Below are 72,089 nucleotides of genomic sequence, written 5' to 3'. Positions count from 1 at the left end.
CCCTGCCTGCACGCCTGACGAGCCACTACCCGGGATACGGGTGGTGGCCGAGCAACTCGATGAGATCATCGAGTTCGTAAGCGGCAGGCAGAACACCAACAAGGAGCTCAAGCAGAGCCTGTTGGTGCTCCGGCGAGCTGTTCGTGTCGCAAGACAAGAACAGGTCGCTTACATCAGGCGTGTAGCGGAAGCAGAGAGGATAGCCAAAGGTACGCAGACCAAGGCCCTCTCCTCCCCTAGCGGTGTTACTGCGGCGAAAGAGGCGACCGCCCTTACGGCCAGTGAGGGCAAGAAAACGCCAAGTAAGAAGCGACCCAAACGCGCTACCATTAAGGCGAAGCGTCGCCTGGATGGTGCACCGGAGCCTGAAGGGCGTACGCCCAAGAAGGCGAAAGGCACTAGACAGGCACAAGTTGCTGAGCCACAAGCTGGCCCCAGCCAGCCATCGGTACCCGCCGAAGGGGATGCGAATCCTTGGCAACTGGTCAGTAGGGGGCGGAAGTCGAACACCCCTCGACCAATGAAGAAAGTGAGAGACAGAGGCGAGGCCTTGTTGGTGAAAACCGACAAGGACAAATACGCCGATGTCCTTAAATCGATGCGAGCGGCCGATAGCCTATCGGCCCTGGGCCAGGACGTGCGCAGCGTTAGACGTACCAAGAACGGTGAAATGATCTTGGTACTGGAAGCGTGGCGCGCAATCCAGCGGGGCGGCTTACAAAAAGCTTGCCCAGGAGGTCTTGGGTGACGGCGCTCAGGTTAGGTCGTTGGGTGCGGAAGTGACCCTCCAGTGTAAGCAGCTGGATGAGGTCACGACCGAGGAAGACGTCGTCTCTGCCGTCAAAGAGCAGTGCGGCACAGAGGTTGAGCGGTCCTCTGTACGTCTAAGAGGGGGATTCTTTGGTACGCAGGTAGCCTATCTCAGACTACCGGTGGCTGACGCCAAAAAGGTCATCGAGAAAAAGAAGCTGAAGATCGGCTGGTCAGTATGCCCAGTAAGCGTGCTCCAGCCACCTTCAGTGGACAGGTGCTACCGGTGCCTTGAGTCCGGGCACAAGTCTTATGACTGCAAGGGCCCAGACCGAAGCAAGATGTGTCGTCGCTGCGGCGAGGAGGGACACAAAGCACAGGAATGCGACAAGGCACCTAGGTGCCTTATCTGCGCCAGTAAAGCAGGCCCGGAACCATGCTATGGGCGGGCCTGCGTGTCCCTTCGGAGAAGCCAATCGGAAAAAGCCGTGCAAGTAACACAGCTGAATCTGAATCACTGTGCACCTGCCCAGCAGCTGCTGTGGCAGGCGGTCTCGGAGTCGAGGATCGATGTCGCCCTCCTGTCCGACCCGTACAACGTCCCTGCCGGCAACGGCAACTGGGTGGCGGACGGGTCTAGAGTCGGCAACAATTTGCACAACAGGAAGGTTCCCCGTTCAAGAGGTTGTACACTCCTCCGCGGAGGGTGTCGCGATAGCCAAGATCAACGGGGTGTTCTATTGTAGCTGCTACGCCCCACCAAGGTGGCCAATGGAACAGTTCAACCAGATGATCGACAGGCTATCGGCCGACCTAGTAGGTCGGAGCCCGTTCGTTATAGCGGGAGACTTTAATGCTTGGGCAGTGGAATGGGGCAGCCGCTGCACCAATCAGAGGGGACAAGCGTTACTCGAGGCACTTGCAAAACTCGACGCAGTGCTTGTCAATGACGGAGCCAGTAGCACATTCCGTAGGAATGGGGTCGAGTCATGGATAGATGTAACGTTTGTCAGCTCTAGTCTGGTCTCGGACCTAGACTGGAGGGTAGACGAGGGCTACACCCATAGTGATCACCCAGCAATTCGCTTCAAGATCAATTATGGTGTGCAGCGTCCGAGGGCAGGGGATCCCTGTCAGGTCCGTGGGTGGAAGACCACTCACTTCGACAGCGAAGTTTTCACCGCGGCCCTGGGACTGGAGGCCAACACCGACAGTCTAAGCGGGGATGCGCTGATAGCTGTCCTATCACGCGCGTGCGACGCTACTATGCCGAGGAAAGCCCTGCCAAGAAATGGCAGACGCCCGGTATACTGGTGGAGTGCCGAAATTGCAGCCCTACGATCAGCCTGCCTCAAGGCTAGACGTAGGACGCAACGAGCCCGCACCGAGGAGGAAGTGTTTCAAGCTGCGAGACTGGCCCTTAACAAGGCCATCAAGAGCAGCAAGAGAGCGTGCTTCGACAACCTGTGCGAGGGTGCCAATGCGAATCCGTGGGGTGACGCCTATAGGATCGTGATGGCCAAGACCAAGGGGCTCTTCACCCCCGAACGGTCACCGGACCGGTTGGCGAGGATTATCGAAGTACTCTTCCGTCCCGAGCCACAAGTCCCTGGCCTCCTCCTGCGCTGCAAGGCGCTGGGAGTGTGGCCGAAATGGTGGCTCCGGTGACGAACGAAGAGTTACTCGCAGTGGCTAACACCCTTGCGATGAACAAAGCTCCAGGCCCCGATGGAGTTCCAAACAGTGCACTTAAGGCAGCGATCATAGCGAACCCGAACATGTTCAGGCTAGCTATGCAGAGATGCCTGGATGAGTGTTGTTTCCCTGAGAGATGGAAAAGGCAGAAGTTGGTACTGCTGCCGAAGGCCGGAAGCCTCCGGGTGACCCATCGGCGTACAGACCAATTTGCCTGATCGACACGACGGGTAAACTGCTCGAGAGGATCATCCTCAACAGGCTCACCCCGTATGCAGAGGGTACGGATGGCCTGTCGAGTAACCAGTTTGGTTTTCGGAAGGGTAAGTCCATGGTGGACGCTATCAATTCAGTCCTCAAGACTGCAGAGGTAGCGATCCAACGGAAAAGGCGAGGAATTCGATACTGTGCGTTGGTGACACTGGACGTGAAGAACGCATTCAACAGCGCAAGCTGGGATGCCATCGCGCTCTCGTTACACCGGCTTAGCCTGCCGGTGGGACTGTACCGGATCTTGGAATGCTACTTCCAGAACCGTGTGCTGCTATACGAGACCGATGCCGGTCAGAAAAGTGTTCCTATTACCGCAGGAGTCCCGCAAGGGTCAATCCTGGGTCCGGTACTATGGAACCTGATGTATGACAGGGTTCTGAAGCTAAATTTCCCTCCTGGAGTGAAGATCGTCGTATTCGCTGACAATGTAACCCTGGAGGTCTACGGGGAGTCAATTCCCGAAGTAGAGCTAACCGCAGAACACGCGATCAGCACTGTGGCGGACTGGATGAGTGCGAGAGGCCTTGAGCTCGCTCAACATAAGACGGAGGTGGTTATCGTCAGCAACCGTAAGTCGGCACAACATGCAGTTGTACACGTGGGAGACGTCGCGATCACTTCAAAGCGGAGTCTGAAGATTCTTGGGGTCATCATAGACGACAAGCTTACCTTCGGTAGCCATGTCGAATATGCGTGCAAGAAGGCTTCGACTGCTGTGGCGGCATTATCGAGGATGATGTCCAACAGCTCCAAGGTGTGCGCCAGTAGACGTAGGCTACTGGCAGGCGTTGCCGCATCTATTCTTAGGTACGGCGGCCCGTCCTGGGCAAAAGCACTGGGGTAACCAGTTACCTGCAGAAACTGGAGAGCACCTACCGCTTGATGTGTCTCAGGGTGATATCGGCCTACCGCACGGTATCGCGCGACGCATCCTGCGTGATAGCGAGTATGATGCCAGTCGGGCTGGTCATCCGGGAGGACGAGGAGTGTTTTGACCTACGTGGCACCAGAGGAGCCCGCGAGCGTACCAGGGTGACTTCGGTTGCCAGATGGCAGCGCGAGTGGGATAACTCCTCGAAAGGTAGGTGGACCCACCGGCTGATTCCTAACATATCAAGCTGGGTGGGGAGACCCCATGGGGAGGTTCACTTCCATCTGACACAATTCCTGTCAGGCCATGGCTGTTTCCGACAGTACCACCGCAGGTTTGGACACGCGGAGGTCCCCGTCTGCCCTGACTGCCCAGGTGTTGACGAAACTGCAGAGCACATACTGTTCGTATGTCCTCGTTTCGACGTCGAAAGAAGAGCAATGCTAGACGTTTGCGGCCGGGACACAACTCCGGATAATCCTGTCCAAAGGATGTGTCAAGCGGTGGAGAAGTGGAACGCAGTCTCGACTGCAACCACTCAGATTGCCTGCAGCTTGCAGAGAATCTGGCGCGCCGAGCAACAATCGACAAGCATGACTAACTTATGATTGGTAAGTTAGAGCGAAAGGGCCGAACGCGAAGAAGTGTGTGAATGGTCTGCCCATGCAGAGGTAATGGCGCAGCGGGTGGCAACCGAGATCGTCACCTCGAAGCATGGCAGAAGGGTGAATGAATAGGTGTATGTATGGACTGCACACGCCGCGCTGGGAGTAGCGCAGGAATGTTGGTTCCTACGACTACTGATACCCCGTGGCGTGGCAGAGGAGTGTGGGGAGCATCCAAGTCAGTCTCACATGGTACGAAAGGAATGAGTTGAGTCGTGTTGAGCTAGTCTCATATGGCATGAATGAGGTGAGTCAGACTCACATGGTATGTCAGAAGTGGGAACCTAAGCGAAGAGTCCCACAAGGGATGCCAGAGGGAGTGTTAGGTCGAATGACTCGAGTAGTATGTGTCAGCGCGAACTGAATGAAAGAGGTGAGCAGTCTCACATGGTACGATAAAGGTGGGCATAGAATTAGTCCCGCACGGCATGAGAAGGGTGGGCACAAAAGTTAGTCCCGCACGGCATGAGAAGGGTGGGCACACAAGTCAGACCCATAGGAGCGTTAATGTGTGCAAGCATGGAGCGTATGAGCATGAATCAAGGGTTTGGGTGGGCATACAAGTTAGACCCACATGGCATGAGAAGGGTGGGCACACAAGTTAGACCCGCACGGCATGACAGAGGTGCAACAGAGTATGTAGGGTGTGTTTGAGGGTGCGATAGAGCGAGCACCCAAGTCAGTCTCGCGTGGGACGAGTGCCTGTGTGAGCGATAATGAGCGAGTACGCTTAGTACTGCCGTCCCCCCAGAAGTAGTACTGCGAGGTAGTTCCTGGGGGAAACGATGGTGGAGCCCAAGGGAGTTTAGTCGGTATTACCGGTATGGTCGAGTCCGACACTCCAGTACACTTCCGTGTGGTAGTTTGGCAACTACAATGCACGTGTACTGGGTTAGTGTGTAAATGCATTCTCCCTTGTAAAAAAAAAAAAAAAAAAAAACCTCCTGTCTCGTCGGAGGGCCGTCGTGTCAGGGCTGTTTAGCGTCCCACCTAACACCAGGACTTGGGCTTGTGCGCTTTGAGCGGCACACGGTCGCTTTGGCGGAGCCTACTTGCGGATACATGCAGCTTTTTATAGAGGTTTAACAGGGCCCACTGTCAAACCCCACCACATCCTAGGCAGGCGCCACAACTCGCAGATGGCCTGGGGAGGGATCGTCAAGCCCTTGGATATAGTCCCTGCTGCCCCCAAGAAGAATTAAAACAATACGCAAAACCATATGAAGATTTTTTGTCTACTTATTAGTTAAATTGGATCAACTCTAAAATGCGGAATCACCAACAATCCTATTTAAATCAATCCAATCAAAAAAAATCCAGCTCGGCCTGTCGGTGGTTTGGAACCAATACTGGACCTAATTGAAACTAAGGATATGCGTTATTTAAAAAACGTTTCAGGTGGTTCGAAACAAAATTCCGTGTAATTTCACAGAATAAGACCTTGGCGATTACCACGGTTTAGCATATCGACTTACGATGTACCACGCGACTCCAGTTATGTATTATCCTAGAACTCCTTTGCGCCGCTTTGAAAGTAACAGGCGAACCATCGTCATAAATATTTCACGAACAGTACATCGATTATTCAGAGAAAGCCCGCGTAAAGTGTAAAGCAAATGCTTAAATGGTACACAGATTAAATATTGAATTGAGCGTACTTCGCCACACACATGAAAATGTAAATCATAATAACACAATTTCATCCCATAGCACATATTTCTGCCAAACCATCTCGAATATATTCGAAGCATGTCTCATCGAGAGGGAGAATCGAAGCCAAGATGACTATTGCGAAGGAATATTGAAAAGGTGCAGTGCAGAGAATAACAATGTTTCATTCAATGTATGTTTTGTATTTATTGGTATCCGGAATAAAATGCTTGAAATCGCTTACTATTTCTTTATCAGTAGTCAGGCTCGGCTATGTAAATCACGGCTTCAGAATTTCAACTGATCTTCAGCATTTATTTGCTGACATCTTATTGAAAAATTCTATCGAAATGTCGGCTGATCCTAATAATAACTGACATTAAATTGCACTATGATTTTTAAAGCACACATCTATACTATTCCAATATTTGATCCCAAACGGTAACTGCATTGAGAACCGTCCTCCCCAATTATCGAGAGAGGCGTGTCGTGCTTTCGCCTGGTTCACAAGCTAACCCCCTGGGGGCTCGAATGTTCTTTCAATGCCGATCGTTTCTCATGCAAATGGGTTGTAAAATTGGTTTCGGTTGATCCACAGGTAGATTTTCGTGAGTGCCACACAAGTGTTTCTTCCGGCAATTGAATCACATCAGCCGCCCGCGCGACGACAAAAGGAGACAATAGGGAAGCGGTAACAGTTTCCAATCTGTGTAGTGTTCATCGCAGTTATCCAACCCAAATTCCCGAAGTGATTGTAGATAAAGGAAAGACATAGCGAACAAGGAATTCTACAGAAATAGAAGCGTAAAATGCGGGATGGTTCGAGGCGGCTTTTTTCTCTGGGAGAGCTTTCAATTTCGGGAGGCTATCCGTGTTCCTTTTTCTATTGCATTATCTGGGATAGCATGAAATCTCATAGGTAGGAAATCGGCAAATCTACCCAAAATAAGATTTTGTAACATTCTTTGCAATAAATGTTTTGTATCAAATTAGGCATGCAAACTGATCAGAGAATGTTGTATTTGTTTACGCCAGCTCATGGCATTGAGTCGGTTTATTTGATTTAGTTGAATACATCTAAACGACTCTTGTTGATTTTTCCAGGAATACGTATATGAATCGTGTACAGAAATATAAATTTGCCTCACACAATCTTTCCAATTTCGTTTGGCTTGATGCCGAAAAGGGAAATAAGCATTCAGGATGCTTATAATCGAGGATTGCATAATCAAAACATGTCGTGGAATTAATGCAAGATTCGAGAACTCTTCGTGGAATAAATACAAGATTGTAGTCAAATTTTGCATTCTGTGGTTGGGAGTGCACAACACGTTATTGCTTTATATTGCCCATCTTGGTTGGCAACTTTGTGTAATAAAGCTATGTCCATTTAGAATCCAGAATAATAAAATCATCTGTATCTCGGTAACGAATTGACGTACAAAGAAGGTTAATACATCAAAACAAGGGAAATTCACTGTTCATTAAGGAAAACTTATTGATACAAATAATTTCTTCTTGTTTCTAGTGAAAATTCGCACCTTCTTCTTTATTCCTCTCATCAAAAGTTACACACCTCCAGAGTCAACTTCCTTGGCACATTTGTTCCACATTTCGGTCATCTGAGTCGCGACCCGAGCTGTTTTTCCACTTTTTTCACTTTTCTTAAGCTTCCGCATCATTCCTGCCCAAAATGTCTCGATTGGCCGGATCTGTGGGCAGTTGCGTGGATTTATGTTTTTATCGATGAAATCTTTGTTATTATCGCGGTACCACTGGATGACTTCCCGGCTGTAGTGGGAACTCGCCAAATCTTCACGGGACCCTTATGGGCTTTAATGGAAGGTCGTCCGCGGTTTTTGAGTGTACTCTGTGCGATTCGATTCATGACACTTTGATTATCAGTCGAACGCCTTACTAACTGCACCAGATACGCTTGCCGTTGCAGCACGATGTTAAAATTGAATGACAATCTACCAAGTCACCAATGATTACTAGAGTGGCCCAGCCTTGTATGGGGAGAAAAAAAGTTGTCTAATTCTACGGGGCACCCCCCAGGTTTGTGACTTTGGGTAAGAAAATCAATCTCTGAAAATTTCAGCTCAATCGCTTGTTGCATAAGCTGGCGCATTTGATTTGAAGTTTGTATGGTGGTTTCAGCCAAAATGCATAGGAAAAAACACCTCCGTCACTCGTTCGTTCAGGAAATTGGTTCGGTATACCCGATTGAGCTCAGAATTGCAACAAAGGCAGTTGATATGTTAAAGATCAATTCCACAGAACATTATACGATGATTAAATGAGTTTTTATAAAGTTTCGGATGATTTATTAGGAGTTGGGCTGTGCACTTTGGAATTCATTGATTGTCATGAAAAACGTGTGCTGTGGTGCGCGTTCCTCTGCATATATTTGAGCGCGCTCGAAACCACACATCGCAGGCATCTTTGATGGCATGCGTATGTTTTTCATGGCAATCAATGAATTTCAAAATGCTAAACTTAACCCCTCATAGATCAGCCGAAAACTATAGAAAAGTTCATTTAATTATCGTTTAATTACTATGTCTGAAACTTGATTATGTACAACATGTGATAGATTTAGTTCGGAAAAGGTATTGGAGGGTAATCGCCCCTTCGGTGGGGTTTGATCCCACGACCCCAGTTCGCATGACAGGTGCTTTCCCTACTAAGCTACGAAGGACCTCCGTCGTCCACCGCAGCTTAGCGGGTACATACTGATGAAACCAAATTCCCAGCACCAGGTACCAGCCGATCTCTCGCAATACATTTTCAGAACTAACTCTCTCAAATGTATTTTTGTACACATGTCAACCAAGTAGGATGAGTATTTAGTATTATCCGGCTCCTACACCGAACTAAATCCTTTTCCGAACTAAATCTATCACATGTTGTACATATGCATAATCAAGTTTCAGACATAGTAATTAATTTCCACTCCGGGTGGCTTAATACCCGGCATATAGGCAATTAACTTTGAATGTACTGATCTCGAGTGGCGATCTCTCTTCGCTTGTGTGGTCGTGTCGGGATCTGACGACCAAACTGGCACGACCTCACACAACCCTACTTCATTGAGCGCCGTTGCTGATGAAGCAAGTGTGTAGGAGCCGGACAATACTAAATACTCATCCTACTTGGTTGACATGTGTACAAAAATACATTTGAGAGAGTTAGTTCTGAAAATGTATTGCGAGAGATCGGCTGGTACCTGGTGCTGGGAATTTGGTTTCATCAGTACCCGCTAAGCTGCGGTGGACGACGGAGGTCCTTCGTAGCTTAGTAGGGAAAGCACCTGTCATGCGAACTGGGGTCGTGGGATCAAACCCCACCGAAGGGGCGGTACCCTCCAATACCTTTTCCGAACTAAATCTATCACATGTTGTACATATGCATAATCAAGTTTCAGACATAGTAATTAATTTCCACTCCGGGTGGCTTAATACCCGGCATAGGGGAACTGGGGGTAGGACGCCCACGTTAAGGAAAATGCCATTTTTATCAATGAAAACCACCATTTCAGCCAGTTTTCATCAGCGCATACTAAAGAACAGCATATCTGCGACTGACTACCGATGACAGATATCTAATTGTACATTTTATTGCACAGAAATTTGATTTTTAAAAAGCACCCGAAAAATATTGATTTTGAAACCATGCGGGGTGAGATGCGCCAGTGGATGGGTTAAAACGCGCATGTGTTTATCGTACTGATTTTCATTTTAATTGCCTACATTAAGGCAATTAACCGAATGTTTCAGCTGTTTCGGTCATACGAAATGAGCATGGGCGTACTGCCCCACACCGACCTCAGAAGTTTGAAGGCCCATCAAATCGTTTTAAGACCAATTTTGACGACGATTTCGTGTGGAACATAAAGAACACGAGTAAGCAGCATGGCTCATGGCTCAATTTTCAATTTACCAATTAATAACAGCGATAGAAAGACTAAATTTCACCGAGCTAGAATTGCATCAAAACACGCAAAAATCATTTTTTCGGGTTTTTCATGTGTAACTAGAGAAAAATCATGAAATATATGTATCCAATGGCAATATTTTTCATTGATTCATCGTATAGACTATTTAAAATAATCACAATGGGGATATTTAACCTTATTCAGGGGTGGCGCGTTTTAACCCCTATGGGCGTGTTACCCCCACTTCCCCTATAGGCAATTAACTTTGAATGTACCTATCGTTTAATGTTCTGTGGAATTGATCTTTAACATATCAACTGCCTTTGTTGCAATTCTGAGCTCAATCGGGTATACCCCCAGTTCCCCTGAACCAATTTCCTGAACGAATGAGTGACGGAGGTGTTTTTTCCTATGCATTTTGGCTAAAACCACCATACAAACTTCAAATCAAATGCGCAAGCTTATGCAACAAGCGATTGAGCTGAAATTTTCAGAGATTGGTTTTCTTACCCAAAGGCATAATCCTGGGGGGTGCCCCGTAGAATTCGACAACCTTTTGTTTCCTGGGCCAGTCTAATGATTACTTTGTCTCATCATTTCAGGTCCCAACCAAACATATTCGATGACGATCATTGAAAAGCAATGGTAACTTGTTCGATGGAAATGCTTGCCTGCGTGCAAGTCTTGGTAATAAGGCAATCAATTAAGCAAATTAAAATGGGAATTCACTCCTCAATTTTCTACAATTTTTATTTGATACCCGCTTCAGACTTAATACCGTGCTGTACTAAAATGAATGTGTAGCTGCAACTTCCCGACAAATTCAATCCAAAAAAATATTTGGATGTAGATTTCATAGGCCTTTTATCAATGAAAAATGTTGATTTTTGAGTATCTCGAAGAACGAAATCTGTTGAAACGCGTAGAAGATTTGTTTCGAATATAATACAATGTTCTACAAAGTTTTCGAGGATAAGTATGGCTTTCATTTAGTTGTTGTTGCAGTGAATTTCGTTCATCCCACTCAGAGTAACGATTTTTTTAGGGGCAAAATTATGCCAAAAACACTAAATCGATTTGAAGCACACCTAAATTTCAACCAATTGAGCTAAAATTTTCACCAGAAGTCTATCTTAGCATAAGAATTGTGAAATCCAGTTGACCGGTCGATTTGAAGAAACTTTTTGAAATTTGAACAGATCTAATCTGCAGGTTATACCCCGGAATTTATCAAGAATTTGCCGAAAATCTAAATGGAGGAAGGACTCAATCTTTGACACTCCACATTAAACCAACCCGTTGCCTCTGTGCAGTGCCCATCACTTCTCGGGCTGTTGTGCTCCGTGGTTCGACTTTTATTGATCGTTGATGTTGTAGCTAAAGTTGATTGCACTAATCCGTTCGTCGTGCTTCTGGCGGTACTCATCAGCAGATACTCCTTCCGTCGACAACTGCTGAATATTGTAACGCTTGGTTCGCCGTGATATTTCATTCACGTGAAAAAGGGGAAACCCCCCTCCTCCATAAGTGCTTCCGTAATGAGTGTACGACCCCTTAGTGTAGTGTAGTTAATAGTGCTGTCCAATGAGAGCTTGAAGTAGCTCGAAGTTTCTCCCTGCCCTGCTCATGCCCATTTGTTGACAAAAAAGAACGAACAGGACGGGAACAACTTCGAGCTACTTCGAGCTGCCCATTGGACAGCACTAATGTTATGAAAAAGTGCTGGATACGCGAACATGTTCGTGCAGGCAAAAAGTGATCGATTCTCATCAAGGCAATGACCTTGCTATTAATCCGATCAATCTAATGTTATTGCACAAACATGTTTATAAGGGTTATTAAAAAAAAGAGGTAAGACTTTGGCCGTGTTTAATTGCAGTATTTGTAAATTCTTCTGTTAGAATAAGTTTGTTTCTTATTGCTTCCAATTGTTTGGCTTACAAGAATCTGTTGCATAGAAAGTATACAAATGATAGACGTTAGACGCAGTTATCCACATGCTTCTTCTTATTGGCATGAATTCCGGGCTGTAGATCCCATCGCGATTTTTTCCGAAGAATCACCATCAAACCATCTCCTGCAATAGCATAGGTCTCTTACGTGTTGCCTTATGCATGTCCGAGGCTGTTTTCGCTGCAATTTTCCACCAATTTCGTTGGTCACAATTAACGGTGCAACTGTTGAAGTCCTATAACAAAGTTTGCGTTGTATTGAACAAATCTCGTTTGAAGATCATCGTCGATACGTATTTGAGCAAATAGTACAGAATTGCCATTATGGAACGTACACACGGTCAAGCAGTTTGACCAACATTGACTCCACCTCCCGTTTATTCAAACATCCATCAAGTTTTACCAACAGCGGCACGAACAATCAATTTATTCGACCAACAATATCACACACGAACGACCGAAGCAACGACTTGAGCACCAACCATCAAAAAATATATGAGGGTTTGTGCAACTTCACTACAAATGCTCAAACATGTTCGGCGAACCTTGACTCCACCCCGACAACTCAAACCAAAATCAAAACGTTTTAATTTTTTCCAACTGAGCCGCCAACTGTCAAATGGTTGTTCGAACAACTTCACACACGTTCCAACAAAGCAGCAACCGAAGCATTTTCTTGGGGGTGGAGTCAATGTTCGTCAAACTGCTTGACTAGTGTGTACGTTGCTTTACGTGTTTGCACTTCCCCATTCCAGCCTTGCAGGAACATTGAAATGACTATTCTGGAAAAGACACCTGATAGTGTCCTTATAGCAAGTGTCCAGCTTTATAAACTCGTTCGCCCTCGACGACTAAACGGCTTCCACCAGCAAATTTTGTTTCGACTTCGCGAATAGCGGTCACGTTCAATCCAATCTTCTGCAGTTCACGAGCCGCCTTCTGGCTCACCTGACATTCCAGATACTGAGTTTCCAATCATAGTCCTTTTTTCCTTGCCTGGTCGTTTTCTTCTTTATCCATTTTTCATGATATTGGAATGGTACGCCAAATGCTGGGTAAAGCGTACCATTGATACTTCGCGTATCTTCTTCTTCTTATTGGTATAACATCCCCACACTGGGACAGAGCCGCCTCGCAGCTTAGTGTTCATAAAGCACTTCCACAGTTATTTACTGTGAGGTTTCTAAGCAAGGTTACCATTTTTTCATTCGTATATCATGAGGCTAGCACGATGATACTTTTATGCCCAGGAAAGTCGAGACCTTTTTCCAATCCGAAAATTGCCTAGACCGGCACCGGGAATCGAACCCAGCCACCCTCAGCATGGTCTTGCTTTGTAGCCGCGCGTCTTACCGCACAGCTAAGGAGGGCTTCGCGTACCTGAAGGAATAAAATAGACCCCATCTCGCGGTCCTTGGCCTCTTACCCAGCAATTCTCCGGAGATGCAAATCTTACTGAGCGTCTGTTCTCCATGTCAGGATCGGCTCACAACAGCGTCTGTTCTCCATGTTAGGGGCGGCTGATCATCGTCCGAGTGCCAGCGAGGGACTCTAAACTAAACTGTGCATACCATGTTGCATCGTGTCAGCATCGAGAAGGCAGCCCCTTCAACACGATGTAGGTAGCGCAACCCTGGTAAGGTAGCCTACCGAAGATTCTACAGTTACCAAGAAAGGCAAAAGTAGAGCAAACGGATTGATTCAACGGCAACAGACCCGGCAACGAATAAAGCACATCGATTGGAAAGTTGGATCTTGGAACGTGAAAACTTTGAATGAACGCGCACGTGTTGGGCTCCTGGCTCATGAGCTGCAGATGGTCGGCTTGAGTGTGGCAGAAATCCAGGAAATACGGCGGCCCAGAATTGGGGAACGTGAATTCCGGGCGGTGGATCCCATCGCGAACACTTCATTCAAGTACCACATCTACTATAGCGGCATAGCGGCGGTGACAGAGCAGAACGAGGAGTTGGCTTCATAGTGATCGGGAAGCAGATGAAGCGTGTTATCTGGTGGAAGCCGATGAGCGACCGCATTTGCGTGTTGAGAATGAAGGGCAAATTCTTCACCTATAGCCTGATCAGCATCTATGCCCCAACGAACGATAACCCTGATGACGTGAAGGATGAGTTCTATGAGCGCCTTGATAAGGCCTACTGAGAGTGCCGAACACACGATGTAAAGATTGTCGTCGGGGATGAAAATGCGCAGATCGGAAGAGAAAGTTTTGTTTCGCCCTGTCATTGGTACGGAAAGCCTTCATTCCGCTACCAACGATAATGGTCTGCGACTTGTAACCTTTGCTGCTGCTAGAGGGATAGCAATAAGCAGTACACCCAACCGGCGGTTGTTAGATTTTCTAACAATTCGGTATAAGAATCTACCAAAACCTGCACACTTAAAAATTCTGAAAATTAAACGCTATGGAAATATTTAAACCCATATTTTTATGTTTAATAACCTCTAATTTTACATCCAACTTTTTCTTGTACGCAATATTGAATACAAGCTTCATAGTAACGACGACCTTTAATTTTAAAAAGTGATGGAAAAATGAGTCGAATCGAACTGAGCCTTTTTGTTACATCATATATGCTGTAACATTTTAATACTGTGTGTATAAGATCTGGGCATATGCGAAATTGTGAGATTCTTATACAAAAAATGTACGAAAAGCTTACAAAATTGTTAGATTCTTATACAATGTTTGGATAAAAATCTAGCTATTTCGCATATGCCCAGTTCTTATACAGGTTTTGGTAGATTCTTATACAAAATTGTTGGAAAACCTAACAACCGCCGGTTGGGTGTACCTACTTCGCACGTAAGAATATCCGCAAACACACCAGGCAACATCCGAGTAGAGACACTTGCTCACAGATAGACCACGTGCTGGTTGACGGACGAGATTTCTTGGATGTTATAGATGTAAGGACCTCTAAAGGTCCGAACATCGACTCGGATCACTACCTTGTAGTTGCAAATATTCGGGCGCGACTCTCCAGCGTCACGGATTCACGAAACAACAGAATGATGCGTTTTAATATCCAACGCTTGTCAGTTGAAGGAGTTGCATAACAGTACCAACAGAAGCTGGACGAGCGGATAGGAGATGCCACTGGATCTGGCGACGTCAACAGATTGTGGGAAAATATCCACGAAGCTGTGACTACAACAGCGCAGGAAGTGTTAGGCACTGCACAGCGACGCCAACGAAATGGTTGATTTGATGAGGAGTGCCAGCGAGTGACGGACGAGAAAAATGTTGCTAGGAGTCGAATGCTAGTGGCTCGTACCCGTTCCAACAGAGAGCGGTACAGTGTAGCAAGGGCAGAAGAGAAACGAATCCACCGCAGGAAAAAAAGGCAACACGAAGAGAGTGTGATAGCTGAAGCGCAGGAGTACATGGATAGAAACGATGTGCGGAGGTTTTACGCAACTGTCAATGGCCGATCAACGACGGATCAGATGTTTAGCCTGCGGATGATCCTTGATAAATTCCATTGATTTTAAAGCAGCGTACGATTCAGTGAAGAGAAATGAGCTGTGGCAGATAATGTCCGAACATGGTTTTCCGGCGAAACTGATTAGACTGATACGTGCAACCTCGTTTGTGACCTTAGACGGATTGAAGCAGGGTGATGAACTTTCGAATTTATTGTTCAACATTGCACTCGAAGGCGCTATTAGGAGATCTAGCGTGCAGAGGACCGGCACTATCATCACACGGTCGCATATGTTCCTGGGCTTTGCGGACGACATCGACCTTATTGGAATCGATCGCAGAGCAGTAGTGGAGGATTTTTTCCCACTGAAGAGGGAGATGGCGAGGATAGGCTTAACCATTAACTCTATACAAAGTACATGACAGCAGTTAGATATAGAGGAAGACCTAGTGGTGTTGGTGCTGAGGTAGTGCTTGATGGGGTGGGGATGTGGTTGAAGTTGTTGAAGAATTTGTTTACCTTGGAACGCTTGTGACATGTGACAATGACGTTTCAAGTGAAGTGAAAAAACGTATTGCTGCTGGGAATAGGGCATTTTACGAATTACGTAGCCACCTTAGGTCCCGCAACATGCAGACGGAAAATTTGCTCTATACAAAACTCTGATTCTACCAGTGGCCCTGATTCTGGCTGCACGCGGTGGAATCGGAGCTCTACAATACGACAGATATAGGAGTATCGACAATGTAGCCAACCAGGTATCCAAATAGGTAGAATAGCTTCAGTGCAGGCTTCAGATTTCGAGCCCGCGTATTTGCTAAATACAATTTGTTTTTTTTTTGTTTTTTTGTTTTCCTGCACTTGAGCAACTTTGTCTGTGTGATTAGTCTCCTGATCAAACACCAAGACATGCCATACCCAAAAGTCATATATTTCTAAAGCCCCGCCGGTACCGATGGTTCCTTTTTTCAAATAATATTTGATCTGTTTTCAGTATTCAAGTATTCAGATAAGTTTTCAATTATTCAGATAACCGGATATTCAGTTTTCAACTATTCAGATTATCGGATTTTTTAAACCGCCTCTTGACGTACATATTATATAATTTGAATTTCCTATTTTTTATAGCACACGAAGTTCTTGGGATTGATCAATTCTCCGAATTGAAAATATCCAAAAATAGCATTTCGTTGAAAGTATCATTTCCTCGAAAATATCATTCCCTCAAATATGGGATGACCCATAAAGTACGTCAAGCAAAATTAACGTTTTTTAACTCTTGCACCCCTTCGTCTCACTATTTGTATTAACCCCCCTTCTCCACCCACATAAAGGGGTGACGTACTTTGTGGATGGCCCCCGAAATATCGTTATTACACTATTACACTTCAAAATTAAAAAGTACGATAGAATCAAGGACATCAGAATAATCTTGAACTCAAAACATGTTTTTGTTAATCATTACAAAATGTTTGTAAACATGTAGAGCGGACAATATGCTCTTGGATTCATTGAAAGATTTTCTTATAACTTTCGTGATCCATGTCTGGGTGTCATCCGAACTCCTTGTGCGAAGAAAGAAACCAATTATTAAAAAAATACTAAGCAACATAAACACATGTGGTTTCCACTATTCACAGTCAATGTTTCATGGCTTGATTCTGTTATTAATCTATTTGGATTGAAGTGATCAAAGAGTGAGTTTCAAACACCGAGCCATGAGCAGCTCCGTAATGAAATCCGGACCCATAACCACGTGACTTTGCGAGGTATGTCTGCGCCAATTTACTATGCATGAAGGCAGAAAACATCAAAAAGTCATAAACTTAGAACTAAGCCTCCTCCTCTATTTGGCGCAAAGAAGGTGAAGTTATTCTCCCAGCCATGTCGTAGCAATGTCATATTGTCACAAATTAAATTTTACGCCAATGTAATTCTGATTTACGTTGGTAAATATACGAAGGAGCGGAACGACGTTTCATCACCGCCAGCCAGCGTCACTTCGAATCTAATCAGGAGATTGTTAATCTTATCAATTTTCCTTTGCCGCATGCGAACGGCGATGCCGACACGGGGCGTTCTCGTATGAAGCCTCCACTGCTCTGTGCTATTCCATGCTGCTCATTTTCTTGGCTAGATACGCAATGCGTTTTACCCCATAGTGAGATGTAGCACTTTGGCAAGGGGTGAGTTCGGTATGGCGAGTACACGTAAATTAAAAGTCTGCTATGATTACTATAATATATTTTTGCAATTCCTGATCATAAAACCTGGTTTACAGTTGTCATTTGAGTGATAAAACGGCCTACTTTTCCATACCAACAGAATGGGTGCTTTAATGACCATTATGCAACTCAAATGGGTTGCATAATATTCATTATAGCACTCATTTGGGTGCTATAATGAAAAACCTACATTGGGACAGTAGTTACATGACTACATTTAGCTGAATTAGTTTGGGTGAGTGTTTAAATAGTGTACTCTAAACGTCTCGTAATAAATGAAATGGTTTGTTGGACATAACATCACAATTTTCCAAAGGCAATTGCATCCATCGCTTCATAGCTTTTCAAGCTATGCAATTTGGCACGATAAGATGAAATCTTATTGTTCTCTGTCGCAACATAATTTATTGGCATGAATGATCATGTGGAGTAAATTCGATTGTACAATTTTGGTAAAGATTTATCATATTAAAGCCCATTTTTCGTCATTGCAAAAAATAGCGTGTGCAACTCGTTGCAAAACTCGATTTTTTCAGCACTCGTAGTATTTATCCAACTCGGCAAGCCTCGTTGGATAAACGCACAACTCGTGCTGAAAAAATCATCTTTTTGCAACTAGTTGCACAAACTACTATTCTATAATAATGGGTCGAAACCTTTTGGCATTGACAAATCATGAATCTCATAATCTCATGAAACAAACCTCGAAATCCTAAGAACGTATTCCTTTCCGTGTAGGTACTTATACGGTGGAGCCAATTTCTTAACCTTGTGTTCATTTGCAATTTGACTTATTCTACCGCCACGGTTTGTTTGACTTGAATGTGCATATTTGGAGAGGATTGATACGAAATGTTTGCTGTGCGAATACAGCAACAAGTGAAAATTTAACATTACTGCCTTCAGCTTCTCAACGATATGCTCTACGATGTTAAACAAATTAGCATTGAAAGTGCAGTTGGCTGCAACAAGTTCAGGCAAACAAATGATATGTGTTATGAATTATCTGATAGGACAAGCGTTATAGCTCTATAGTATAAAATGTGATCAAATAAAAAGTATTCCAATGGTATTAAATTTGCGTAATTTAGCCCGAAGGGCCAAGTGTCATGTACCAATCTACTCACTTAGCAAAAGCAGATATTATAGTTGATGATGCAAAACTAGTCCAGCTGTAAAGAAAGGTGAAACTCAAAATCTACCCAGCAGCTTTCGCTATACACCCACTTCACTCCATGATCCGGAATCCGTGTCTATGAAATAGAACTTCCAGTCGAAGCAGTAGTCTTCGTTTGTCAATGTATTACATAACATGCAGACTGATAATTTCCCATTCTATCGTTCAGCGTTTCTTCTGCTTGACAACCGCCCTATTGTTGCCACTACCGCTGGAGATGACGGATGTGATTTTGTAGTGGGATTTGTTTTCCATGGTTCGCCTGTCGTTTTGCCGACCGGATTCGGTTCCTCCATCATTATTATCTGTCTCCGGACTCTGAAAAACATGGAAAACGCTCGTTATTTTCTGAAGGGGAACGGAAGTTAAACGGAACTAGGACCGTAAAATATGATATCGAATCCTCAGGTACAGGATAAGCTATGAGGTGTAGGTGTTTCCGGGCATTCTTTATGCCATCATGAGAATGAGTCAGTGCCGGTCGGTAGCGTAAGACGGTATAATATGCTCCTCCATAAGGAAATACTCAAATAGCTTATTACTTTTTAACGCAATTTATGCCTGTGAGTAGTCATATGAAAATATTACGGAGAAAACTTATTAAAGCATTTTCAAAAAGCCATGAAAATGGATTTCAACAAGTTTCTGGGCTCATACCCAAGACGTTTTATACCGTTTATACTTTAGTTAGTAATAGTTTTCTGGGGCGTTTTGGCCAGAGGGGCACATTATACCGTCTTACCCTATACACAAAACAAAATATCGATGCATACTTTTGCATAATGTATTCGTGTTAAATTTTGCATGCAGTCCGTTAGATAATGTTTTATTCGAGAAAAAGTATTGCACACTTTTCTCAAGCTTCTTACTGATTTTATTCAGTACAATAATTAAAATCGGTTACATCGATTGCATTTTATTTCACACCATATTCTTGGCGTCATTTTATTTTTTGGCTGAAAGCGACACAAAAGCTGTTATAAATATATATGGTAGGGTAAGACGGTATAATGCGCCCCACCTGGCCAAAACGCCCCCCTTTGATTTCTAGAAAACTATAACTAATTAAGGGTCAAAATCAGTTGTACCTATAAGTATTTGTAAACCCATAATACTATGTGAATTTGGAAGTATTTTTGTTTTACGCAATGAAAATAATAGCAAAATACAAAAAGTTACAGTTTTGATGTAACTTTTCATGTTTGTTTGCCCAACATTCTGGAGCGACTCTAGCATACTGTCCGCAAAACTTGCACTAGAACACTCAGTTGGGCAACAAAATATCTCTTCTCAGTGGTTGACATGATATAAAATTGCTTCCATCTTCAAAAATGTAACGATTTTCGGAAACATGTATCACTGGCCAAAACGCCCCAGTGTAGGCAGGACGATATGCCCTTACCAACTGGACACAAGCGCAGCGAGCCTGCAGCAGTTGCTTCCAAATTGTATGGAAAATATTGAAATGTAATTCACACCTGCTTAAATAGACCTATGTTGGTTTTTTAATGTCAAGCGCATAAGGATTTGTAACCTTTTTATTATGGGATTGATAAAATATTAATGAAGGGCTATGAAACGTCATTGGTTAAGGTGGGGCGTATTGCCCAGGCACTTTTTGAAATTCATTTTTTCACGACTTTTCAAAACAGCTGTATTACGTGTTATCTGTAATATTTTTATATGACTACTCACGGGCAATGCATTTGCGTCTTCCTGGACCACCAAATAACACAAAGTTTGCATAAATTGCGTTGAAAAGTAAAAAGTTATCAAGAAGTTGCCTTAGGGGGGCATATTATACCGTCTTACCCTATATTGTAATCTTCTTACTAGTGTTCGCTTGTTTTTAACGCTTTTTTTATTTTTCTCGTTTCAGAAGGCGAGTAATGACGCTTGAACCTAGGCTCATATGTTCACTTATAGACATGTTATTATAGACGAATTTCGCGCCAACCCTTCTATGGGGCTGGCAGCACCATCTCAGAATCGAATGAAACTTGGTGGGCATAAAGATATGGTATTTCTAAGCCACTCTGCATACTTAGTTTTTCAAAAATTGTCAAGAGTAACATTTGATGAGGGCCTAATTTTTTTCATGATTTTTTTTATAAATCGATCTAACTCTAAAATGACAAGACAAAAAAGTGTTGTATGGCGGACTGTCGTGTAATTCCCAGAATTTTTTTGGAAAAATATCCAAAAAATAAAATACCGATTTCTACACTGAAAAAAATTAGTTTTAAAAACTAAAATCGATATTACAAAAAAAACCTCATCTCAAAAATCGATGAAATTTTTTCTGCAGATAGGTATTTTAATTATCTAACTTTTCTGGGAATAATGTTCCTGTGACATATTTAAGTAAAAAAAGTTTTTCTAACAAAAACTTTTTTCAAGTCCATATTAAGTGAAAATTTATCAGCGTGTTTTATGCCTACAGCGCCAATTATAGGTTAAGCAGCCTATCATCAACCAACGACGCATTTTGGACGTGTAAAAAATTGTTTGGGAAGCAATTTAGCATAATCTAACATAATTGTGGACCAACATTTGAAAAGGGTTTATGTTTTATTTGACTTTTCGTATTAAGTCCTTTAAAAATAGACGAATTTCGCGCCAACCCTTCTATGGGGCTGGCAGCACCATCTCAAAATCGAATGAAACTTGGCAGGCATAAAGGTAAAAATTATTACAAAAAAATAATTACATTGAAAACGGGCAATGTTGCCGAAACGAAACTGAAGTGATACAGCAAAGGCTAACCACTGAACGGTGTAATTTAGAAACCGTTATAAAGCCTGTAGATGATTTTGTATCGTATTTTATTGAAAAAATTGATAAACTTATAACTTATGACATTACCCGAGCAGCACAAGTCAGACAAAAATGGTTGCAGCAACTTGATTGTGACTGAATTCGATCACATATGTGTTTTAATTACCTATGTGGAACATGTGTGCTTCTAGGGTATTTGCAAACAGCAATACACTTGTACTGTTAGATTTCTCTGAAAAAATATTCATTCATAATCCAAATTCTGCTCAAGGTTGGAATAATTCCCAGGCAACAATACATCCATTCGAAGTTTACTTTAAAAGAAACGGTTAATTAGAAAACGTTAGCTTTATTAATCAGAAGTAATGACCCATGACACAAAAGCTGTTCACTTATTCATTTCAAAATTAATTGACTTTTTGAAACAGTCGATCGATTTTACAAAAATTACTTTTGTGTCTGGGTGAGCTGCAGCACATTATAAAAATAAAAGGAACTTTGCAAGTCTGTGTAATTTAAATTCAATGGCTTAGAAGCAGAATGGCACTTTTTTACAACATCGCACGGAAAAGGCCCTTGCGAAACTATTGGTGGCACTCTCAAACGAATGGCAAAACGAGCAACTCTTGCCAAAGATTATGGAAATACTATCAAGACTCCTCGCGAGTTGTACAAATGGGCGAACGGGCACGTTTTCAATCAAACAAAAATATCACTACCTATATTACATTTCTGTTATATCACGAATGAGAAATACCGCCATCGGGGGTGGCAATGGGTCATCGCTCTCACCGCGAGCATGGAGGGCGTAGAGCAAAATCGTTCAAAAAGGTCTCTTATATTTTTGTCTTCTTGTCCTCAAATACATCCATTCTACAAGCATTCTAAGTAGTTGAAACAGTGACCCATTCTCACCCCCATTTGACCCATTGTCACCCCCGACGACGGTACTCGACAAGAGTTTGATGAACTTTTCAAAAAAGCACACAAAAGCTTCATTCTTTTATACCAATCGCTCATAATAAAATCCTGGCTATAAATATTCCAGCTCAGATGAAGACCCAAAAGTCTTTGAATTGTTCGACTAAGTTTACAAATTAATGAGTATTCAAATAGAAATAAGAATTAAATGTAGTAACAAATAAAATTAAAGAAAAAATTAAAAAAAAATATTATTCTTTAAATGTGCGTTTACCCGAAATCCCCCTAGTGAAATTATCTACCGTGCTTCATCGTTTGGAATCAAAATGTTTATCTGATAAAAAAATCGACCTCCAATTTTTTTTTGCTGAACCATTTTTAATCTTTATTTTAATTATTAATTTATTTTCTCGGTGAACGAAACGCTCTTTTATGTTTCAGACTTCATAGTTCAGACAAATTTACAATAGTCCATCAAATATCACAATTTTGTAAATCTGGCCATTTGTGTGCAACATTGATATAAGCAATCTAGGTAAATATACGCCCTTTTCAAATGTTGGTCCACATTAATGTTAGATTATGCTAAATTGCTTCCTAAACAAATTTTTATACTTCCAAAATGTGTCGTTGGTTGACGATAGGCTGCTGAACCTATAATTGGCGCTGTAGGCATAAAACACGCTGATAAATTTTCACTCAATATGGACATGGAAAAAGTTGTTGTTAGAAAAACTTTTTTTTCTTAAATATGTCACAGGAACATTATTCCCAGAAAAGTTAGATAATTAAAATACCTATCTGCAGAAAAAATTTCATCGATTTCTGAGATGAGTTTTTTTTTGTAATATCGATAATTCGATTCGATAATTTTTAAAACTAATTTTTTTCAGTGTAGAAATCGGTATTTTATTTTTTGGATATTTTTCCAAAAAACTTCTAGGAATTTCACGACAGTCCGCCATACAACACTTTTTTGTAGGTCTTGTCATTTTAGAGTTACATCGATTTATAAAAAATCCATGAAAAAAATAGGCCCTCATCAAATGTTACTCTTGACAATTTTTGAAAAACTAAGTATGCAGAGTGGCTTAGAAATACCATATCTTTATGCCCACCAAGTTTCATTCGATTCTGATATGGTGCTGCCGCTGGTCGAGGTGGCGCGAAATTCGTCTATAGTAATCTGCATTCATGCGAATACTTTTGTCCATTAGTGCAGTCAGGCACTAGACTAAAAACTGTATCCATCTCACGTTGAATACCTAAGGAGTGACGATTACCCACTTGGCTAAGTCACGACCAACGATTTAACAATCATCACCTTATAACTTGAACAGCGCGATTGGTAAGAGATGTTCCCGTTCTGTGGCTTAATTGTGAAGTCAAATTAGGAAACGATTCGTACAGATATTTTTAACAAAGCTGCACAGTAGGCCTGGCCGCTTTTATATTTAAACAACATTTGGTTTTGACAGACTTGTGGTGGTCACGGTATACAGAAAACAAGGTAGGCTCGTAAGAAAAATGACACTTCAAATATGACGCATATTTTATCGCCACATGTTGGAGTACAAAAGTAAGCATGCTGCGACCGTAGGGCATCGTCTCAGTCAAGCATATGTAGGGACGTTCCGATACTTCAAAATATCGATATTTGATTCGATACGATAATCGAATCAAAGTATCGATATCATCGATATATTGGAATGAAAATATCGATATATCGGAAAATCATATGATATTTCAGACATGAGAATATTTAGAATTTATCCTTGCGAGCAAAGGCGTAGGATTGCCAATCGGGAGATGACGAGTTCCATTCTCGGTCCGGTCTAGGATGTTTTCGGGTTGAAAACTTTCTCGACTCCCTGGGCATAGTTTATCCATTGTACTTGCCACAAGCTACATACTCATGTAATGGCTGGCATAGAAAAGCTTTCAATTAATAACTGAGGAAATGCTAATAGAATACTGAGTTGAAAAGCCGGTCAAGTTCCAGTTGGAATGTAGAGCCATTGAAGAAGAAGAAGAAGCTATCCAATTACTATCGTATTACCGTATTACCCCTTTAAAATAATGATTGGAAATTACTTTTTTCTAATACTTAATCCAATCTGTTGCCAATCATCGGCGGCGGCGTTGGTCATAGTTTTAACCGGTAGCGGCAGCGTTTTCGGCATGATACTCGCTCTTTATTTCTCCTAACGTTATTCTGATTCTTAACAACATGAAATTCTTCCTTCAGAATTTCCACGGGAGTTTTTTAAATTTTTTTTTCTAAATTCTCATTTTTACAAATTTGTTCCTAATTTCTAAAGGTAATTTATCTATTTTCTCATAGGATCACGTAAAATATTTAATTTAATTCACGTACGGATTCAAGGACTAGCGGCACGAGAGATGTAGCTCAACGGCGGTCCATGCAAAGTGTCGAGTTGCCAAAACTATTTGTGATAGCTGCGCACACCTCACACCATCCGCGCTACCGAGAAAAATCATCATAGCCATCATCATTTTGAAGTATTTTCTTTCACAAAATAAATTGCAACTGTTATTTTTGTGTTACTTTGTTCTGATTCAATATATCGATATCGAAAACAAAAATATCGATATGACCGATTTATTGAAAGCAAAATATCGATACAAAAATATCGTATATCGAAACAAATATATCGATATTCCGATATATCGGAAGTATCGGAACGTCCCTAAGCATATGCGAAGATAGCAGTGACGTCACATGTTTACATTCAAACTGAATGTTTACATACGTGATGAGCCTGCCTTGTTTTTTGTATGCCGTGTGTGGTGGTATTGTGTTCGTAGAATTGAAACGGAAATGAATTCACATCAATTCATTCGTAAACTTGTTGTTGGATATCCTCAGTTATAGGGTGGAAGGGTATACGATACGCTTTGTGATTAATTGGATCTGGATGAATTGCATTGTAACGGTTGCTTATGGCTCACTATTTGGAATTTATTTGCACCCAATTGGAGGTCAAAAATGATAGAGCATGAAAGCCACTATTGCCAGCCACGCCCATCTTCTTCGTTACTAATAAAGAAAGGAAATCTTGCTTAACTTTTCAAAAGGTCCTAAGTAACATTTTTTTCATGCATCAATTTTAATACGGCAATCAATAGATTTCATGTTGTTCTATTGATTGCGCTATTCAAATTAATTCATGAAAAAATGTTACTTAGGTCCTTTTGAAAAGTTAAGCTAGAAATGATGATATGACATCTACTTAACGAGAAGGTGCGACTCACCGACGCCTTCAAAAAGTTGAATAATTGGTGGGGAATATAGTTTAGGAATATCACCATAAGAAAATGATATTATAAGTTTAAACAAAGGATGATGGGAGTGATAATTTTAACAAATTTATATCGGAATTTATATTATATCGGATAAAATTTTTAAACTTCAAATACTATCATCAATAAGAAATCTTTAAATGCCCTACATTTGGTTGAGTAAATAAGGGCTTAATAGTTAGAAACAAAGCAATTCTAATTATGTACTTAATTATAAGTTTTATTTCCAGAAGTTTTGAATATACAAATCGCTAATAATTCTACACAGCATGGAAGTTGTCGTTTCCAATAAAAAATACCTATGATCAAATTCCATAGATCTAAAAGTTAGAAGTTAAATGTAATCATGTACGTTACAATTAATTCTCGCTTAACTTTTCAAAAGGACCTAAGTAACATTTTTTCATGAATTAAATTGAGTACTGCAATCAAAAGCTTTTCATGTTGTTCTGTTGATTGCGCTATTCAAATTAATTCATGAAAAAAATGTTACTTAGGTCCTTTTGAAAAGTTAAGCGAGAATTGCATATTATTCGGCAACTCGGCCGTACGGAAATCAGTTTTTTGTTAAATATCTTGTTTGTGCATATGCACAGCACATGTTTCGAAATGGCAAAATTGATAGAAAATTTGCCAAGAATAATCCACGTGTCTTGGAGGGACTCGAACCCTCAACCTCCTACTCTATAGATAGGCGTGATAACCCCTACACAACAAGACCACTTAAAGGTCTCGTTTGCGGAAAAGCCATCGGAATCCGAGTACCAACCTGCACCGTGGTTAGCTCTTTTTTGCAAATTGAATATTTTTCGGATGTTTAATTTGTCCAATCTTCACATGTGGTAGGAGCTGAGGGTTCGAGTCCCTCCAAGACACGTGGATTCTTTTTCGCAAATTTCATGTCAATTTGTCCATTTCGAAACATATGCTGTGCATATGCACAGCCATGATATTTAACAAAAAAATGTACGTTACGTTTATACAAGTCCTACGTCTACTTGCGGTTATGTTAAAAACATAACCCATTGCTCTCTGCTTTATTGGAAGATGCTCCCAGTCGAACCATTCCTCGAGCACGACGACACGCCACATCGTCCCTGACGCCAAATTCCCGGATGAGAATCCTGATCCAAAAATATTCAGACCCGTCTATCCTTAAACAATGTAAACTAAATTCATTTGTGTTTTCCTTGACATGGTGCTTTAATGGTTATGGCGAACATATATTTCGTATACTTAGATAGGGGGAATGACGTCTTTGGCAGGTTTTGTTCTATTATTGTCAGGGGGGGTTTTATAACTGATTATGCTCAAATTTAGTTTAAACATTCTTTGAATATCAAAGAATATTGTGGCCAAATTTCATCAAAAACATCCCTGACAATAATAGAACAAAACCTGCCAAAGTCGTCTCTTCCCCTACATTCGAAGCTAACAAAGCTCGAAACATTCTGGTATGGACAGTGCATGGAGGCGCTTGGTACATTATCCGCATAATGTGGTTTAATCAAGTCGAATCAAGTGTGGAACGGTGAAGATGGACCTAACGTACACAGCACGAATGAGCCTACATCAGCGTCCTAGGACCGGGTGCATTCTGAACGGTTAATACAAAAATATAAATTTTTCAAACAGATACAGAAATAAAATAAAATAGGCAGATTTTATTACAATGATTACAATGATCTTCCGATTTTGTAGGAGAACTGCTTCTGGATTTCATCAAATGGCTCCGATGTTCATCCCATCAAAAACAGTCAATGGAAAGGAATTTGATTTATTTTTTATTTTTGTGTTTTTATCAGCAGTGAAGACATAAAGAAGCGACGAAATTGATGCCGTATTTCTTTGTTTCGCGATAAGATGAATATATGTTCAGTTAGATGGATATCGGAACAGTTCCCCTAAATGCCATATTTTTACAGATTTTTCAAGGTTTTAATGCAGAACAGTAATAAAATCTGCCATCCACTGTTCGGGTGGAGACTAACGTTTGTAGTGAATTGTGGCATATTTTCAGAGATTCATACAAGAGTCGCGCTGACGATCCTCGTGCATTGTCTCTTGCAAATCCATGATTTGCCCAAATTGAATCACTGTGTTTAATACCTAATCTCAAACTGCTCACAGCCTGACCATCAACCATCAACGTCTGACCATTCGCCAATCTCAAATTGCTTGTATACAATTAATCCCTCTAGTATTCACCATGCTAATGAGTTTCACGCCAGTTACAAAGATCCCAACTTCTGTTAAAGTTACTGAAAATTTCAACGGAAACATTCATAGATACAACCAAAGCAATGTAGAACAGAAGGAGGCAAAATTGTGCATTGTGAAAGCCAAAAGGAGCCGAGCAAGTATTAGCGAGAGCACTTCAAAGATCTCATTGAAATACCCATTCCTATGTTTCGTCTCACTCTTAGCAGCTTCGTTAATGCGGAGTACACTTAGAAGGGATTAATCCTCTAATTGCAAAAACTGCTGCATTGCGCTTTTACGTCATTCCGTTTCTTTTGCTTTCGTTACCATTACCATGCTGGTCATTTCTGTATATTTTTATTCCAAATGCTGTCGACTGGGAAGCCGAATTGAAATAGACGATAGAACAACGGGATGAATGTAAGGGCGGCGCTTTTTTGTGCTTAAAGGTAATGGCAATAGTGGACTCACTCGAGCCTATTTTACTTTGTGGTAAGCAAAATACTGCCGACTAAAGCAAAAAATATCCGATAGGATATCCAAAATAATAGCGCTTCATCGAAAAAATGTTTATCTGAATGCAAGCAGTAGATATGAAAAATAATTAAAAACTGCTGTGTAGTCCATATACGTATGTCATTTTACATAAACCAAATAGAAATGAAAATTTGAAATAACGACGAATTTAAAATTTAAAATTTACAGAACAATGTTTTTACATATGAAACAAAAGTTCTAAATGAAAAACAATTCATTTCACCATTTTAAATGTAATGTTACCGCTTGTTATTTTACAGATACCTACGTATTCCGACCAATGTCAAAAACTTGACTCGACTTGAAATTAAGTAACAAGAGGTTGAATAACAATAATAAGAATCAGGTGAGATCTTTCAGTATTTATAATACTGTTTAAAGTTTGCTACGCTTATATAATTGCATTTTTTGTTTTTTTGTCTACTAGGAAAGCTGTTTAGGTTCCACACATTTTCTGAGGTTGAGAAAAAGAAACCTAGATTAATCCACCAAGCAGTGGTTTTATATTTACATTTTTATTTAAATACGTCTTCGTAAAATATGAACAACTCCTGAAGAACCGTCAACTGGGGGGAAGATGATCATTTTCAAGACAAAACATGCAATAACAATGTGTGTTTACATTTTAAATCGAAACAAATGTTTTCAAAACATGTACTGCTATACGTTGCAATAATTAACAACTTTAGTTTTCTGAAATGCGTTCGCCTTTATTAAAATAAATTAAATTATCACACATTTTTTGAGTAATCTGGTTTGGGGTGAAGTTGATCAAGACAGCTCTACTAAAATCATTATGACCTAGTAGTCAAAATACACTAGGTTATTTGTATGAATGTTGAATTTACTACGTAAAGAAGTCTACGAAGTCAATATTTGAAACGAAAATAGCGTCATTTATGACTATTTCTGTCTTTCTTTCACAAAATACATTTTCATGATTATAATCGAAAAAACCGGGATTTCTACCTAGCGGTAACATTATTTAAACGGAGAATATTGTTGACTACCGTTTCATAAAAAAAATTGGCACTTTTGACTGACACATCAAATGATCATCTTCACCTCAATGATCATCTTCCCCCCAGTTGACAGTACTTGAGAATTAATGGAAACATATATGTTCAACCAAATGTATCTCATCCGATGGAATGTCTTCCATTCTCAAGCATTCGCAAGGACAGATTTCCGCTATTGTCGAAAAGATGCCTTGCTTTCGCCTAAGAGATGATAACGTGCGGAAGTGAAGCAATCCTCGTACAGAGTGGTCTCGACACGCAGGTCTAATTATAATAATAATGTATTAGCATTCAGCGATTTTTACAATGATTCGCAGCGATGATTAAGTCCTGTAGTGTTAAAATGAGGAAAGCATATTCCCTTATTTGTGAGCTTGAAGTTTTGCGTCCCATTGTTTCTATATAGAACACATAACTATAAGCACACTAAATGTAACTTTTGATGCATTGCTGAACAAATATAAAGCTGTTTCAGAAGGGGAAGGGTCGTCAGGCCGAAACCCATTCGGCCGAAAGCCATTTGGCCGATTGCCACTAGGCCGAACAAACCATTAAGCCGAAACCCATTTGGCCAAAAGGGTCATTAGCCCAAATAGCCCTTTCGGCAAAACGACCCTTTCGGCCTAATGACCCTTTCGGCCAAATAACCCTTTCGGCCTAATGATCCTTTCGGCCAAACGACCCTTTTGGCCAAATGACCCTTTCGGCCTAATGGTATATTCGGCATAACAAATTTCGGCCAAATGGCTTTCGGTTGAATGGGTTTCGGCCATACGACCCTTCCCCGTTTCAGAAACATGCACACTAGGGTGGTTCAAAAAATTGATTTTGCTCCACAGTGCTCATCTGATTCTTTACCATGTTCTGAATGTCCTCTGAAAATTTGAGCTCATTTGGATTAAAACTGATTTAGCACAAGCCGTTTCAAGTTTGCATGCAAATTAGTATGGGGAAATTTATTTTTTCATTATACTGATAATGACGCTTCCCCATTAAGCGCATGTTAAAAATAAACCTACATAGCTAAAAGGAATATTCAACAGCTTTCACTCAGTGAAAACTGCATCTCAATTAATCGTTCCAATAATTAGTAATCGAATTTAATCTATACCGTGGTTTTCTGGAGCTAATTGCCTAACTCATCAACAGGCAACATTGCGGCTCGTGGCGCGAAAGATAGCACACACAAATTCAGGCTACTATGTTGCACTGCACATTTCAGTGATGCCCTCAAAGAAGTTTAATGATCATGACCAAAGATTCGCAACCTATCTTAAAATCGATTACTAATTATTGAGGCGATTAATCAACAAGCGGTTTTCGTTGGGTGAAAGCTGTTGAGTATTCCTTCTAGCGTTGTAAGTTTTCTTTTAACCTGCGCTTAATGGGGAAGCGTCATTAACAGTATAATGAAAAAAATAATTTCCCCATACTAATTTGCATGCAAACTTGAAACGGCTTGTGCTAAATCAGTTTTAATCCAAATTAGCTCAAATTTTCAGAGGACACTCAGAACATGGTAAAGAATCAGATGAGCACTGTGGAGCAAAATCGAATTTTTGAACCACCCTATTGCACACACTGATTGTTTTCAGTTTTTATTTCAATTATAAATTTCCATTCCGCTGCTATTAATACATCCCCAAACATCTGATCACTTACACTTAGACCACTTGAGTAGTCTTTCATCGCTGAATACCAGGCAGGTTTGATAGCAACTTGATGAAAACTTGATAGGTCGAAATCAATTATTCGGATTGCAGAAGAAGTGTCAACCTTGTTTGTGACCTTAGATGGATTGAAGCAAGGTGATGCACTTATAGAGACAAAGTACATGGCTGTAAGTAGACATAGAGGAAGACATACACGCAGAAGAATCTTGCAAGATTATAACAACTATTTCGATTGTTACACCAGTCAACGTGCATATTGTTGTTTCAATGTTCAACATTGTTTATTGTTGTTTATTGTTTATTGTTGTTATAATGATCATCCGACATTGTATGTTTGTCTTAATGAATCTTAACTCTAAAAACCTAAATTCTACGATCACTTTGTCAATCGAAGTCAAAATTCGAATACGTCTCATTGAATACGATCATCATTGATCGAATTGGTTCATTCAGGTCGTAGTCATGGTGTCGTCGATGCAAACGGAAGTAGGTACTAGAACGGAACGTATACACAGGCACATTGATGTTCATTAGCGCCAAAATATTGGGGGCATCCGCTTCTCCAACCAGAACTTTGGCAACAAAAATCGCTTTCACGTTTCTCCTACGCTGTCTCAGAGTTTCGATGCCAATCAGTTGACATCTGGCTGCGTACGGTGGAAGGTGCGATGGATCATTCCAGGGCAGAAAACGTAGGGCGAATCTTATGATTTTTCGTTGCACTGATTCAAATCTTTCGATCATTGTTGCTTGATACGGATCCCATACCAATGAAGCTGTTTCCAGGATAGGACGGACCAACGCAACGTATAATGACTTCAACGTATATAGGTCACGAAATTCTTTAGTGATTTTAGACACAAACCCATCCAAGATCTCGAACAGAAAAAAGCATGGTTTAGCGGTTCATCACCGATTACGTAGTTGTGTATGATCGGGCACTTCTTGCGATGGAAACTTATGATGGAACACTTTGGCACGCTCATAGTCATGTGATTGGCTCGACACCAGACGAGAAGCCGACCTAAGAGCTCCTGCAGCTTGATGCAATCCGACGGTTGATCGACTACAAAAATGCAGTAGTCTTCACCAATGTATATGACTACATCGTTAAAGAAGAGGGAGAAAAGCAACGGACCAAGATTGCTTCCCTGTGGTGCACCAGACCCGTTTATTAACCAATCCGAAACAGATGAGCCTATTTTTACAGCCAGTTTTCTATCACACAGATAGGATCTGAACCAACAAACAAGCCGAGAAGAAAAGCCCAATTTTTCGAGTTTTGCTAAAAGAATCGTGTGGCTTACACGATCAAAAGCAGCCTTCAGATCGGTGTAAACGGAATCAATCTGCTTTCCTCGACCAATATTCCGCAAGCAAAGCGAAGAGAATTCAACTAGATTGGTGGTAACGCTTCGCCCCGGGAAAAAACCAAGTTGTTTTGTGCTGATGTAGTGCCTCACGTGGGAGAATGTGTAGCTCGAAACGATGATTTCCATTAGCTTCGAGCACGCGCATAAGGATGTAGGTACACGGAACTTAACAATAACAAAGTCGCTTTTTACACTGCTGTTATTCATTAATTTCTTGGCCTACATCGATTTTCAATTTAATAATCCGAAACATAATAAATAAAATAATAATAATTAATAAATCCGGAAACATGGATGATTTTTTCCAAAGAGTTGGAAAACAAGATTGTCGCAACGATAAATTGAGAATGTGTTGAAGAGGCGCTATCAAATTGGCCGAGCATTTCTTAAGAATACTGGCAGGCACCCCATCCGGACCTGGTCGGAATGACATTTTCAATTTAGACAGTGCAATCAACAGGTCTTCAGCAGTGATAGTGAATGTATCTGCGTCTATAATCTCACTCGGGACGAAACTCAGTGCAGCCGTTGATTCACTGGTAGCTAGTGGACTGTCGAAAACCGAAGCGAAGAATTCAGCAAACAGCGAGCATTTTTCAGCACATGTCCTTGCAGCACGATGATCCAGATGCATAGCAGAAGGTAGTCCTGTATCCTTTCGCTTGGAATTAACAAAATTCCAGAACTGCTTAGGGTTGCGCTTCAGATTGCGTTCATTTTTTCTCGCGCATCGACGATAGAGCTTGTTATTCAACGATTTGTAACGATAACTGCAGATTTTATGGGTCTTTTTGCTTGACGCTGATCGGAGGGTCCGATATGTACGATGAGCCGCATTTCGCTTTCTCTTGAGGTTTCTGAGTTCACTATTAGACCACGGTGGTTTCACAGATGGACGTTGCAAAGGTATATAATCGTCGAACACGTGATGGATAATTTGGGAGAAATTTTCCACGCTATCGTCCACGTTGGTGCTTAGGCATACAGTGGACCAATCAATTTCTGCCAATCTTTGATTCAAAGCATCGTAATTTGCCCTTTTATAATCGAAAGAAGCGAAGTCTAATTCGTCGTCAGCGTTCATAATCTCAGTAGAATTAAAGCAGTCTTTGATAAGCAGACAAAAAGGCGGATGAGCCGGATCAGCTGGTACCAATGGATCGACGATGTCTTCCAAAATGAAAAGACCATCTAATGCTTGGTTGACAAGGATAAGATCGAGCGTATTGCCAGCGTAGTTTCATTCTTCTTCTTCTTCTTATTGGCATTACATCCCCACACTGAGACAGAGCCGCCTCGCTGCTTAGTGTTTATTAAGCACTTCCACAGTTATTAACTGCGAGGTTTCTAAGCCAGGTTGCCATTTTAGCATTCGTATATCATGAGGCTAGCACGATGATACTTTTATGCCCAGGGAAGTCGAGACAATTTACAATCCGAAAATCGTCTTGACCGAACCCAGCCACCCTCAGCATGGTCTTGCTTTGTAGCCGCGCGTCTTACCGCACGGCTAAAGAGGGCCCCAGCCATTATTGATTTGTTCAAAACCAGATGAATACATGCCATCTAAGAAGATTGTACATGTTCGGGATAAAGAGGAACCAGAGCTGTCAATGTGACAATACGGATGGTTTGTCGCTATCCACCGTATGCCAGGTAGATTGTAGTCTCCAAATATGGCTATTTTATCACCTTCGCTAATCCCCATAGCTATCTCTTCAACACAGTTGATATGACGCTGCATAACTAAATAATTCCCGGACTTGTCAGGGGGGATATAGATCCCTCCGATAATGGGGTCGTACACTTATTACGTAAGCATTTTTTCTGGGTTTTTCGAACCCCCCTCCCCCCATATAAGATTTTTTTCATACAAATATTTTTTTCATTTATGTGGAGCGTTAGATATTGAGCGACCCTCCCTCCCCCCATAAGTGCTTACGTAATATGTGTACGGCCCCTAATCAGTGAGTGGCAACTAAGTTTAACAGAGGTTCAAATGTGTTCCATAGAGTGATCTGTAACTGCCAACAACGACGATGGCAATCGATTATGAACGGCAATAAGCACCCCAGCCCGTTTTTTCCTACAGGTGAGCGCGTTTCGGTCACATCGACAGACAGTATACCTCTCGTCAAACAGCATCCTGGATTCAATAATACTGTCCAGCCGCGCTTATGGCAGTGAAAAAGTCGTCCATTGTTGTTTCAATTCTCCATCGCATGATTGACAACTATTATTATTGTTATTCTTAAATCAATGCAAAAATATTGTTGATTTGAAGCAGAGTCCGGTTGATTTTACCACATTTTTTTCTCCGTGTAGTGATGCTGGTGCTGAAGTAATGTGTATTTGAAGTTGTTAGAGAATTTGTCTATCTTGGAACGCTTGTGCAATGTGACCATGTAGTTTCCCCGTAAAGTGAAAAGACGTGTACAGTATTTTGCGCTCTATAATCAATACTGTAATGGCGGCCTTTTGTGAGTGCATTTTTGACACTCAAGTGATAGAAGATATTTACGTATTTTATTCAATGTAGGCCATGATTCGTTTGAAAACATTGGCACTCATCCGGTATCTACAAACTAACAAAACTTTCAAATATTCTCCATTAAAATATTATTCAAAGGTTTGGTAGTTTTCTCATGCATTTTTGAGCAATACTCTTCAACCAGGGTGGCGGAAGTGTACATAGCGGATGAACAGGTAACGCCTGCTAGTATCTCATTACCGACTGTATTTTCTAAACCTGTTTTATAACTAAAGCCGCCCTGGTAGAGGAGTGTTGTGGCATAGGTGGTGTCGGAATGCTTTTGCACCCAAATGGTGCAAGGCATCGATAAGTACGTTGTGCACACAAAGCAATGAGACAAATGGAAGGTCAATAGTTACTCCTTGAGGAATTTCCGGAGGAAATTTGCAAGTGCAAAGGAAGTTGATTTTAGATAGCGTAGGGAACCCAGCCTTACACTACCTGGACATTGACTAATTTAGATTTCCTATCCTCTTTAATAAAAAACTGTTCATAGATTTGTCAAAAATGTGTGGCTTTCACATTGGTAGAGAATACAATGCTTGAAAAATAATCAAATCCTTACATAACAAAAGGAAAAATATTTGAAATTTATTTGTTTGTAGCTGGTTTGTAGATACCGGGTGGGTGCCAATGTTTTCTAAAGAATCAAGGCCTACTTTGATTGACATATGTAAATATTTCCTACCTCTTGAACGTCAAAAAGGCACTCACTCGATTGCCATTCTTGTTCTTCTTCTTCTTATTGGAATTACAGCCACCTTCAGCATGGTCTTACTTTATAGCCGCGCAGCTTACCGCTAGGCTAAGGAGGGCTCTCGGTTTTCATTATCTTGCGCATAATACTGGATTGCTGCTGTGAATGTGGCCTTCTATGGATTACGTAGACAGCTTATGTCCCGCAACATTTGCTTTTCTCGGTGTTTGCTCTGTAATTTTGTAATTATTTATTGCTAATATCAATTTATTTATGAATTTTTTTATTTTATTATGGAAAATTCTTAATTTATAATTGCAATTTTTGCTTTAAAAGGTGCTCATTTATTTTTGATTTGTGGAAAATTCTTAATTGTTTATGGAAATTTTGTATTATTTGTAGAAACTTTGTATTTGTTTTTTGCTCATACCCTGATTTATTTGTTGACAATTTCCTAATTTTTTATTGAAAATTTCTAATTCTTTATGGAAATGTTATTTTCCTGCATTAAAAGAGGTGTGCTGGAGAGCATTCGGGGGTTTCGAGCGAAAAGTGTTGCGTACAATACTCGGAGGGAAACTAGAAAATGATGTTTGGAATTTTCAATAGGAAACAACTATACCAAGCATGTGTATATGGCAGTTTTATATACCGTCGTGGGTGACAATGGGTCAAAAAACAATGTGTGCAAAATAATTGTTGAATAACTATTGTAATTCAACATACAATTTGCTTTTCATTATGTAAGTCTGTTCTTTACACATAAATAAACTATCTACCATAAAATTTTTCGAAACTATTTATTCTGTCCTGAAATACAATTGAATGAATTTTGAGTCAATGACAATGGGTCAGTGTAATCAAAATTGTTTCTTCATAACATTACAGCTATAAAACCGATTAATATAGTTACATAAATTTCGAAACATAATTAAATTACCAATTTTAAATATTTTCGCTTTCTCCTAAGATGTCTGTGTGTGCGTGTGTATGTATGTATGTGTGCGCAAAAAAACACTATTTTTTTACTCGCTACAAGTTGCATTTGACAAGACATCCCCATTCAGAAATAGTAGTTTGTGCAACAAGTTGCAAAACGATGATGTTTTCAGCACGAGTTGTACGTTTATCCAACGAGGCTTGCCGAGTTGGATAAATACTACGAGTGCTGAAAAAATCGAGTTTTGCAACGAGTTGCACACGTTATTTTTTGCAATGACGAAAAATGGACTTTAATTTGATAAATCTGTTCCAAAATTGTAGTCTAATTTTCTCCACATGATCATTCTTGCCAATAAATTATGTTGCTGCGGAGAAGAATCATATTCCATGTTACCGTGCCACATTGCAAAGTTCAATGAGCCGTGAAGCGATAGATGTACTTGCCTTTGGAAATTTTGGATGTCATGACCGCCAAACTATTTAATTTATTACGGGGCGCATAGAGTACACTATTTGAGCACTTTCCCAAGCTAATTTAACAGAATTTAGTCACGTAACGACTATTTTGGTGTTGGTTTTTCACCCAAATGAGTGTTATAATGAATATTATGCAACCCATTTGAGTTGCATAATGTTCATTAAAGCATCCATTTCGTTGGTAAGGAAAAGTAGGCCGTCTTATCACTCCAAGACGAACTGTAAACCAGATATTATGATCAGGAATTGCAAAAAAAATATTTTAAGCGCTTTTTAGTGGAATGTATTCAACCGTCTAAGACGAGTTCAGCACTCTCCATTTAATTTCACCAATTCTTTCGATATCTTTGCAGATACGTTTTGAAGTAAGAAAATCTTTGAAGCTATCTTCAATTTTCTCTGGAGAGCTTGGCGTGTATGAGATGCTTTTGAGAAGTGGTTCCACGGTTGTAGGATATATAATTATAGTAACAAGTGTTACGGAATCATAAAAAAATAATTTATTAATCAAACTTTACACTAATTACATCTGAATTCACTGCTTACTAACTATGAACTGCCCAATTCACTGTCTTTCACTACCTTTTATAACTTATTATTGCTAACTTAACATTTCCTATGCCTGCCTATTTGGAACATCGGTGATCGACCGGTGGGGAATTCTGCTGATGGTGCATTATTACTTTCTGGGTGACAACGGCTGATTGGGATCGAAGTCCAGGGGTTCTGCTGACGGTGCTTCTCTGTTGGCAGGGCCCTCTGGTTGGCTATTACGGTTGATGTGCATATTGTATCATAACTCCTCCGGGGGGTGAAAAAAGCGTGGCCTCACGCGTCTTCAATGGGATTCTGCGATGAAGATTTGGGGTCTCTTTTGGTTAGCTTAGAAATGAAGTAACGAACAGTTTGTCTGTAATAGAGTAGAGCAAACACAGCTAATGTTATGGTTATAATGGTTGAGAGTGTTAACCCTCCAAATAAACTCCAATGCCAAAGTTGATTTGTAAACTGCTTCAAGTAAACGTGATTAATCATTTTCCTGTTGGTTATAGTTTTATTGTTGAGATAATTTATGTCGTCCTCCTCTAATTGGTGGTTTATTATCAGATTGTGCATAGAATGATGGGCGGTTGAACGATTCGGCTGATTGATGAAAACTGCTGGTTTCTGATAGTTACTGTACAATTGTAAAATGTTATTAAAAAGTTTCCCTCTAGGATGCGATTATCGGGACCACAATCAGTTTTTAGTAACTCTGATTTCGCATTGGTAACTAATAATTGGTTGTCGGTTATTAGTTGTGCTTCTGTACTATTCTCTCGTCTGGTAGTACAATAGCTCTTCTTTCCCAATATCAAACTCGATATACATTGATCTGAGTACTTACTGATGTAACTACTACGTTGAATGAATTCATCAGGTTTGGTGGTTGTGAATAGTCCATGACTGCTTTTAATCAGGTGTGTTGGATATTTCTTCTGATTCTTCTCTCTCCAGTTTTGGTACACGTAAGATGTACAGTAGGGTTTCGTGGTTAACGGCAATTTTGGGTTGCACTAAGTTTAGTGCTTCGTCTGGCAGATCTGTGTAAACTCCTTGATCCTCCAATAATACTCGTATTGTGTGTATCTCTTGGGTTGTGAGAATTTTGCTGTTGGCAACTGATATTTTAGTCCACAATATTGCGTCCTGAATTTCTTCTAGTATCTTGTTGATCAGGTCAATATTAATAATGGTGGTGATGGTTTCTATTTCATTTAGTATGATCTGGTTTTCATGTTTGCTTTCAATTACCTTATTGACTGCTCTGGTTAATGACTCCAGTATTTTACCAATCTGTTCGTTGACTTTATGTTGTTGGTTGTTGCTTTCGCTTAAGTTGTTCAGGGTTGTGTTGATGATGTGAAGGTCTTCTGCGTCCGGGCTTCCACTGATCCATTTCCAAGTCGTTCTGATAAGGTTCAGGCTCCTAGCTAAACGTTTTCATGGTTGTAATTGGATGAAATTGGAATATAAGAGTTTAATTTTGAGTTTAACAATTTCAGATAAATGATTATTAATCTTTTTATACGCTAAATTTGTCAAAGAATTGATTGCAAGTTCTAAATTTGTTGTGTTTATAGGATGAATAATATAGACATTTCCTGTTTGAATTTTACATGATTTGATTCTCAAAGTTAAAATTGGATTTGAATTTAGGTTTGCAATTTCTATCTCCTGGCAATTAATTTGAAAAATTACGACTATTAAGATTATATGTAAAAATAGTAGCCTAATCATTCCTATTGGGCAGTTATTAAATCTATTTTTTATCATATTAAAATGTTTTTTTTTGTTTTCGTCCTTCGTATGGGAGCTGCAATTATACAAAAAAAATAATTTATTAGTAATTTTATTCAGTATGGTTTCAAGCTGAAAGTAGAAAACGGCGTTAATGTGTTGATGGTATTGTTGGGTATTCGACGTTTTTATCTGAAAATAGAGAAAAAATATGTTAATTTCTGTTCCTAATTCGCTTAAGTTTATTTTTATTTCTTTTCACATTTCTCTTGATTGCAACAGAATGTTCATTGTTCTTTAGGCATTTAGTTTCAGTGAATCTGGGGTCTAACTTTTTTCTTGTGGTTTTCTTTATGAAAATGTCTGTGTTCTCGGCAAAATTTGGGGGGTCTTCTCTTTCTGGGTTATGTTTCGTCATTGTCTTTGCTGATTTTATCAATTGGTTAGTGACCTTCGCGTATAAATCTTTTGCTTCCTCAGCAATCTGTTCTGGATCAATATTATTACGTTGATTAAACACAATTTCGTTGGGTTTAAAAGAAGTAGCTGAGTGAACTGAATTATTATAAAGGGCTGTTGCTATAGCTACGATCTCTGGCGAACTTTGTCCTTCAAATTTATGTTTATTGGTATTGTATATCTCAATAATAGTACTATGAGTCTTTTCAATTTGTCCGTTCGACTCGGAGGATGAAGCAAACTCAATGTCTGTTCCTAAATTAGCTAAAAAGGCTTTCAACTGTAAGCTAGTGAACGCAGCTTCATGGTCACAAATTATTTTCTTTGGGGCTCCAAATGTTCTGATATATTGAGAAAGGGCTTGTTGAATATCGGTAAGATTTCGGGACGGAATTTCGATCATTTGTAAGTGCTTAGAAAAAGCACATATTAATGATAAGTAGTTATGCTTATCGATTCCAAAAATGTCTATGTGGACTCTATCGAAGGGTGATTTTTCCACGGGTCTCGGAGAAATTTTAATGTTGTAGGGCTTGCGTTCATACTTGTGTTTTGCACAAATAGAGCAAGAATTTACTATTTGCCTAATCTTTTTTGTCATTCCAGGAAAAAAATATGCTCTCTTAATTTGCTTTTCCATCTCTGATATTCCACGGTGGGCTCGTTCATGTTCAGTGCGAACTATTTGATCTTGCCTGTTTTCCGAAGTCACATCTTCGACGATATTTTGAGTAATGACGAAATGCGAATTTGTCAACGAAAAGTGTTCCCTGTGATCTTCTTGTATTAACTGGAATAGATTTTCAGGTGCCAGAATGGCGGTTTGTGTACCCGAGCTGTATTCTTTGATAAATCTGGTTATGTTCTCTGGATCATACGACGTTGCACAAATAGTTACACGGTTGAAGTTAGGAAAAGGGTTCTCTGTTATAATGCTATTGAAAGTTGTTTGCCTGAATACTATTTGATTGCGATAGCTATTGATTGCTCGTTCAGTAAAATGAATGAAGAAATCACCTGAAGTATCCGCAGAGTGATTTGTAGCCAAGGATTCTTCGTCAACGTCATTTGCGTTCGCATCTATTTTACGGCTAAGTGCGTCAGCTACAACGTTTGTTTTTCCTGACCTGTAAACTATATCATAATCATAGTTTTCTAGTTCAAGGCTCCAATTGATCAATTTTAGATTCTTTTTAGAATTCTTTATGTATGTTAAAGGTTTGTGATCTGTTATGAGAGTAAATTTATTCCCACCCAGATATTGTTTAAATTTGTTAATAGCCCACATTATCGCCAATGCTTCTTTTTCTGTGGTACAATAATTTAGTTCAGTGTTATTGAGGGTCCGACTGGCAAATGCTATTGGTCTCTCTGTTCCATCCTGTTTTTGTGATAAAACCGCGCCCAGAGCATAGTTGCTCGCATCCGTGGTCAAAATAAAAGGAAGGTTATAATCAGGATAGGCAAGAACCTGATCCGAAGATATGATGGTTTTCAATTTTTCAAAAGATTCTTTGTAATCTTTATCATTTATGTTTATGTCTACATCTTTTTTCAAATACTTCGTGAAGGGTTTAGTAATTTTAGAATAGTCTTTAATGAACCTTCTATAATATCCAGTAAGTCCTAAAAATTGTTTAATCTGCTTTGATGTAGTTGGTAATTGCCATTCTAGAATTTTTTGTATCTTATCGGGGTTTGCCTTAATGCCATTGGGAGTGATTACATGACCTAAAAATTCTGTTTCGGTTCGCAAGAACTCACACTTGTCTAACTGGATTTTAAGATTGAAATCCGCTAGACGTTTTAAAACCTTTGAAACATTTTCAAGGTGATTTTCTAAGTTATATCCAATGATGATGATATCATCCAGATAAACGAAGCATATAATACCAATGTAATCAGCCAATATGCTATTCATCGCTCGCTGGAAAGTGGCGGGCGCGTTCTTCAAGCCAAAAGGCATACGTGTGAATTCGTAGTGCCCTTGTCCTGTTGAAAATGCTGTTTTCTCTATGTCCTTTTTGTTCATCTCGATTTGGTGAAAGCCTGACTTTAAATCCAAAGTCGTAAAGTACACAGACTTGCCAAGACTGTCGAGAATTTCTTCTATCTGAGGGATAGGATACTTATCGTCTACCGTTTTGTCATTAAGTTTCCGGTAATCGATAACTACTCTAACCTTTTTCTTTCCAGAGGCGTCCGATTTTTTTGGGACTACCCAAACGGGAGAAGAATATGGGCTCAGTGAGTTTCTAATTATTCCGCATTCGAGCATTTCTTGAATTTGCTCGTCTACGTCTTTCTTATAGTGTTGAGGATATCTATACGTTTTTGTATAGATTGGTTGGCTATCTTTTGTTACAATATTATGTTTCACTGCAGTAGTTGCTGTGAGTTTTTCACCAGTTTTTATTAATGTATCCTGGTGTTCCAAAATAACATCGAACAATTTGGATTTTTCAAAATTGGATAAATGATCTGTACGAATTAATTGTTGTATATCTGATTCTTCTAGACTCTTATGAATTTTAACAGGGATTGGGGAGATAGTCTCGAAATTATTAACTTTTAAAGAGAATTTAGGAATGTCTTTTGGTGGGGTTTTGCTATTGCTTTGAACAAGGATTGTGGATTTAAAATGCCTAGAGTTATAAAGACCGGGTAATATTGTGAGTTTATTTGTTAATTTTGAGAATTTCGGGACGTACCAGTCTCCATCGTTTGTAGTTGAAAGGGTAACAATGTGGTTGTATGTTTTCCTAGCAGGGTGTTTCGTCCAGGGTGGGACGACCCTACGTTGTGTACTTTTCTAAAGGTGATTCTCCGGGCGACGAATAAAGAAACTATTGCTTCAGCTTGACTTGATTTTATTGCCTCCGAGAGGCAGCGTGCCTACTCGGAGGTTACTATTGCGAACACTGTACAAACATTGAGTCTAGAGTCGCCTTTTATAGGCGACTCTTAGTACGGCAAAAAGATACAATAATTTGGGAACGTGTGCAAAACAATTTAAATTTAAATCTAATTGGACTATCTGCGCGCCAAACGATCAGTGTTGGCGCGCAGGTTGAAACAATAAACAGAACAGAAAATAAACAATACGATGCACGCTGCTCTGTTTGGCGCGTTCTTTTCCATAGCCAGCAGCACAGCACAGCGACGATGACATCGGCACGATGTGTGATCGAACATACCGCCGCCCCAAAACGAACGTTTTGCAATTACGTTTTGATGTCGTCTGCTACTGCTGCTGTTGGTGCGGCAAAAGTAATCGCTTGAGTGCTTGACATGGCTGTCGATGGATGATGATGCGGATGGATTGATTGGGTTGGATGATGCTCTCGATGCAAATGGTACGATCAGATGTGGACGCTGGGTCCGAATGTGGACGTGGGGTCCGATTGTGGACGCTGGGTCCGAATGTGGACGCTGGGTCCGGATGTGACCGCTGGGGTCGGATGTGACCACTGGGGTCCGAATGTGGACGCTGGGTCGGAATGGCGCAACGGCCGGGTAGGATGACGATCCCTGGGGACGGATGGTACGCTCCGCTCCCCTAACAGCCCTGTGGCTCGGCACAGCGGCTTGTCGATTTCCACTTCTCCGGCTTCTTTGGATTTGGCTGTCCAGCTGGAACGACAGGCTATCCGACTGGGATTCTCGGTGTCCGGCTGGGATGCACGGGTTCGACTGGGACGTTATCCAACGGAAGCGCCGAAGAGGTGGATGTCCAGTGTGCTTGTTTGTTTCTTCTTCTTCTTCTTCTTCTTCTTCTTCAGCGTTTTCGTTCTAGCGGTTCGGCTGGAACGGCAGGCTGATCGCTTGGGATGCTCGGGATCCGACTTGGTAGCACAGGTTCGCTGGGACGTTATTCAAAACGGTGCAGAAGAAAAAGGTTGATCGTCCAACTGCAGCAGCTTCCTTTCTCGCCGTCGGGAAGTCGATTCCAGGCACCATCCTGGTCACGGCACCAATGTTTCGTCCAGGGTGGGACGACCCTACGTTGTGTACTTTTCTAAAGGTGATTCTCCGGGCGACGAATAAAGAAACTATTGCTTCAGCTTGACTTGATTTTATTGCCTCCGAGAGGCAGCGTGCCTACTCGGAGGTTACTATTGCGAACACTGTACAAACATTGAGTCTAGAGTCGCCTTTTATAGGCGACTCTTAGTACGGCAAAAAGATACAATAATTTGGGAACGTGTGCAAAACAATTTAAATTTAAATCTAATTGGACTATCTGCGCGCCAAACGATCAGTGTTGGCGCGCAGGTTGAAACAATAAACAGAACAGAAAATAAACAATACGATGCACGCTGCTCTGTTTGGCGCGTTCTTTTCCATAGCCAGCAGCACAGCACAGCGACGATGACATCGGCACGATGTGTGATCGAACACAGGGTAATATTTTTTAAATGGTATTTCGATGCCATTAACTTTAACAATTTCTTTTTCGTAGTTTATGACAGCTTTGGTTCTTGAAAGAAACTCAGATCCAATAAGACCTTCAAAGTAATTATGAAAAGAGATTTCGTAAAATTTTTGTGGTGGAAAGTTTCTTCCGAAGAAGTTAAAATATCCTTTTTTGTTAATAATATGAGAACCAGAGATATTTTTAATTGTAACGGGTTTGGTTTCTACAGTATTCTTAAGTAATCCCGGGCGAATGAGATTTTTGTTAGCGCCCGTGTCAATTAAAAACTTGAAGCCGTTCAATTTCAAATATGGTAAGAAGTTCCTCATTTTATTTGAGTTACTCGATTGGCCTGACAAAAATTTACCTCTTTTTCCTCATCATCATCAGATGAGTCTTCTGATGCGGAAAGTTCATATTCACTAGCTACCTCGTTATTGTTAATGAGCTTTTTATTATAAGTTAATCTGCTTTGAAGCGATGAGTCAGTTTCCATCGGTTCTATGGAGTCTTTGCTGTTATTATCTGAAACAAAGTTTGGTTTGTGCGAAAAGTTTGGTTTAAATTTGGTATGCTGCATGGGTTTTGGATCCTGATTTTTACTGCTACTACTCGTAAATAATTTACTACCGTTTTAATTTTAGCTTTTGAAATGTCTTCCATATTACTGGCGTTGATTTCTTGACTCTTAAATTTGCACAAGAATGCGTATGCATCCTCAATATCTTTAGGCCTTGCTGCTTGAGCGTGACCGAAATAGTTTCCACGCAATCCAGAAATAAAAGCGGCTAATCCGTCCTCATCAATAAAAGTATTTATTGCATCCCAATTATCACGATACTTTGTGTTTTGTTTTGATAAAGTTTTAATATTCTGTACTATCTCTTTTGTACGTTTGTAATATCTATGAATGCTCATATTTTGATCCATTTTATTCTGCCACAACTGGCATTTATACGTAGATAATTCTTGGCGATCACCAAGAGCATGAATTAAAATTTCCTTAATGTTATCGAAATCTTGTGGATTGCCTGCAAGACATAGGATGTCTTTTGCTTTCCCACTTATCTTATTTGTTACAGCCGTCACATACATTGTGTATAATTCCGGTGCAACTTTATTCTTGAATAGATTTAAAGTATTTTCTGCCGTGGTAAGCCACGCGGCCAGTTGTTTTCTGTTGCCTTCGAAAGGCTGAAGAGATTTAATGGGATCGGGAATTTTGAAGAAATCCCCGATTGGAACATCGCCTGTGTTTTCGGTTTGTGAATTACTGCTGGCGGCTGCAGTTGAATTCTGTTCTAATTGAATTTGTCTCTCTTGAAGACTGACAATAGCAGTCATCATTTGAGCGAGCTTGTTAGAGATTTCTTCCATATCAGGTGAGGATGTATTAAACTCGTCCTCAGAAGAATCTGAAAAGTTCAGCACAAATTTTCTTTTGCGATGAATTTTTGGCATGCGATACGGTTCGCTGCGCGACTCAACGTACCTGACCTATACGATTATGCAACAAGAGCTGTTAATGTGAATGAAGTTCAACTAATGTTGTCTCTGATTTCACTAGCCTCGCTTGTGCACACACGGTTTAAATTTCACTGGGTTTTTGAACTTGCGTTCTCTTAGAACTCGCAAATTCGTTTCGCTGCGATAAAATTAATCACAGACGCAAGTAACACTTTTCACTTTAAAATGAATAAAGGGTTCTACTTACGGTTTTTAGTCGTGGTGGCTCGATGAAAAACGTTGGCGGTGCTCCGCGTGTCCTAGTGGCGGGGGGTCCTCTAATCACGTCAACGGCTACGCCTTCAGTTGAGGATGTTGAAAAACGGGTACCACTTCAAATTGGTTTATTAGTCCAATTTATTCCACTGTTTTTTCACTAAGATCACTTTTTCACTGGCCTATCCGGCTGCGCCAATTATAGTAACAAGTGTTACGGAATCATAAAAAAATAATTTATTAATCAAACTTTACACTAATTACATCTGAATTCACTGCTTACTAACTATGAACTGCCCAATTCACTGTCTTTCACTACCTTTTATAACTTATTATTGCTAACTTAACATTTCCTATGCCTGCCTATTTGGAACATCGGTGATCGACCGGTGGGGAATTCTGCTGATGGTGCATTATTACTTTCTGGGTGACAACGGCTGATTGGGATCGAAGTCCAGGGGTTCTGCTGACGGTGCTTCTCTGTTGGCAGGGCCCTCTGGTTGGCTATTACGGTTGATGTGCATATTGTATCATAACTATATACCGCATTTCTTAAATCCAGAAATTAAGTTGGGTTTTTGGTTTTCCTTGAGAATATCCATTAACTCCTTCAATAACCCTGGAAAATGTGGTTTCTGCAAACTCGTGGCAGAGGACAAGCTTTTCTCTTTATATGATCGTAGAATTTGTCTCCAATTTCGCTTCATGGGACCGAAAAAGGCCACATCAAGAGGTTGTGTAATATGTGTCGAATTCGCGGGAAGGCATACGAAAACGATGTTATGTGACTGACACAACTCAAGCACTCGGGTTGAAAAATGTGAGCTTACATTGTCTCCAATTACAACCTTTTTGCCGCTACGCTTTTTCAAAGTTGGCATCAAATGAATCTCGAACCAGTTTTCGAAAATCGCTGTATCAAACCATCCACTTGCAGAATTGTTGTACCGTGTTCCAGGCGGTCCATTCTCGACCCACGTATTCCATAACTTAGATGACTTATAGACGACGTACGGCGGTAGTAGATCTCCTGCTGCGCTGCCTGCCATCATAATCGAGATACTACTCTTCGATGAATTCATGATGTTCACAGGATATTTGGTGCCTCGCTTCACGATACACTTTCTTGCTCCTGGGTCGTCGGTAACATTCGTCTCGTCAAAGTTCCAGATATTTTCGGGTGGGACATCGATCAGTACTTTCCTGAGATTATCAATGTAATCGGTCAGGATTTCAGGCGTGATTGCCGCTCGACTTTTTTTGATATTCACCACGAAGCGCTCAGAGAGATCTGCATGGCGGCTGAGAAACCGCTTCATCCAATCCCGGCCAGGTAAGTTGTCCGTAAAACGTTCCACTGATCTCCCGATTTTTGATAAGTAATCCTTCACAATGAATCGTAAATCGTCTTCGTTTACCGGAAAACCAAAATCACTCATGGACGTAATGCACTTTGCCAACTTTTCCTCTTCAACAGAAGTGAAGACGCACTGACCTCCAGGATAATTCTTCTTATCCGTGTAAAGCTTGTTTCCGATCGTACTTTTAGGAATTCCAAATGTTTTGGACGCTTCCCGATGGGACATTCCCTCCGAAATTGCCCGCAAACAGTTCTCCAAGTTGACATCCTTATAATTTCGGTAGGATCGTGACCCTGCTTGTTTTTTGTATGTCCGGGGCATCGTGCTGAGAAATTGGATATATGTTAGCATGTTCGTAGTGAAATTATTTAATTTATGACTTACAAAGTTGCTGAATTTAAAAATGAAACGATGACCGACGTTGTTGACAACGTGATTGACGTAAATTGCATGTGTATTGGTGAAATATTGCATAATCGTAACATTCTGGTTGTGTTCGTGCGTTTTTTTACTTGACCCATTCTCACCCCCATTTGGCATGAATCAGTCACTATTTAGAAAGGTTTGAATTATTCACATAACAATCAATGTAAAGTTGAGAATCATTAGTGAATTGTCAACACAGGACAGTAAGGTATCTTTCAAAGCAAGTCAAACTTTTACAATAGTTCTATGAGAGCGTATTACTTAGATTTTTTTACCAGAATATTAACCTGTCATTATCATATGGTCGGGGTTCAGCCAAATCGCACCAAGCGCCAACGAAAAATTACCAATTTTTCTGCTAAAACTTTTGTTTAGCAGATTTAATTGATCGCAAATCGTATCAGATATCCCTTAACGCCATAACTGAGGATATCCTACTGCAAATGTACGCTTAAATTGATATGAAACTATTTCCGTTGTCCTTGTACGATCAAAATATCACAAGTCAGTCGAAAAGCCGCTTGGTGCGGTTTGGCTGAACCCCGACCATATTGAACTTTTGAAATTTATTTCGTAAAAACTATTTCATATTGAGATTCAATACTTGCTGTTGGAAGTGCAGAAATATCCAATCTATCAAACTGTCTGAAGGTTTTGTAAATTTTCGTAGTATTTACTAATTTATTATGAATTTAAACTTTCTCCGTTCATTACCCATTCTCACTCCCTAGACCCATTGTCACCCCCAATGACGGTACTTATTTTGCTAGTAAAACTAAATCTCACATTTCTAACAGGTTTGGTGTATGTGTGAAAAAATAATCGACAATGAAATTTAAATCATAATAGAATCATCCCACAAAAAGTGAGAAAATACAGTGCTCTAACGAAGGAACAGCTGTTGCCCTTTTATGATTACACATGCTAGCGAAAGAGAATGTGTCTAGATACTAAGCAGGTGCCGGAGCTTGGCAGCACCATTTGGTTGCATGAATGACACGTAAAATGTGGAGCGCTGAGAGGCATAAACAATACGAAAACGACTTCATATGTCACATACAAATCTCATTTCAAATGGACAAACGACTTGAACAACATTGCCATGACTGGCACATGTAGCAATGTAGCAATTTCGCTGGCAGGAACAAGAAAGGGCGGTTTCAAGCCCGAACAATTGTTGTGTATTATCACGAATGACAGGAATAAAACATTTGAAACTTCATACTTTTCACATGATAAGTTCATAAGTTACTCTACTCTGCTACTCTGCTGAGCATTTTTCTTAGTTTTCACGGAACACAATTACAGACTCTCCCTTACTAATTAAAAACGAAATCAACAGTTGGTAGTACAAACTAAGGTAAGCATAAAGTTAACATGAGAAGTACTTCACTTTTCGTCGCATCACTCCATCGCCTCTCGAGACCGAAACACAACTATAAAACTCAAATCAGGTTAAACAAGGATTAACTTTCGCCGCACAGAGTCACATCCCAACAGCGCATTGTTTGGATTTCCTCGGAGGAAAATTTCCGGCAAGACACGTGTGGGTTTGTGGCTGCCCAATCTCAAAAGAGCAAACAGGCAGCTAATTTGGAATTATGCATTCATCTTTGTTTTGGGTACCGCAACCACGTTTCGTTAAAACCAACGTCTTACGTTGCGGACATGGCAAGTGCATAGGAAACAGATTTTGCTGCTTTCTCATGAATCCAAAAACACGACGTGCTTATGTTGTATGTATGTACTTTTAGTATACCTACGGCACGAGTAGACAGCGGGAGGGAATGTCTCACGAACAGTTTCTACAAAGCAAACTAAAGTTCGTTGTGCCACCATTGTATCGCTCAAAGAATATTTTCCATTCATAATTATGACAGTGCACCAAAACTTCAGTCCAACAACCGTCCATAGTTGTTGGGGGAAGGTAAATTAGAAATAAAGGAAATTCTTTGTTCTACTTCAGAATGGAAGTGTAACGATGGAAACTGCCTTCAATGGACGAAGTAATTATTTAGCTTAATTCAAGAAATAAATTCCAAAAGGGCTTGAAGACTTTTTGGTTTATTCTTTAAATTTGAACTCTAATCAAGTTAAATTTGATTGCTTACTATTTTTCATGCGAGTAAAAGTTACTGCATAAAATGGTTTATTTACAGCATGAAATCGGCGTTTACTAATTCATTGTTAGAACTGATATCGCCTTTCTGAAAGCCGCCCCATGCTTTTTTTTTTGTGCTTCCATTATTTCACCCAACCACAGCTGCTACTAGCTCTCAGCCCCTCTGATAGGAAAACTTTTGGCGGTTTTTCCATTGCTTACTCGCTGGCATGTAACTCGTAACGAACAACATTTCCCGTACTTAATTCTGATCCTCAAAATTGCGATGTGTTTGAAATTTTAATACCGAAAACATTAAATCAAAACAAAACGTTTAAGTTGTTTTCAAACAAAACAAATTACCTATCAATTGTTTGGCGATTAATTAGATTTAATCATGGGAATTATTTTATCATGGGAACTATTTTTTCTGGTTTGGTTGCGTGTAGTGCGAATGATCTTGAATCCGAACCGGGTAAATGTTTTAGATCTGATAGAATTATCATCAGTGAGCCAGATTTGGCTGCTGCACACTTTTTTTTAAATATAATTCAGAATGGAAGATGCTGTTGAATATTTTATCTTTTGGATTTGCGATAATAGACTGCGTTGTTGTTTTAAATCCGAGAAGCAATATTGAAACACAATCCAATTGAGGTTTTTTCGAACAATATTAAGACCAATGAAGAAGTGTTTATACAAAAATGGAACCTTGAAAAATGACGACATGCTTCTCTCCCTCATTAGCACTTACTTAATTATTGTATGGCCCTATTTAAATGACATGCTAAGAGTAGGATTCGTAATGTTTACTCAATCTTAAGAGCACAGGATCCACACTGAAGAAATTTTTTGGCAAGACATCGCTTTTCACAAAAGAAAAACAGCCTGAAGATTGATAACCATTTTTCGCTCACTTTGATTGCCACGAAAAGTTAAGTTCAATCAAAGGTACTTTTCGGTTATAAACCACCCGGATTGGATATTAATTTCTATGTTTGTAAACTCAATTTTTGCAATTACACAACATGTGAAAGATAAAGTTAGAAAAAATGTATTGGAGGGTAACCATTTTCTTCGGTGAGGATTAAACCCACGACCTCTGTTTGCTAGAAAAGTGCTTTCTCTACTAAGCTACGAAGGACCTCCGTCGTCCTCCACAGCTTTTCAGCTACTGATGGGCCCATTACGGGTTGTACACATACGTAAGCACTTAGAGGGAGAAAAAAAATTGAAATCATATCAGCTCTAACGACTAAATTAACAACTGGGAGATACGAATGATTCGGTAGGCCTGTGTGCCGCTGCAACCGATGATTTCTTACGCCGCCGCCGCCGTTTAAAGGCTCCTCCAGACCTAAGCGATTTCATCGCCGCGACGGCGACAAGTAGCCGCCGCGATTCTATCGTCGGGTCGTCGGTCTGCAGGCAATGTTCAGAATGTTCAGAATCGCGTTGCGATTGTCGCGCCGCGTATGTTTGGGGGAACCTTAACATGAATCGGCGCGTCGTCGTATTAAAAATATCCACGCCGCCGTCTATGTTTTACCACACCGGATACACTATTGATGGACTGTTGAAGCAGTAGGTTAATGGGACCTGCATTTTTTAAGGACATAGTTGGAAGAGTACCACGATGGCAGTCAATATGGCACCGGACCTTCCACGGGCCAGTATCACACCTCCCGCACTCCTCTCCCACCAAAATTTGAATGCATCGAACAGCACCGAACAAAAGTTTGATATTCAAATTACTAACCTGCTCACAGCGTATTTATTTACTTCCCGTGATTATGAAAATGTTTCTTCAAACAGTACTATGCATTTCTTCTCGAATTATAGAATAAATCAGCAGTTTCGTGCCAATTTAATAGCCGTTCGCGATTTGGTGGGCTTATCACTGCACTTCACTTCTCCTCAAAGGGCATCGAAAAAATCAAGTTTTCACACACTTCTCCGCACATCAGCAGACCGAAATGTTGATGGAATGCCAATTAAACATCACTTTTTGAAATCAGTCACTTGTTTGAAACGAAAACTTAATAAAAACTGCTATTTTTGACCGAAAAAAAAAACCACTAAAAACGGATCGCGGAGCGAATGTAAACACCGGCACCGGCAGCAGCAAACTAATATTAAGGGTCAGACCGCATCGTGCTTTCGTGCTGTGCGGTTCTTTCTCTCTTTGCGGAAGGAAGTTTTTAATACTACCCGAAGCTATTTTAATTTCAACGGTGCTTCTTAGCGCTATTTGTACCCACTGATCCAGTTACGATCTTTGCAAGGACCCGTGCCTTCGTTTTACGTTGGACCCGTTTGCGGAAGTAAAATTCCGAAAAGAGTGGTAATCCTGCAGGTCACGTCTCCACGCTCAGCAATGAGCATTAATAAAAACAAGAGGAAGGGGGAGTCTCTGAATTCTCCACTTCCTTCAAAGAAACAAGGTTTCAAGACCGTCCTGCCCAAGCGCGGAAAAATAGAAGGAAACTGGAGACTTCAGATATTCCTTCTAACTCTAATATCGGAAATAATTCTTCTCCAATCGAACTGAGCAATCAGTTCGATTTGATTAATGATGAAATTGAGCAAATCGAATATACCTCTAGCCCAGGTGATTCGATTCATGCGAAAAAGCAAAGGATTCCGCCAATTGCGGTATCTGTTGCCGAGTTTTCTGGCTTCCGGAATGAGATTTTGAGTAACCTTCAGGGGATCAAGGTTTCATTTCAAATTGCTAGGAAGGGTGACTGCCGCGTTTTGCCGGGATCCTTTGACGATCGCAAACGTCTTCTTCAGTATTTAACTGAGAAGTGCCATAAATTCTTCACATATGACGACAACACTGAGCGATTGTTCAAAGTCGTCTTGAAAGGTCTCCCCAGTGATGATAAATCACTGGATGAGATTAAAATTGAAATTTCTCAATTACTTGGATTTTCACCAGTCCAAGTAATTAAGATGAAAAAGAAATCCCACTCTGGTACTTCCCAGAGGGGCATTTCTCAAGAATTTTATTTAGTTCATTTCAACAAAAGTGAACTAAATAATATGAAAAGTTTGGAAAAGGCCTGTATTATGTCCCATGTCCGTGTTGCATGGGAACATTTCCGCAGGCCTGGGGGAAATTTCCAAAACCCCACCCAGTGCCGTAAGTGCTAAAAGTGGGGTCATGGAACCAAACATTGTCACATGGATGCTAAATGCATGATTTGTGGTGGAACCTCTCACGCCAAGGACGCATGTCCTGTGAGAGAAGATTCCAATAAATTTAAATGTGCTAATTGTGGGGGCAATCATAAATCCAATTTCTGGGAATGCCCTTCACGCAAAACAGTTTTGAATTCCCGTGCAAAATTGATGACGGAAATTCCAATCGGATCCCAGATTCGACTGGTAGAAATTTTTCAAACGCTCAAATTTCGAAACCAGTTACCGGTCGAGCAATTCATACCCACCACAATTCACAAACAAATTTTGCTGCTCGTCAACGGGTAGCAAGCACTTCAGTAAATTCAATTTTTCGAATGTACCTACGTATGCAAACATCGCTGCTGGTAGACAAAATTTCTCTTCTCGAAATGAGGTTTATACCCATGTCCTAACGGAAAATAACGGTCATGTTGCCGATTCAGGTAACATGTCTGCTTCCGATTTTGATTTTTTAACTGAACAATTGCATCACATGATTGATGCAATGTTCAAAGCAAATACCATTCCTGAAGCTGTTCAGGTTGGTATAAAGTACACACAAAAAATTGTTATCGGACTCCGTTTCAATGGATCCAAATAATTGTGTGAAAGTTCTAAATTGGAATGCCCGCTCTCTAAAGGGTAAGGAAGATGAATTATTCAACTTCCTATCAGTTCATAATGTGCATATTGCCATTATAACAGAGACTTATTTAAAGCCCGGACTCTCCATTAAAAGAGATCCAAATTATTTTATCTACAGAAATGATCGTCTTGACAGCGCCTGTGGTGGGGTCGCCATTGTCATTAATAGACGTATCAAACATAAATTATTTTCTTCGTTTGAAACCAAAGTTTTTGAAACCTTGGGAGTTTCTGTTGAAACAAATTTTGGTCAATTTTCCTTCATTGCAGCCTATTTGGCTTTTCAATGCAATGGGCAGCAAAAGAATTTGTTGAAAGCTGATCTTCAAATTCTGACTCGCAACAAATCAAAATTCTTCGTAATTGGTGACTTCAATGCCAAACACCGTTCATGGAATAATGCTCAAAGCAATTCCAATGGTAAAATTTAATTTGAAGATTGTTCTGCGGGATATTATACTATTCAATATCCCAATGGACCAACTTGTTTTTCGTCCAGTCGAAATCCTTCTACAATTGATTTAGTTTTAACGGATTCAAGTCAGCTGTGTGGCCAATTGGTAACTCATGCTGACTTTGACTCTGATCACCTTTCTGTGACATTTGAAATCTCACAAGAAGCCATTTATAATCCAATCAGCTCTACTTTCAATTATCATAGGGCTGATTGGGATTTATATAAAACGTATATCGATAGGAATTTTGATGTTGATATTCCTCTCGATACCAAAAGTGATATTGATAATGCTCTCGTATCTTTGACAAATTTAATTGTCGAAGCCAGAGGCATTGCAATTCCTAAATGTGAAATTAAATTCAACTGCATTATTATTGACGACGATCTTCAGTTACTGATCCGTTTTAAAAATGTGAGGCTAAGGCAATACCAAAGAACCTGCGATCCCGCGTTGAAAGTTATTTGGCGAGATTTGGAAAATTAAAAAACGTTTCGCTATTCTGAGAAATACCAACTTTGAGAATAATGTCTCGAAGTTGGATCCCAGTTCGAAACCCTTCTGGAAATTAACGAAAATTCTTAAAAAACCTCAAAAGCCAATTCCAGCGCTTAAAGAGGGAAATAAAATTTTATTAACAAATGGCGAAAAGGCTCAAAAACTTGCTCAGCAGTTCGAGAGTGCCCATAATTTTAGTCTAGGTCTCACTAGTCCAATTGAGGATCAGGTTACACGAAGCTTCGAAGACATTCTCAACCAAGATAATGTTTTTGACCCTTCGTTGGGAACTAATTTGGATGAAGTGAGATCTATTACTAGAAAATTTAAAAATATGAAAGCCCCGGGTGATGATGGTATTTTCTACATACTTATCAAAAACTTCCTGAGAGCTCTTTATCCTTTTTGGTTAATTTATTTAACAAATGTTTTCAATTGGCATACTTCCCAGATAAATGGAAAAATGTCAAAGTTGTTCCAATTTTGAAGCCGCACAAAAATCCAGCAGAGGCTTCTAGTTATCGCCCAATCAGTTTGCTTTCTTGAATAAGCAAACTGTTTGAAAAGATTATCTTAAATAGAATGATGGTCCAATGACAATTTTATTTTTGCTGATGAGCAATTTGGTTTTCGCCAAGGACATTCAACCACTCATCAGTTATTAAGAGTTACGAACTTAATTCGACTCAACAAATCTGAAGGATATTCGACTGGAGTTGCTCTTCTTGATATAGAGAAAGCATTTGACAGTGTTTGGCATGAAGGTTTGATTGAAAAATTGATGAATTTTAATTTTCCTCTGTACACTATTAAACTGATCCAAAATTATTTATCAGATCGCTCACTGCAGGTAAACTATCAGAATTCTAAATCTGATAGATTACCTGTAAGAGCTGGTGTTCCCCAAGGCAGCATACTGGGGCCCATTTTGTATAACATTTTTTTTTTTTCTGACTTACCTGATTTACCACCAGGGTGTCAAAAATCTTTGTTTGCAGATGACACGGGCCTTTCAGCCAAAGGGCGAAACCTTCGTGTCATTTGTAGTAGATTGCAAAAAAGTTTGGATATTTTCTCCACTTACTTGCAAAAATAAAAAATTTCCCAGAATGCTTCCAAAACTCAGCTTATAATTTTCCCACATAAGCCGAGAGCTTCTTACTTGAAACCTTCTAGCAGACATATTGTCCTAAGAATGGGGTTCCAATTAATTGGTCTAGCGAAGCTAAATATTTAGGACTTCTGCTAGATCAAAAATTAACTTTTAAAAATCACATTGAAGGCCTTCAAGCCAAATGTAACAAATATATTAAGTGTCTATATCCACTTATAAACAGAAAATCAAAACTTTGTCTTAAGAACAAACTTTTGATTTACAAACAAATTTTTAGACCTGCCATGTTGTATGCTGTGCCAATATGGACTAGTTGCTGCAATACCAGAAAGAAGGCACTTCAGAGGATTCAAAATAAAATTCTGAAAATAATTCTGAAGTTGCCTCCGTGGTATAGTACCAATGAACTTCATAGAATTTCTAATATTGAGACATTGCAACAAATGTCCAACAAAATAATTTCCAATTTTAGACAAAAATCGTTGCAATCTTCTATTGCAACGATTAACTGCTTGTACCCTTAGTATAAAATAGGTTAAGATTAGTTTAAGTTGAAAACATTGTAATTCCTACATGGTTCAATTCAACCAGAGGAAAAATTCTAACTGCCAGAGGCAATTGAAATGTATTAATAATAACTAAAACTATAACATAGCAAATAAGGATGGTAGTGTTAAGAAAACACGGAACACCTAGTCTAAGAGATGAATGCATGTATTAGATCATTAGCAAATAAAAAAAAAAATATTAAGGGTGGCTCAAACATCATTTCGCTCCGCCACGCTCAGTCGAATATGTTTCATATGCTGGGTGTCTTCCGGTGGTTTGGACTGGTTTGAATAGGGGCTTACTGTGCACAGGTCGTTTCAGGTTTGTATGAGAGTTAATATGGCGAGGTTGAATTTTACATTATTCTGACTGTGGCGTTTCGTCATTGGGCCCTGGCGAGGAGGGAGACCATATGACTGGATGAAATATTCTAGAGCTTCGACTCCATAGACAATGCATATTGAATTGTCGTTCCGATAGTTGGGAGTCGATTCTAATCGAGGTTGCGAATTCTTAGCATGATAATTAGGCTTCTCAGAAAGTATCAGTGAAACGTGTAATTCAACAAAATAGCCAGAATTTGTCTGTGATATCTATCACACCAGGAGCAGATACTTCATACAAAAAGTGTGACATGGAAATAAGCGGGGTATAAAATGCTGTTTTCGCGCTACGTAATCAATGGATCTTTCCCAAGGTGTGGTTTTCATCCAGCTATGTGGGTTCTCTTTTCTCCAGCGTTTGGAGGAGAGGCATTGTAGCCAGTGTAATGAAAGGTTTAGTTTCCCATACTAGCTTTCATACAAACTTCAACCGGTTTTTTTCTCAATCAGTTTTCGTTCAAATCGGCTTTTGTAGGACACTTGGAGCATGGGACGGAATCGATTAAGCGTGGTGGAGCTGGGTTGTTTTTTGAACCACCCTACTAATAATCTTTGTTTTTTTTTTTTATAAATACGAAACCAATACTACTACTACAGTATATGACAGTTTTTATTGTACCAACACTTTCAAAGCTTTGTTTTGGTACTCAACCCACCTTCACCTTAAGAAGAACTTATACTTTTTTAGTTTTATCTAGCTCCTGTCGCAAATTCATATTCTCTGTCAAATTCAGATGATAATATTTATTACCTTTTTACATTTATGCAGCAATTATTCTCATTCCCGATAAAGTAGGGGTGGAGGTTCGGTTGTGGGCACCGTTCGGTTATGGGCATCCCTATGTATCTTTTGACAGAAAAGAGATGCTGTCATTCTGACAACCGTCATTTGTTTGCTATAATAGCATGATGTTTTGTGCTCAATATCAAACCGGATGGGCTTCTCTACTTTGAACTAGAAACAAATAAATTTTTCGTACAAGAAAAACAACACGAAAGTTTTTTTTTTGGCCTTTTTCAAAGTGTCATAAATTAAAGGATTTAATTCAAAAGTGAGTTCTAATGCGTATTTATACAGTAAATTTAATCTATTTTGAGGCCCAATGTCGATTGCCATCAAAATTTTAGCGCGAATTTTTTTTTCTTCTCGTTCCAAAAAGGCTGCGAAATTCGGTTGTGGGCACCTTTATTGGTTCGGTTATGGGCACCCTCATTTTATTGATAAATCATTCAATATCGTTTTACTTGTCCCTTAACATATTTTTAATAACGTTTTAAGGCAGTTTTCATAATTAGTTTGACATAATTGTTCGAAATAATGAGTTTATGAGTTTATTTAATATTTTTGTTCTTTGGGCATGTCTAGTGACCTGTGCGCCGGTCATATAATCGGCGGCGGCGGCGTAGTGGTCACCTTTGCCCCGGCGGCGGCGGCGTCACGGCGGCGCGCCGTTGGCTTTTATCGGCGGCGGCGGCGGCGGCAGCGTGACCCGGCGTGTATGAAGAAATCAATGGCTAAAAAAATCAATTTTAACGAGGATTTTTGAATTCACGCAGTTTTGATTCGCACGATACGAATCGTCCGTATAAAAATCGAGGAATAAAATTTGCAGTGCTACTTCGTTCACCTGCTGTGACCCTTAGATCCTGGAAGGACATTCACGATTGAATCCACTAATGACAACCACAATGGACATTTTACTCACCACATCGCGTTCTTGTATGCACAAATCTCAATAGATGATCAACATAACTTAAATGAGCTCGGCTGAGTAAGACTGGGGCACGATGACCAACCAAATTGTATATTTTCCTCAAAAGTTGGTAAAATATGCCAAAAAAGTTCTTGGTGGAGTTTCTGAAGGCATTTCCGGAGGAAACTACGATTCTTTTTTCTAAGTTTCATTAGAAAATCCTTTGTAAAACCCTATAAGAAATTCTGCGGAAACTCATATAGGCATTTTTTCAAAAACCATTAAGGTTCCATTAAGGTAAAACCATAAAATATTCTTCCAGGATTAATTCGGAAATTTATTCAGGAATGAAATAGTTTCCGAAAGAATTCCTTAAACAATTTCCGAAGAAATTGTTGAAAAATATCTTCGAAGGGGTTCAGAAAGGACTCTCCGAGGGAATAGCGAAAAGAGTTTATAAAGACATTTCTGACAAAATTTCTGAAGAATTTTTCGAAAGAAGTTAGTGTAAAATATTTCGTCCGAACTTGGCCAACTTCACTATTGATCCCACGACTGACTTCCCACATATCATACCGAAGAAATACAAAACCAAACTAGCTTGTTGGCTTGCTAAATGTAGACTCGTTTATTCGTCATAAGGAACAAAGGTTTGGGCACGCAGACACTTATAGGTATTATATAATTTTGCCCGGTAGCACCGACTTCAAAAATAGTTCACATTAGGGAACCGAAGAAATTCCCGCAGAAAAATCAGTAAATTTCGAAAAAATGTTCTAGGAAATTCCTAGAAGAATTTCCGAATGGTTCCCAAAAGCAATTTCCGAAGAAATTTCTTTAAATTAATTTCTGAAGAGATTCCTGAAAAAATCAAAAGAAATGGAGAATGTGTGACGGAATTATCGGGGGCCTTTCACAAATTACGTAACTTTGAATGGGGAGGAAGGGGGTCAAGCCGAGCGTTACGATCCGTACAAAAAAATAAACCTTCTATACAAAAAGTGTTACGAGGGGGAGGGTGGGGGTCCAAATATACCAAATTTAGCGTTACGTAATTTTAGAAAGAACCCTTGAGGAAAATGTCCAAGAACTACTTCCTAAAATTACCATAGAATTTTTAAAGGATTACCCGTATAAATTCCCAAGGAATTGTTTAAGGTAGCTCTGAAAGAATTCCTATGGGAATTTGAGGATAAGTTGTCAAAAAACTTGCTAAGGACCCCAAGGGAATTTCTAAAAAAAATCCAACTTTTTTTACTAAAAAAAATCCGAAAGAATTCTTAAAATAATCCTCCGTATTAATTTCCGAAGAAATACTAAAGCAAACTTTCAAAGACTAAACATATTTCCGATGAAATCTGTGAATGAAATTCTGAAGGAATTTTTAGAGGAATTCTAGAATATTTTCTGTCGAAATTTGCGAATGATTTTCGGAAGGTATATCGGAAAGAATTTCTAAAGGAATTACGAAAGAATTCCTGAAGGATTTTATGAAGCAATTCCTAAAGCAATTTCCTACGAAATTTTCAAAGGGATTTCCAAAAGAACGAAACTTAACGAATTTCCTAAAGGTTCTTTTAAGCAAAGCAATACGTGAAGCAAATTCTGACGTTCCTGAATTCCTGAGGTAAATTTTAAGGAATACCCGAAAGAATTTCCGAAGAACTTTCTGGAATTCGTTTCAGGAGGAGTTTGTGTAGAAATTTTTGAGGCAATTTCCTAAGGAATCCTGGACGAATCTTCAAAGCAATCTCTGGAGGAAATTGCGAATAAATTACTGGGAAAAATTCCAAAGGGATTCTTGAAGAAACTAAGGAATTACATCAGAAATACCAGTTGGCATTTTCTTTGGAATTCTATTAGGAATTTCTTCGTGATTCCCTTTGAAAATTCCATCATAAAAACCTTCAAAAATACCTTTATCGATCCCTCTAGAAATTCTTTTAGGTATTCTTCATGGATGTATTTTACCTTCAAAAACTCAAAAGTTCTTTTAGGAATTATTTTCGAAAATCCATTCAGGTTCTCTTTTGGAATGCCTTCAAAAATTTATTTGGAAATTCCTGCATTAACCCAACACAAATTTCTTAAATAACGCCTCCAAAAATTTATTTGGAAAATCCTCTAGAATTTTATTTCTTAAATAATCAAGAAAATACCGCCCGGAATTCCTTCGGATATTCCTCCAGGGACTTCTTTAAAAGATTATTCGAAAAACCTCCGAGATTTCCTTCGGAGATTTATCCTGGCGGCTGCACACAATTGATTTTCGAACCTGCTCTTTCTTCGACACCACGATCCATTAGGTACTTGTAATACTAATAAATAAAATATTTTCTGATAGTACAGACATACGTTTTTTACTCTACGAGATATTTCACTCGTTGATGAGGTATTTCAAAAGTTATACATGTTTTGGAGTGTCCAGATTTTGTCGCGATCAAGCCTTAAATACTATGCAGCGAGACGACAACGCTCCAATTCTGGGTTATAATGGCTGTGAATAAGAAAATAAGCAGCGTTTTTAACTGATGCTCGTAATATTTGCTTTGCTGATGCTCAACAAGTGGTTTTGTCAGTTATATTTAGAAATTGATTTCAAAATATAAATTACTTACTCGGGAGTCGGAACAAAAAAATCGGTAAAGCATTCACAGTTGGGATTAAATTATTTTGTTAAATCAGTTCGCCTTATAAGCCAACTGTCCTAATAGCACAAATCTAAAAACAAAGAAAACTATAAAAACTATAAAACAAAATAAAAAAATAAATATTGTCAAAATAACTAATGTGCAACTTAACTTGAAATTTCTAAACTGCAATAATTTTCCTGTACAATGCCAGATCCTTTAAGAATGGGGACCTTTGGTCAAGCATCCAGGCCCCACAAAAGCTTAACCACAACAAACCTATTTTTCGAGTCACCTACAAGTTTAGGTGCCCGACTGAATGAAGCCTTGGCTTAACGCATTCCAAAGATCAGTTGAACAATTTATATATTATTATACTAGATAAAGTTCAAACTCTCAAACTAATCAACCAACCTATTAATTAACCAAGACAATGTCACTTCACCAGACCGCATCGTGCTTTCGTGCTGTGCGGTTCTTTCTCTCTTTGCGGAAGGAAGTTTTTAATACTACCCGAAGCTATTTTAATTTCAACGGTGCTTCTTAGCGCTATTTGTACCCACTGATCCCGTTACGATCTTTGCAAGGACCCGTGCCTTCGTTTTACGTTGGACCCGTTTGTGGAAGTAAAATTCCGACAAGCGGTGGTAATCCTGCAGGGACACCGTTCTGGGAAAAAACCTCTTAGAAGGTCACGTCTCCACGCTCAGCCATGAGCATTAATAAAAACAAGAGGAAGGGGGAGTCTCTGAATTCTCCACTTCCTTCGAAGAAACAAGGTTTCAAGACCGTCCTGCCCAAGCGCGGAAAAATAGAAGGAAGCTGGAGAATTCAGATATTCCTTCTAACTCTAATATCGGAAATAATTCTTCTCCAATCGAACTGAGCAATCAGTTCGATTTGATTAATGATGAAATTGAGCAAATCGAATCTACCTCTAGCCCAGGTGATTCGATTCATGCGAAAAAGCAAAGGATTCCGCCAATTGTGGTATCTGTTGCCGAGTTTTCTGGCTTCCGGAATGAGATTTTGAGTAACCTTCAGGGGATCAAGGTTTCATTTCAGATTGCTAGGAAGGGTGACTGCCGCGTTTTGCCGGGATCCTTTGACGATCGCAAACGTCTTCTTCACTATTTAACTGAGAAGCGCCATAAATTCTTCACATACGACGACAAAACTGAGCGATTGTTCAAAGTCGTCTTGAAAGGTCTCCCCAGTGATGACAAATCACTGGATGAGATTAAAATTGAAATTTCTCAATTACTTGGATTTTCACCAGTCCAAGTAATTAAGATGAAAAGAAATCCCATTCTGGTACTTCCCAGAGGGGCATTTCTCAAGAATTTTATTTAGTTCATTTTAACAAAAGTGAACTAAATAATATGAAAAGTTTGGAAAAGGCCTGTATTATGTCTCATGTCCGTGTTACATGGGAACATTTCCGCAGGCCTGGGGGAAATTTCCAAAACCCTACCTAGTGCCGTAAGTGCCAAAAGTGGGGTCATGGAACCAAACATTGTCACATGGACGCTAAATGCATGATTTGTGGTGGAACCTCTCACGCCAAGGACGCATGTCCTGTGAGAGAAGATTCCAATAAATTTAAGTGCGCAAACTGTGGGGGCAATTCCCGTGCAAAATTGATGACGGGAAATTCCAATCGGATTCCAGATTCGACGGGTAGAAATTTTTCAAACGCTCAAATTTCGAAACCGGTTACCGGTCGAGCAATTCATACCCACCACAATTCACAAACAAATTTTGCCGCTCGTCAACGGGTAGCAAGCACTTCAGTAAATTCCAATTTTTCCAATGTACCTACGTATGCAAACATCGCTGCTGGTAGACCAAATTTCTCTTCTCAAAATGAGGTTTATACCCATGTCCCAACGGAAAATAACGGTCATGTTGCCGATTCAGGTAGCATGACTGCTTCCGACTTTGATTTTTTAACTGAACAATTGCATCACATGATTGATGCAATGTTCAAAGCAAATACCATTCCTGAAGCTGTTCAGGTTGGTATAAAGTACACACAAAACTTGTTATCGGACTCCGATTTAAGGGATCTAAATAACTGTGTGAAAGTTCTAAATTGGAATGTCGCTCTTCAAAGGGTAAGGAAGATGAATTATTCAACTTCCTTTCAGTTCATAATGTGCATATTGCCATTATAACTGAAACGTATTTAAAACCAGGACTCTCCATTAAAAGAGATCCAAACTATTTTATCTACAGAAATGATCGTCTTGACAGCGCCTGTGGTGGGGTCGCCATTGTCATTAATAGACGTATCAAACATAAATTATTTTCTTCGTTTGAAACCAAAGTTTTTGAAACCTTGGGAGTTTCTGTTGAAACAAATTTTGGTCAATTTTCCTTCATTGCAGCCTATTTGCCTTTTCAATGCAATGGGCAGCAAAAGAATTTGTTGAAAGCTGATCTTCAAATTCTGACACGCAACAAATCTAAATTCTTCGTAATTGGTGACTTCAATGCCAAACACCGTCCATGGAATAATGCTCAAAGCAATTCCAATGGTAAAATTTTATTTGAAGATTGTTCTGCGGGATATTATACTATTCAATATCCCAATGGACCAACTTGTTTTTCTTCCAGTCGAAATCCTTCTACAATTGATTTAGTTTTAAGGGATTCAAGTCAGCTGTGTGGCCAATTGGTAACTCATGCTGACTTTGACTCTGATCACCTTCCTGTGACATTTGAAATCTCACAAGAAGCCATTTATAATCCAATCAGCTCTACTTTTAATTATCATAGAGCTGATTGGGATTTATATAAAACGTATATCGATAGGAATTTTGATGTTGATATTCCTCTCGATACCAAAAGTGATATTGATAATGCTCTCGTATCTTTGACAAATTTAATTGTCGAAGCCAGAGGCATTACAATTCCGAAATGTGAAGTTAAATTCAACTCCATTATTATTGACGACGATCTTCAGCTACTGATCCGTCTTAAAAATGTGAGAAGAAGGCAATACCAAAGAACTCGCGATCCCGCGTTGAAAGTTATTTGGCGAGATTTGCAAAATGAAATTAAAAACGTTTCGCTATTCTGAGAAATACCAACTTTGAGAATAATGTCTCGAAGTTGGATCCCAGTTCGAAACCCTTTGGAAATTAACAAAATTCTTAAAAACCTCAAAAGCCAATTCCAGCGCTTAAAGAGGGAAATAAAATTTTATTAACAAATGGCGAAAAGGCTCAAAAGCTTGCTCAGCAGATCGAGAGTGCCCATAATTTTAGTCTAGGTCTCACTAGTCCAATTGAGGATCAGGTTACACGGAGCTTCGAAGACATTCTCAACCAAGATAATGTTTTTGACCCTTCGTTGGGAACTAATTTGGATGAAGTGAGATCTATTACTAGAAAATTTAAAAATATGAAAGCCCCGGTGATGATGGTATTTTCTACATACTTATCAAAAAACTTCCTGAGAGCTCTTTATCCTTTTTGGTTAATTTATTTAACAAATGTTTTCAATTGGCATACTTCCCAGATAAATGGAAAAACGCCAAAGTTGTTCCAATTTTGAAGCCGGACAAAATCCAGCTGAGGCTTCTAGTTATCGCCCAATCAGTTTGCTTTCTTCAATAAGCAAACTGTTTGAAAAGATTATTTTAAATAGAATGATGGTTCATATTAATGACAATTCTATTTTTTGCTGATGAGCAATTTGGTTTTCGCCATGGGCATTCAACCACTCATCAGTTATTAAGAGTTACGAACTTAATTCGGCTCAACAAATCTGAAGGATATTCGACTGGAGTTGCTCTTCTTGATATAGAGAAAGCATTTGACAGTGTTTGGCATGAAGGTTTGATTGTAAAATTGATGAATTTTAATTTTCCTCTGTACACTATTAAACTGATCCAAAATTATTTATCAGATCGCTCACTGCAGGTAAACTATCAGAATTCTAAATCTGATAGATTACCTGTAAGGGCTGGTGTCCCCAAGGCAGCATACTGGGGCCCATATTGTATAACAGTTTTACTTCTGACTTACCTGATTTACCACCAGGGTGTCAAAAATCTTTGTTTACAGATGACACGGGCCTTTCAGCCAAAGGGCGAAGCCTTCGTGTCATTTGTAGTAGATTGCAAAAAGTTTGGATATTTTCTCCACTTACTTGCGAAAATGGAAAATTTCCGTGAATACTTCCAAAACTCAGCTTATAATTTTCCCACATAAGCCGAGAGCTTCTTATTTGAAACCTTCTAGCAGACATATTGTCACTATGAATGGGGTTCCAATTAATTGGTCTAGCGAAGCTAAATATTTAGGACTTCTGCTAGATCAAAAATTAACTTTTAAAAATCACATTGAAGGCCTTCAAGCCAAATGTAACAAATATATTAAGTGCCTATATCCACTTATAAACAGAAAATCAAAACTTTGTCTTAAGAACAAACTTTTGATTTACAAACAAATTTTTAGACCTGCCATGTTGTATGCTGTGCCAATATGGACTAGTTGCTGCAATACCAGAAAAAAGGTACTCCAGAGGATTCAAAATAAAATTTTGAAAATGATTCTGAAGTTGCCTCCGTGGTATAGTACCAATGAACTTCATAGAATTTCTAATATTGAGACATTGCAACAAATGTCCAACAAAATAATTTCCAATTTTAGACAAAAATCGTTGCAATCTTCTATTGCAACGATTAACTTCTTGTACCCTTAGTATAAAATAGGTTAAGTGTAGTTTAAGTAGAAAACATTGTAATTCCTACATGGTTCAATTCAACCAGAGGAAAAAATTCTAACTGCTAGAGGCAATTGAAATGTATTAATAATAACTAAAAGCGTAACATAGCAAATAAGGATGATAGTGTTAAGAAAACACGGAACACCTAGTCTAAGAGATGAATGCATGTATTAGATAATTAGCAAATAAAATTAGTTAAAAAAAAAAAAAAAAAAAAAAATGTCACTTCACCGACTTAGAGACACCATCGCTTGAGGTAGATTTGAAATTGTATTTTGACGAGATCCACCTAACCACATTTATGAACTGCCATAAGAATGGTTTAGTACTATTCCAATTAACTCTACCACGCTGTATTTCTTCACAGATACGTATTTTGACATCAAGTATTAGGCCGTTTTCAGTGTCTCGTGCTTGACTCGACTCGACTTAAGTTAATTGATTTTTTGATTGCGATTAGTCATCGGCGTGGCAAAATTATGATCGGCGGCGCGCCGACCCAAAATCGTCGGCGGCGGCGGCGCGAGTAAAACCACCGGCAGCGGCGGCGTGGCGCGGCGGCGCACAGGTCTAGTCTAGTCATTATACACACACTTTTTGGAACAAAGCGTTGGCCGATTTGCTTGCAACAAGTTGCATTCGACGGGGAATGCTTTCCCATTGTTTCCTATTGAAAATTGGTCAGATCGGACTATGGGATCAAAATTATTGGCCAAAATATTATTTTTTGAAATGAACGAGAAAGGCACTATTGCCGCTAGGGTGATTAATCAGGATTTTTTTGACTGTGATGCATACCAATAAAAAGTAAATCAATGAAAAATTAAAACCCATTTACCTAAAGTGCTATTTTAGACCTTTCTTGTGTGATTTTTTTCAACATCCTCCTTAATGCACCGAGGGAGGCATCATCACTGCTAGGTGAATTGATTTGAGTTTTTTTAGCGTCTCCTGGCTTTTAGAATGAATAAACTATTCCTTGTCTTTAAATCTGGGTGGTTTTTATTCATGCTTCTTTATTTTTAGCTAAGTTTTCAAGTGTGCCCACAACCGAACCACGAAATGAAAATGAGCATGACATGAGAGGCATTCCACGGGGGCATGTCAGTCGATCCTGAGCGACCATTTCGAAAATATTTGAAACTCTGCACAGTTTTTCAATTTCATCTAAATCGTCATTTTTCGATATCAAATCTTCATATTGAGTCACGACTAACTTTTCAAAAGGGTGTATGTGAAAATGGTTCAAAAATATTTAAAAAGCTGCACAGCAAAAACGGAATGTTCGATTGTTATGATTTTTTCAGCAAAGTTAGACAACTAAATGGTGATTCTTAAGAAAATGTGCACAGTAAAAAACATTTTTTTTGCCTTTAAAAATATCATTTTTGTCACAAAAACTCAAATATCTCAAAACCCTATCTTTTTCGAACGTAATTTTTTAGGGAAAACGGTCCATTATATTAGCTATCTACCATAAAAATTTGGTGATGGTAAACTAATAAACAAAAAGTTATGACATTTCAAACATTTCACAATTTTCACATTTAGTAAAAAAAAATTTTTTCTGTGTAAGTTATTTCGAGAATTGCAGTTTGATGCAGATTTTATTGTTAAGGGACGTGATTTAAACAAGTTGTTTTCATGATATTTTGATTTAATTATTCATAGCATCTATAAGAAACTTAGACACGATCCAGTGTTGTGATCAAAAGTATTGATAGTGTCATAATTTTCATTGCACGTGACTGGCGAAAAATTCTTTCAATAGTGTTGAAACCTGTTGATAATAACGTTGATAGAAACATATCAGAAATGTTATTTTTAAGACAAAAGCTGCAAAATCAAAGATTTATATACACGTGTACGTCTATAGTTTACCTGCAAAAATATACCTCTTAGAGAATAGACTTTATGATCGGGAGGAAACGGGTATCTTCAACAACAACAAATGCATGATAGGTACATACCATGACAATGCTCACGAAAAAGCAAAAAAATACTACTACTAAGGTTGTTAAAGATCTTATAGTAATTTTTTTCTTCAGTCAAGCAAATGACACCAAACTAGTCAGTAAAAACTTAAAAGTGATTTTGTTTATTGAAATATTACGAACAACATGAGTAGCCGCTTTCTCAACTGTTGTAGGCCGTTTGATGGAAAAAAGTGTTCAAAAGAGAAACGAAACGAAATCTCACCGAAAGCACCATAGATAAACTGAAAGCGACTGGTTATGCTCCAATGTCCACATTGAATACAAATTTACGCATTTGCACGTCCTGCCGTCTAAACGTTGACAAAAGAGCAATCTGTATATCATCGGTTGAGCAGAGCGCAGGAAGTTCGAAAACGACAGCAACTGAGGAATTGCCAGATGTATCGACAACAACTGAGGAATTACCAGAAGTATTAAGTGCTGAGAGCCTTGCCACCGTACCATCAGCGAAATCTGTTTCAACAAATCAATCGGAAGATGAGTGTATCCAAAAGGTCAACATCGAACGCTTTAACGAGGGCATAGCTGGGATAAAAGTGACTCCGATTAAATTGAGTAAGATGGACTACGTTTATTACCCGGAGAAAAAATACCGTGAAATAAACGAAGCTGTACGAAGAAACCTCTTCAAATTAGGACCTGATGATGTGGAAATAACAGACTACGATGAGGTAATTATAAATATGAAGGAAAGGTTCTCGAATGCAGCCACGACAAGGAAAGAAAAATTATTGATTTTGTCGATGCTGCCAAGTTCGTGGTCTATTCAGGATGCCATTGATGAGTTCAAAACCAATAGAAATACAGTAAAAGAGGCAAAACAATTGAAGAATAACTGTCTTTCAACCAAAAATACTAGGTCTAGTACTGCATTAACAGATGAGACAAAAGAAATAGTAGTTCAATATTTTGAAGATGATGAAGTAAGTCGAGCTATGCCTGGTCAAAAAGATTATGTATCAGTAAAAAAGATGGAAAGCGTCAAGCAATCCAAAAACGATTAATGATGACGACTTTGAAAGAAGCGTACACACGCTTCAAGGAAATTCACGATAATATTAAAATAGGTTTTTCCTCATTTGCAAGCCTTCGGCCAAGGCAATGTAAGCTTCTTTCCAATTCAGGAACACATAATGTGTGTGTGTGCACAACCCATGAGAATATTAATCTTATTTTACATAGTTTGAAAAGAATCAATTTAACAAAGGATATTAAAATGTTAACTGGTAGACTCGTGAAAATGCAACATCAACTTGCTATCTACGATCTTGTTCGGATTGTCCAGATTCTTCATCATTGGAAAATACTTTATTCGCTGAGTTTGAAGAAAAATATATTGATCAGTTATCATTTGAGCAATGGGTGACCACGGATAGGTGTGACATAGAAACTATTGTAAAACCTGTAGATGAGTTTGTGTCATATTTTTGCTTGAAATTAGAAAGTTTAATCCCTCACGATTTCATTAAAACAGAACAATCCAGCTTTTTAAAAATACGAAAAATACATTACAAAATGGTGAATTTTAGTCATTTGTGATTTTTCTGAAAATTACAGCTTTGTATTGCAAGATGAAGTGCAGTCCCATCACTGGAACGTACAACAAGCTACAATTCATCCATTCGTTATTTATTTTAATGGAAGTACGCAAATTGAACACTTAAGTTTTATTATAATTTCCGAAGATTTAAGACACGATTCAGTATCCGTAAACTTGTTCATTGAAAAATGATTAACTTTTCACGCGTTGATAAGCATAAAGAAGTCAAAGATATATTTCATGTCTGATGGAGCAGCGTCGCAGTACAAAAATCGTAAGAATTTTTCGAGCCTATGTCAATTTAAATCAATGTACGGAATTGATGCAGAATGGCATTTTTTTGCTACATCACATGGCAAAGGTCCTTGTGATGCTATTGGAGGAACAATAAAGCGCATGGCCACAAGAGCAAGTTTAGCCAAAGAACGTGAGCATCCAATTAAAACTGCGAAAGAACTTTTTGATTGGGCAAATCGTAGAAAAGAAAAAGATTTAACCAAATTATCATTTTGTTTTACTACTACTGAAGAGTGCGAAATAAAGGCTTCAGAGCTCAGCGAGCAATTTAATAACGCGAAAACGATCCAAGGAACCCAAAAATTTCACTGTTTCATTCCATTGTCGGAAAATAAAATTAAAGCAAAACTATACTCAAACTGTGCTGATAATAATTCAAAAGTGTTCGATATTTTAAAAAATTTGAATAAAATAAATAAAAATAAGTATTAATAAACTGTTTTCATGATATCATAACCTATACCAAAATTCAAACCCAAAACTCTTAGAGTTTCTATAACAACATTGTGTAACTGCCACATTTAATTTAATACTTAGGATAATATTAATTCATTTTTATTTATTTATACATATAATATTTATACATATAATATACATAATATCGATGAATACATAAATATGGAATATCATACAAACAACTTGTTTAACTCACGCAAGGCCCTTAACAAAAAAATCCGCATCAAACTGCGATTTTTGAAAAAAAAAATACACGGAAATTTTTTTTTGTTTACTATATGTGAAAATTGTGAAATGTTTGAAATGTCATAACTTTTTTGTTTATTAGTTTACCATCACCAAATTTTTATGGTAGATAGCTAATATAATGGACCGTTTTCCATAAAAAAATTACGTTCGAAAAAAGATAGGGTTTTGAGATATTTGAGTTTTTGTGACAAAAATGATATTTTTAAAGGCAAAAAATTTTTTTTACTGTGCACATTTTCTTAAGAATCACCATTTAGTTGTCTAACTTTGCTGAAAAAATCATAACAATCGAACATTCCGTTTTTGCTGTGCAGCTTTTTAAATATTTTTGAACCATTTTCACATACACCCTTTTGAAAAGTTAGTCGTGACTCAATATGAAGATTTGATATCGAAAAATGACGATTTAGATGAAATTGAAAAACTGTGCAAAGTTTCAACTCAATAGAAAATCATGAATTAAAAATTTTCTTAAATTTTGATGCTGTTGCTTGGAATCGCTCATGAGCATGATGACCGTGCATTTCGTAGTTGCTACTCCGTGATCGACCAGAACAATCGCAATTGCACAGGGAACCAATGAATGGAAGCATGGGATTTGCTCTCCAACCTCAATGTGCACAGTCCGAGAGCTCTAGTATTTTAGATAGTCGATAACGGCGCTGGCCACGTCCTCACGGTCATCGGGGATGGGAAGGAATTGATGATGCAGTCACTCGCCCACTGCAAGCCGAGAACACCTCTGCACTCGCCACGAGCTCCTGCGGAATTTTATTGGAATCTTGGGTTAAGGTTTTATGGCAGAGGTTCGTCTTGGTTAACGGGTTGCCAATGTGATAGTTATGAAAGGGTGGTGTAGTATTCTAATTGGATGCCGAAACGAACTTTTTTCGCTCATTCCGAATTCTAACAGTAACCTGCTAGAACTAATCAAGTTGTAGGTATAGGGATAGAAGATGGAAACGGTATGAAAGCCCATTTCCAGTTCAAGCGATTGCTAGAACATGAGAAATATATGAAAAGATACAAAGTGGAGAAATGGAACGGGCCTGGGATTGAACCCACGACCTCCTGCGTATGAGGCAGAAGCGGTAGCCATATGACCACCAAGCCCGTTTTTACAACCGAACCACGAAATGAAAATGTCCAAAAATGTCAAATTTTCTAAATTGTCAATATTTTTTTCTAGATCGATGAAATCATATTAATTTCTTTGCTAGTAGTAAGGTTATAAGTTTAGCTTTCGATTGCTATACAAATGTCGACATAAGATCAACCAGGGCCAAAGTTATGGACCAAACACAAAAGGGTGCCCACAACCGAACCTCCTCCCCTATATAAATCGAAATCATTTTGTTGACAACAACTGTAACTAACATGAAGCGGGACTGTTCGGCACTTCATCTAATAGCTCCCATGTCCATCCCACACACAACAAAGCAACGAGAAGGAATTTGAATTGCTTCTTATTTTTGTGTTAGCATGTTAGCAAAAAGAATCGACGGGATTGGTGCTGTGGCCATCATTAGTGTGCTTTTTTTAAACTATCGTTTATTTGGAAGGCTCATTTGCCGTGTAGCGTTACGGAGCCGAAATCATGTTTTAATACAATTTTTCATGATTCTTATACAATAATGTTAGTTTTGGGAAACCGAAAGACTCGCGGTTTGGTCAAGGTTAGGGAATACAATAATACAGTAGGAAAGGAAGGGAATTTAGGGTGGTTAAGTATTTACGATGCTGATGTTCACAATGTTTACATTCTTGGCGATT

The 72,089-nt window shown here is 39.5% G+C and overlaps 1 protein-coding gene across 1 annotated transcript; it reads right to left on the bottom strand.

The window, feature by feature from the left end:
* Positions 1–18,806: 18,806 nt before the first annotated feature.
* On the bottom strand, positions 18,807–47,677 carry LOC134210149 (uncharacterized). Its single transcript, XM_062686173.1, has 3 exons — positions 46,826–47,677; positions 43,085–43,648; positions 18,807–18,959 (listed from the first exon to the last, which is right to left on the bottom strand). Exons 1-3 carry the CDS (start codon positions 47,675–47,677, stop codon positions 18,807–18,809), a joined length of 1,569 nt encoding a protein of 522 aa, XP_062542157.1.
* Between the last annotated feature and the right edge of the window lie 24,412 nt (positions 47,678–72,089).

This window comes from Armigeres subalbatus, chromosome 2, assembly GCF_024139115.2.
Source record: "Armigeres subalbatus isolate Guangzhou_Male chromosome 2, GZ_Asu_2, whole genome shotgun sequence".
NCBI classification, from domain to species: Eukaryota; Metazoa; Arthropoda; class Insecta; order Diptera; family Culicidae; genus Armigeres; species Armigeres subalbatus.
Note: the sequence above shows the minus strand (reverse complement) of the source record. Positions and strands in the feature narration are given on the sequence as shown.

Bases quoted from the DNA above. Each gene is read 5' to 3' on its own strand.
- LOC134210149 (XM_062686173.1), bottom strand. From the start codon at position 47,677: ATGCCCCGGACATACAAAAAACAAGCAGGGTCACGATCCTACCGAAAT. The intron at 43,649-46,825 runs GTAAGCTCACAT...CCGAACCGCTAG, and splicing joins AGGTTGTAATTGGAGACAAT to AACGAAAACGCTGAAGAAGA. The intron at 18,960-43,084 runs GTAATTGCAAAA...CATGTTTTTCAG, and splicing joins GTAGCAGACGACATCAAAAC to AGTCCGGAGACAGATAATAA.